The 72089-nt window shown below is 40.3% G+C and overlaps 1 protein-coding gene across 1 annotated transcript; it reads right to left on the reverse strand.

Moving 5' to 3' along the window:
- Nucleotides 1-6305: 6305 nt before the first annotated feature.
- Nucleotides 6306-33233, reverse strand: OPN5 (opsin 5; the record flags this gene model as incomplete). The annotated part of the gene is made up of 7 exons (XM_082663482.1): nucleotides 6306-6320; nucleotides 6460-6517; nucleotides 10430-10671; nucleotides 21775-22109; nucleotides 25424-25594; nucleotides 28936-29055; nucleotides 33104-33233. The coding sequence occupies 7 exons, from the start codon at nucleotides 33231-33233 to the stop codon at nucleotides 6306-6308; spliced, it is 1071 nt and encodes a 356-aa protein (XP_082519608.1).
- Between the last annotated feature and the right edge of the window lie 38856 nt (nucleotides 33234-72089).

Raw genomic sequence — 72089 nt, forward strand, 5'->3', positions numbered from 1 at the left:
CATCCTCACCCTGAGCTAAGGGCTTTGTTTCAAGCTCAACTGCAGACTTAGATTCTCTTTTGGATGGATGCCCTGCCAGTTCCCCAACGGCAGCGAGTTCCTGCAAAACCGGAGCTTGGAGGTATTTGTGCGGTGTTCAGGTCTGGTCCTGTATTTAGAGAAGGGTGCCGGGTTCTCCACTCTCCGGGAGTGTTGCGAGTGACTTGCTACTCTCATGCTATTATTCTTCACTTCCTATGCTTTAAAGCTTTTGATCAGTTTGGGCTCATCCATGGCTGTGCTTCCTACATGGATGGAATGTCAAAATGTATAGCTTCAAATAGAATTCTGGGCAGTTTGGATAAATTCCCCACGTTGGCTGCTGTCGAATTTGGCTCCTTTTTCAAATGGATCAGAGGCTTTTCTTTTCCTCTGACAAAATTAGATTTTGTTCACTTGGGTGTGTGGGCAAGTGGATGTAAGTAAGAAAATACTTACAAAAGTGTAAGTCTTGGTATCAAGGGAAATTTCCTTCTCTCTAAATAAGTTAGCTTTGAGTAGGAAATCCCACTAAAACACGCCTGTAGGCGAGGAGCGTGTTGATTCGCCCACCAGCCTCATGTTCCCTTCCCCTGGTTTTGTGAGAAGGAGAATCTAGCCAGCCTTGAAAAAATACCCAAGCTCTTGTTCCGAAGACCACACTGTAGGCAACAAGGATTTAGACCACACGCTACACATCGTACACAGACATTAACAGGTTAAAAATCCTAAATAAGCCTTCAAAATGGAATCTTCTCTGCTCTAACTCCACTCCCCAGCTAGAAACCTGAGGGCCAGGTAACTATTTGAGAATTTCTATAACTAGTATGAAACCTCAAAGAGAAGTTCTGATTCTGCCTCTATTTCCATAAAGATCCATAGTGGGAAATTATAATTATAATTTATTATTATAAATTATAATTATAATGTTCTCACCTCAGTGAAGGGCTGGTCATCTTGATCCTTCCGTTAGAACTAAAGAGACAAGGCACTCCTGCCCCCTTCTCCTTCCAGAAGGGCTCCCACTGGAATGGAGCAAACCTCTACCCTCCTGGTCTAATGCACTACCTGCTGCCTCCAAATGTGGCTTAAACAGGTGAGCATCTTCCCGAGGTGGCAGTTCCTAACACTAGCTGTGTTGATCATAGCAGCTTTCATTTATGGTATAATTTCAGTGGACCAGAACTGTCCCAAGAACCTTACAAACCTAAATCACTCACAACAAATCCTAATGAGGTAAGACTGTCCCTAGTTCACAGCTAGAACAAATCAGGACATTGAGCGATCGAGTCATTGGCCTATGCAGCTGGTAAGTGACAGAACCTGAGTTTGAGATCAGCTCTGGGTGAATGAGCAACCGTACTCAGTACTTCTAAACGATGCTGTGTCTCTGATGCTCTAATCTTTGTTTGGGAGAAAATGCGTAATTTCCCCAAACCGCCTAGCTGGCCCAATTTTATTGTAACCTGGGGAAAGAAACAGATTTGTGAACTTTGCCTTTGCTCAAACCAAGCATTCAAATATCCAGAGATTACGGCAGCTCGTTGCCCCAGGCAAGGAATGAATTCAGCTCGAAAAGACTTGTCAGAAACCCCGTGGTTCTCTGCTCATCTGGGGCACAGAAGCACCTCTGCAAATCCGCTTCCAGGATCTGTCTTGACATTTTGCGTTTTCTCACAGTACGCCATCAAAGTAAACCCTACTGGCGTCTGTAGATCCCCATCTAAAAATTTTTACTATTAAAACCATTTATAATGTAGATAGAGGTCAAGACTTTGCCGAAACCCCCAAATTCTTAAAGAACTGAAAGCACATCCTCCCCTTTTTTGCATCTCCCAAAACATTCAGGACAGTGTAGGCTACAGGCCCTTTAATAAAAGCTTCCTGAATTCAAAGCGGAATGAGAGAATGCAGGTTTGCCTATGTAGATTTGGTCAATGTTAAAACCAAATCAAAACCAAACCAACAATAATGCACATATACAGTTTGAATGACTTTTGCTCTCAAATATGTTTCATGTAATGTATATAATGTCTGTCTATTCTAGAGCCTGTGATACATGTGAGGGATATATATATATATATATAATTTATTTCATCATCAGATGATAAAACTGGGACGATCCCTACATACAATTATACACAATGCTACTGCACACTTAATAGACCACAGTAGAGTGTAAACATAACTTTTATGTGCACGGGGAAATTACAGAATTCGTGTGACCTGCTTTATTGCAATATTCCATTGATTGTGGTGGTCTGGAACCGAGCCTGCAATATCTCCAAGGTCTGCTTGTATAGCTTCACTCTATAAAATGTCCTCTGACATTTCGAAAGTCTTTAAGACATTTTGTTATGCAGGCATCAGCGACCCCTTCAGTATCCTACTCTCAGTCTCCTCCGCTCTTCCTGTTTCTCCCTCATTTGCACTAACTTAATGGAGAAGCATTCCCATTGGTGGATTTGGGGTTCATATTTCTAAAGCTCATTAGAGGTGGTATTGAGTTTTTCAAGGTGGATTTGGGGTTCATATTTCTAAAGCTCATTAGAGGTGGTATTGAGTTTTTCAAGGGAAAACTAAATGAGAAAAATTTTTTAGTTACCACTTCAGTTCTAAATAAGCATCATGCTTGATTCTTGAGACAACTATATTTCTAAGAGTCAAATAATAGGATTTTACTGCATAATATACTCCTGTTGCCTCACTCTACTTGGAAAAAATCAAAATGTATTTGGAATTTACTATGATTCTTGAAATCCAACCTTCCAAGTTAATAGGGCATTTCTTTTCTTAATTCCCATTTCACAAATTCATTTATTCATTCACTCATTAATGAGACAGGTCATATTTAAATGGAGGTCCATAGAAGCAGGTGAATAAGTGAACTTAAAGAATAAATCAGATATCTAGGATGTTACATTCTCGATTTAATACGCTAGCCCATACTTCCAAATCTTTCCCAAATCTTAACCTGATAGCTACCCTTTTGATGACTGATTTCAACCATTCAGTTTCCTAGTGCCCATCCCACATCAGGCACTGGACCAGTCACCAGAACCTAGAGGAGAATAGACATAGTGCCTGCTCAAAATTTCAAAGTCTGTCTTACACACAACCACATCAGCACACAAAAGGAAATGTCTTTCTTTAAGCTAAAGTAAACTTACATTAGTAGAGGTGTCTGGAGACTACACAGGGCTTTTTCAAATCATTGGAAGACCCTGGGGGTGGGGCAATTACCCACCGGCAGCCCGGTGCATACAAGTTCACCCTCAAAGAATCATTCTTTTCTTCCTCCATTCTATCCCAAGGACCAGCTCTGTCCTTCCCTATCGATACTGGGAACATTTCTGGAGCCTCCCAGATCCCAGAGTACCACCAAAAAAAATGTAAAACTACAACATGGAGGATCACTTTTTAAATCATATTTTCAAATTGGAAGCAGAAGAGAATTTTCGGAACTTCCCTCAAGGCTCCTAGAATTAAACGCTTCCTCCCCTCGCCCCACACCCCCATCACTCTACTAACCTTTTCTCGTTCCTGCTTTTCTAAGCTGTGTTAAAGACCACATTCCAGTTAACCAGTTAGTAAATGACAGGGTATGGTCTACCTTCAGGGACTTCCTATGTCAGTGTTAAATTCTACCTTCTGGACAAACCGACACTCATCTGAATGCTCTTTTCTACTTATTCCCTCCAACGTTTATTTCCATAATCATTCCCTCAAAAACTCCTTCACTTCATTTTCTTCAGGTTGAGACCAACAATTTCCTCCTTAACATGCTTTTCCTACCTGCTAACTCCCAAACTCTATAATCCCCATATCAACCGGTATGAAATGTAGATTATTTTTAACCACTATTTTAAATAGCTTGGCCTGTGTTGTGACACTGTGTTCAACGCATCCCAAATATAGTTCATTATCTGCCCTCTGTCCCACTCCCACATGCATTTTTCCCTTCTGTAGAAACCATCATCCTCCCAGTTTCCTAAGCAGACGCCTGTGGGTCATCCTGACTCCTCCATTCTCCAGGCAATCAATTGCCAAGATCCCCTACTTCTTAAAAGATTTTAAATTTAAATATTCTCATCTTAATTTCTGTTACCATTCCTTAATCCAGGCCCCCATTAACAGTTGTAATTTCTTTATAAAGCTGCCTAACTTGTCTCCAAATCTCTAATCTTGAACCCCATCCCCACCCAGGACAATCCACCCTCCATATGGCCATCAGGCCGGTCTTTCTAAAAATCATAAGCTTGGACTTCCCTGATGGCGCAGTGGTTAAGAACCCGCCTGCCAATGCAGGGGACACGGGTTCCAACCCTGGTGTAGGAAGATCCCACATGCTGCGGAGCAACTAAGCCCATGTGTCACATCTCCTGAGCCTGTGCTCTAGAGCCCGTGAGCCACAACTACTGAGCCTGTGTGCCACAACTACTGAAGACCTTGCGCCTGGAGCCCGTGCTCTGCAACAAGAGAAGCCACTGCAATGAGAAGCCCACACACACAACCAAGAGTAGCCACGGCTCACCGCAACTAGAGGAAGCCCGTGCGCAGCAAGGAAGACCCAACACAGCAAAAAATAAAAGTAAATAAATAAATTTACATTAAAAAATAAAAATCATAAACTTCATTTCTTCCTTCCCCTGCCTGAATTCCTGCAAGGTCTCTGCATTACCTTGCAGGTAAAATTCACAGAACAGCATAAACAACAAAGGCCTTGCTGACTACAACTTCCAGGCCCACTTCTGACAACCAGCACCCACCTTAATCATAATTAGAGCAATTGCTAACATGTAAGGGATGCTCCGTCTGTTTCAGGCACGGTGCTAAGTGAATTATATGGATATTTTCTCTTCTAAGCCTCACAATGACCCTGTGAGCAAACTCCTGTTACTATCCCCATTCTACAGGCTCTCCGAAGGGCCCAGAGCTGGGGTGCAGACACAGACTTTCTTCTCTAAACCTGTGTCGCTCTCCACCTGTGGCAGCACACTTTTTCACACCTCTATATTTTCTGCCTAAAAGTCCCTGGCCTCTCTATTTTCAGGACAATCCTGCTTCTTTTCTCAAGCAGTCCCAAGCCCCAAGTAGATTTGTCACTCCTTTTGCTTGCATCATAGAGTGTGTTTTATACACACATCTATTTAGTATTTTTCTTAAACCACTGACACACAACAACCCATTCCTGGTCCCCCACCCCAACTCTGGAGGAAACTGAAAGACCAAGAAACTGCAGGTGTCCTGCACTGAAGGCTGAACCCTGGAGGAGGGTCCATTCTCTATCCATCCTTGAGTGAAAGGAGTGGGGAGGGGTGGAGAGAGTACCAACAGCCCCTCCCTTCCCTTCCTCACTTCTCTCACCAGCCGTTGTCAGAAAAGCAGGATCAGAATCGGTGCATTATGTTCCTAGCAGGAGGGGGAGGTAGATGGAAGCTGGGAGCAGGGGTAACACGTGGTTGGCCTTAAATAGAGAACTGTAGTAGAGATGGCCTTGCATGCTGAATTAGGAGAGAAGACAGACGTGGAGTTGAAGGCCAATGTAGACCTAGTATTTACATGCCTGCTGCCTTTACGAACTCTTAAAGGGCAGGCATCTGCATCTCTTTACCTGCGGACCTCACAAGGTATTTGTTGCGAAAAAGGAACAAAAGAAAGAACAAAGGTAACAAAGAATAAAAGAAACAGCACTTATACAGAGCTACGTTCACTAAATTCGTTTCTTAAATAATTATAGCTAGTAATGCCCTGTCACGTCCACTACAGTAGTATGTAGAACTTAATGAAAAAATCCATATGAGTCAAATTATCATCAGTGGGAATCTCTTTGGTCCTCAAATTCTGAGATACAAGAGAGTTTTCCATTGAGGGATTTAAGGCAAAATTGCTTTCCTTAGAGGACTACTTTGTGGCATCACTACCATTAGGGTGTGACCCTCTGTCCGCATGAGAAGAGAGAGGCTTCAAGAATCAGAAGCATCTCCCGGTCAGAGAGCCTGTGGTCCAACACCCTGCCCCCATGATCACCCACCTAAATGAGCCCCAGAAACGGCCTCCCTGGCCCTACATTAAGAAATAATAATGATGATGTAATGAAGTTAAATATGCCCTAATAAATAAAACTTTTAAACATTGTTCTTAATACCTCAGACTTCACACTATGTACCATGACAATAGGTTTTAAAATAGAATTAAAAAGAAAAAAATTCCAGGGAGGCTCATTCTAGTAATATTCCTGGAAGTAGTAACCTATCATCTAGTTTCCCTTTGGCCACTGGAATTTCCTAGCAAATCTTGGCCTAAAGAAAAAGAGGGAGAGGGTACAAAATATAAAAATATAATATCGAGATAAAAGTGTGGTCACAAACGTTTACAGCAGTGAAGAAGCAAATAAGTGAATCATTGTGTCCATGAGTAATGCCGTGTCCAACTTCATACCTCTTGACGGATTTCCAGCACAGCAGAAGACTTCCTGACTGTGGTTACAGTGTGCAGCCTGGATATAGGAGAAGAAAGATGCAATTTAATATATATATAATACACTATATATGTACATACAGAGATACATACACAAAGACATATATGTATAGCATGTCAAACTTGAGTACCATGAAGATTATATGCACAAAACTTGAATTAGAAAGAGATGGAAAATAATAATTCAATTTAGAATATTCAAAGTCAAGAAATTCCTTGGGCAGAGCTTTCCAAAAACAAGCCACTGGTTTAGAGCACATTTCCTGTGCCCTAGTGAGTTTCCTGTCCTCTAGGACAAAATTCTCTGCACACCAACCTACCACTCAATTGGGCCCTGTGACTCACCCAACTAACGTGGTCAGAGGAGGCATGATTACAAGCAATGCCAGAGTCTGGGGCTTTGTTCTTTATCTTTACTAAAATACTAGGAATGTGGAATGCCTCAGGCCTTCACTATGCACCACCAGCTCTTTTGAACATTTCTATTCCACCTAAGATTGGCCTTGCATCTGAAGTCCGGGTCACCTGGTGACTGGTGGCCTCACTGGTCTCTAGGTAGGTGGGGTAAAAGGCCTATGACTCCACGTGCTGCAACGTCAATGTCTTCCTTTCCCAGACTCTGGTTCACTGGCTTTCACCCATGGCTGTGTATGTGAATCATCTGGGAGAGATTACCAACCAAACAACCGATGCTCAGGTCTAATCCAGACCACTTAAATCCAAATTTCTGCAGATGGGGTCCAGAGAGCGGTATTTTTTCAAGTTTCCCTGCATGTCTCTAATACACAGCCAGGGTGCGGAAACACTGTTTACAAAATATGCGAGACTACTTCCGGATAATATAGTGTCGTGAATAATGAAACTTCAGAAAGGGCTCTTGGCCACATTTTTTTCCTTCAGTTCATCAGCTTCTACCAAAATCTCAGGGGACTCAATTCAAGGGGGGAAAAATGAGTTAACTTTTAATGAACCGTTAAAGTTACTCAAAATTTATTTCAACAATCTCATATTCAAACACATTAGCTTTTTTATTTGAATTCAAACTATTTCCCAAGAGAGTCTCCCATTATGAGTAGTACATTTCAGAGCTCAGAAAATGAAAGACCAAGGCTAAAATGAATCCAGTTTAATTCAATTGAATTGTTCTGGTAGTACATTGGCCACTCTGAACTGGCTTCCTATGACTACACCTCACTCTATGGACCTCCACATTACCTATTTTCTTAGCTTTTTGATAGCAGCAAAGATAAATATTGTTCTTCTTGTTTGTCTGTCTTCTTTGGAAAGCTAAAAAGTCTGGTGGCCACTGCTCCGCCTTCTGGCTCTCCCCCAAAATAGATCCTTCTAGAATCTGCAACTCATCACACCTTTTCAACATTTCTTCTCTGAAGATGCTTCAACCTCTAGAATCCAAGGCCTCCACCCTGCTTCATCACCACCGCCTGCTTTTTCCACCAAAAGCTGAAACTCTGGAGTAAGGAAGCAGCCCTTGCTTTCGTTAGGCAAAGCAATTGCTCTGTTTCATATAAATGGCTAATCGGAGCAGGTGAACCGAATTGTCCCTTGCCTGACTGATTTTTCCAAAGCTTTGTGGCCTTAAGTCATTTTCTTCCACCTAATTTTTTTTTCTCTTTGTATTGTGGAGTGTTGAATATTTACGTGCTACTCACACTTGTGAGCAAATATACAGAACACAGAGTCAGTCTGAAGCCAAATTATGAGGTGAGTGAAATTTGTCTTCAGTCATTCCTGTCAAATTCCCATCTCCTTCAGATGAAAAAGTGCCTCACTATTTTCTCCCGCAGCTTCTCCATTACAAGTGTTCTCCCTACCTGCATTCATAATAGAGTTGTTGTGTTTTTTTGTTTGTTTGTTTGTTTTGTGGTACGCGGGCCTCTCACTGTTGTGGCCTCTCCCGCTGTGGAGCACAGGCTCCGGACGCGCAGGCTCAGCGGCCATGGCTCACGGGCCCAGCCGCTCGGCGGCACGTGGGATCTTCCCGGACCGGGTCACGAACCCGCGTCCCCTGCATCGGCAGGGGGACTCTCAACCACTGCGCCACCAGGGAAGCCCCATAATAGAGTATTAATAGCTGATAAGGACAAAGTGTTATTACGTCCAAAACAGATGCATTTTAGCATTTGAATTTAACTAGTCAATTCAACAGAGATGGTAATAACCACCAACAATGTGGAAAAAAGAACACTAACAGTTGTCACCTAGCCCTTTTCACCTGGGCATTTTGTGTCATTATTACAGCTTGGAAGATGGGCTTTGCCCTCAGCTCATCCCAATCCTAGGCTCTGAGTGGTTCATTTTCCCAAAGATGTAGAGCTACTGTAAACAGCAAAATCGACCTTAAACTCTAGTCTCCTACCTCCAAGTCGTGTGTTTCTTCCCCTGGACCACAGCAACAGCGACAGCACTACCTTTCGTTTTGTGCCTGTTTTATCTTTTTTTTGCTGCTGTACCAACATGCTGAGGAAACTCAAGGTCAAAAGATTTGTCACTTGCCCGAGCACAGTGAAAGAACAAGGTCAAAACCCACATCTTCTCTCACTTCGGAGTGGCATGGACTAATATACACTACCAAACGTAAAATAGATAGCTAGGGGGAAGCAGCCGCATAGCACAGGGAGATCAGCTCGGTGCTTTGTGACCACCTAGAGGGGTGGGATAGGGAGGGTGGGAGGGAGATGCAAGAGGGAGGGGATATGGGGATATATGCATATGTATAGCTGATTCACTTCGTTATAAAGCAGAAACTAACACAGCATTATAAAGCAATTATACTCCAATAAAGATGTTTAAAAAAAAAAACACCCACATCTTCTCATAGTTAATTCTACCTTTTCCTCTGTTCCCTACTTACTCAAGGAAAATAGCATTGAAAAGTATCTAGACTTCAAGTGAGTAAGAATTAAGGGGCCGTTCAATACCCCTCACCTCAGACCAGGAACTTGGTGCCTGTTCCACATTCTACTAAGACTGTCCCTGAGTGGATACAGAACACGACCAATCACCCTCCACTCTTGACTCACCCTGAGCCTTTCGGGTCTTTAGGAAAAATGGCGCTGGATCCCCAAACTCACTTGTTCATTGTGTAGCAGAAGATGTAAAACAGGACATCAAAATCACAATATGTGGGGGAAGGAAGTATAAAAATGTAGATCTTTTTATTCTGTTTAATTTTTTATTATCCTATGGCAGGGATCTTTTCAGAAAATGGGATAATTAAAAGCAACACAGTAGTCATAGCATAAAATGGTAATAAGTGCTAACGTTAAAACTGTAGATCTTTTAGAATGTGTTTGAACTCTAATGAAGGTCAGTTTAAAGCAAGTAGATATAGTTATGGGTCAACATGCTTGAGTTTTGAAACCCAACAGACCTTCACCTTGCTTGAACCTCCATTTCCTCATCTGACAAAGAGAAGAAATAATATGGGTCTTACTGTGAAAATAAACTGGCAGAGAGTAAAAACGTCATCTCCCCTTCTCCCCTTCCTTTGCCTGTCCAAATTCTATATCTTAGCTAATGGTAGAAATGTCCCAGACAAGAGAATCTTTTCCGTTGTGAAAACTTAATTTTGGATCGATGCCACGTGGCACAGTAACTCTTGGAGTGAAGTGGATTTGGTTCCACATGGCAGTGATACAGGGTGGATGTTCAAATGGTCATGGCTCCGTATCTTGGCTGCTCTACAATAAAAAGCAGAATCACTTTTCCCGCCCTCTACTCCTGTTGTCCAACTCCTATATATCTGATTACTTGATTTCAGGAATTCTGGTGAACAGAAAGTAAAGTCCTCCTCGCACTAATCCTAAGTGATGAGCTCTAACCCTAAGAAGGCAGCATTCCCAGTGGCTTGAACCCCACGGGATTTTGAAACAAAGAGGGTATCCCTCATTTGCAGCTTCAGAAATTTTACCTGAAGTCTTCCAAAGATTTCTTCTTGGTGGCTTTCAAACCACCAGTTTGGCAACAGGCAAATTTGTAATCGATGACCTGGTAAATGATGGGGTTGTACACTGCTGCCGATTTTGCCAGGAGGGTTGGCACCACGGAGAGTTGTATGGGGATGGAGTCTGGCCTTCCAAAAGCTGACCACACGGAGACCACTGCGTAAGGAATCCAGGCGATCAGGAAGCCAGCACAAATCAACATCGCTACCTGGTAAGGGAAAGCGACAGAGAACAAAATCGAGGCACTTGGTGGAAACGATGGGTGTGGGGGAGAGGATCAGGCAGCCTATTTACACCCAAGAAAGTCTGTCTGTCATGTGTTCATTTATCTTGCCAGTAGGAATCATTTCATACGGATCTCTGAGATGTTCAGCCAGAAGAAGTTATGACAATTCTTATCCCATTCACCACATCTTATCCATTCTCCACTCCAGAATTTGAATGTACCCAAAGACCTGAAGTTTAACCCTATAAAAGGTGTCAGATTGTGCCTACGTGGAGCAGGAAAATCATGCTAAAAGGACATCTGTGAGCCGGAAATTTCCAAACTTCTCAACCCACATTCACTTAAAAACTAGATGGAGAATATGTACACCTTGATGAAATTTTAAATCGCCCTCATTTGCCTCAGGAAACTTAGAAACTCTGCCTTTGTTTGAAATTCTAATAGGAAGCTTCTTCCGAGACTTCTATGAAATGGAATTTCCTTTGGCTCAAGTTTGAGGCTCAGATGGTGGAAATTCACTAGCTACAAAGCAAAAGAGAGTCATCGAGCTTGAACCAAAGTGACACAGTTGTATAAAATGAGACTTTTCCAGAAGGTACTTTTCTCTCTCACCAATTATATTTACCTGTAGAAGCCTGTTAATTTTAGACCAAAGAATAGTTAGAGACAGGGTTCAAAGCACCCTGACTCGTTTCTCACCATCTGCCATTCAGTCTCTTTAAGAATGTAGTCTGGGACTTCCCTGGTGGCACAGTGGTTAAGAATCCACCTGTCAAGGCAGGGGACACGGGTTTGAGCCCTGGTCCAGGAAGATCCCACATGCCGCAGAGCAACTAAACCCGTGCACCACAACTGCTGAGCCCGCGTGACACAACTACTGAGCCCACGTGCCACAACTACCGAAGCCCGTGTGCCTAGAGCCTTTGCTCCACAACAAGAGAAGCCACCGCAGTGAGAAGCCCGCGCACCGCAACGAAGAGTAGCCCCCGCTCGCCGCAACTAGAGAGAGCCCGCCTGCAGCAACGAAGACCTAACGCAGCCAAAAATAAATAAATAAATAAATTTATTTTGAAAAAAAGAATGTAGTCTGACCCTACAGATTATCCCACTTGAATTCAACAAATCTTTTTTTAGCAAGTGCTTTGCGTGAGACACTGTGTAAGTGCTCTGGAGACACCCGCACACCTCCGTGCCTGGGTTGCATCCCTCTAGAGCACAAACAACTACGTGACAAAGCTGAATATGGTTTAAGGGCCGGCTCAGAGGAAGACAAAATTACATGCTATGGAGCAAAGTAAGAAGAGTCTCAGGAGGAATGTGGCGTATAACCTACACGCTGGCAAATGGAAATAAAGGCGAGTGAGACCAGCACAAGCAAAGGTAAAGACAGGTATGTGTGAGGTTTGTATAGGAACTAGTAAGCAATTCACTTTGATGTGTGAGAAAGCAACCAAGGGAGACGAGCCTGGAAAGAAAGATAACATCCACGTATTCAGGGTTCTGTATAACATATTACTGAGCTTGCCCTTAATTCCATATGCCTGAAAGCACCAGGAGGTTTTTGAGCAGGCGACATATGAGAGTCACGTTTAGGAAGATTAACCTCTAAAATAAAATGCAGCTGGGAAAAATCGGAGGCAGAAAAGTCATTGTTTATTCATTCAACCAGCAAGCATGATTGAGCATCTCCTACGTGTTTGTGTTGAGGATAAAAGAATGAACAAAGCAGACACAATGCCGGCACGCCTAGACTTTCCATTCTGAGCAGGTTTGTTTAGGCGACTGTATGAACAAGAAACAAAAGGGGTCTTAATTAGAGTACCAAGATTTGCAAAGGAAGTCCAAGCTTCCGGTTTTCTTTTAAATGCGAGCTATTTTAAGCCCCGGTTGAGAGAGAGTGAACTAACTTCAAAGCATCCTTAATACCATTATCTACTAGATTATTCTTTCAGTAAGATAAATAATGAAACCGTATTCAAATTTGCCCTCTGTGTGATGAAGATCTGCTGTCGTTTGTATTTATTTTCCTCTTCCCAGTACACCTTCGGCCTTAGCATTGCCAGCAACCCTTCTGCCCTGTATCCTCTTTTATGGAGTTGGCATCTCAGGAATCACAAGACCAAGTCTGACCAGAGGACTGCATGCCCCTGGCTACAATCCTAGGAGCAGGGTTGGACACATGACTAAAACGAGCATAGTCAGACCCACCCTGGGATTTTATAAAGGCAGTTTTAGGAAAAGTCAGCCTTCCTTTTGAGTTACCTAAAGGCCTGGGAGGATGAGAGGCTGGAGATATCTGAGGCCAGGAGCCACTTCCTTTCACAGCCCCCATCCCCTAATTTAAGAAGTAAAATGTAAATTAACAGCTCCCAGCATCAAGGTCAGCAACGTCAAGATGGTGTGGAGGATGAGGAATGAGACACCAAATATTTTATTAATAGTAAAGCAACAATAGTTGCACATACTTGACTGTGTTTGAAATTCAATTGGAAGAGTTTTTCCCATAACAAAGTCATTTGTGTGCATGTGCATTTCAATATGCTTTTGTGGGAGCAGGAAGTGGTCCGGACCCCTCAGTCTACTTGATCTGTGGCACAGCCTGCCAGTAGGGTGTGCTTGCCCTGAGAACCCCATGTGTGTGGGCTGTGTCAAGAAGCAAGCATGAGAAATCTACCTGAAAGTCTCAGATTCTAAAGTTCTACCCCAAAAAGTTCAAGGATCATCTTTAAATATTAACTGTAGCAGAGAAAAACCTCAACAGTAACCATTTTGCTCCATTTTGCAAATAGAGAATCTAAATCCCAAAGAGGTGAATCAAATGAGCCCAGATCTCCTGCACGTCCTCAAGTCCCGAGTTAGGGTCCTGAGCTAAACTTCTCACCTGCGCTCAGCAGTTATAGAGGAGGACTGAAGCACACATGCAGCTCTCCTGCCTACTTGCCTTTCCATCTTTCTGCAGACGCTTACCCAGGAGAAACAGCATTTGGTTTGGTCTGTGTGACTTTTGTTTGTAAATGGAGTGGATGCCTCAAAGCTCACAGCGAGGGTCATATTTTTTTCTAAATCCTCAAATAAACAATAACAATATAAATAAAGCTTGCTCTAGCCGATGTCTGGGAACTTAACATAGCTCCATCCTCTCTCCTTTGGTGTGAGTCATAAGATGATTTCACAGTATCTCAAAAGCTGTTTTCTGTGTTGCTGCCAAAGTCATTGACAAAAAATAGATTAGCACTTAGTCCATAATATTTTCTACGTGTTACATATTTTCTCTTTTTATGGGAGTGTATAATGGGGAACACTAAGGACTTAAAACATTTGCATTTTGTTATCCTTTTTAAAAGGACAGAAGAGAATTAAAATATACCAAGGTTTTTACATACATAGCAAATGAATCCGAGTGTTTTTTCTGGGATTAGAATAAAGCTAAATACTTCAAATTGAATGACTAGAAATCAAGTTTAAAGCAGAAAGAGGGATAAAAGCTTAGATCTCAAAGTACTGCATAATGTTACTTATGTTTTTGAAGTGAATACAAAGTTAATATGAGGCACAGTCATTTTCTACAAGCTTCTCATGTTAAATAAAGTCCACAAAATATTAAACTTTGAAATATGAAAGCTATTTTTAAGAGAGACTACAAAACTTTGCAAAACTTTGCAAAAGTTTCATGTGACATTCAGTTTTCCCAGAACTTTCTACTCAAGTTGGAGCACGTTTAATCTTCCCATCACTCTGTCCTTCACTTTCCACATTTCTAAGTGTGTCCTCATTTCTCTTTTCCAAAATTTCTCTCCCAGACATCCTTAAACCAATTCTAATACAGGCACCTGTACCCATCAATTTCTTCTAAGTTGTTTATTTTTTTAATTGCTTCATTTTTATCACTGCCTTTTGGTTCACTGGAAAAGGAATAAAACTTCAAATTCTTAAACTAGACAGTTTTTGTGGGAGGAAATTCATAGAATACGTGTTTAGCTTCTACAAAAGAATCACACATCTGCAACCCTGCTGATTTTTCAAATATCTTGCTGCAGAGGACCAAGAAATACTGGTACATTTCAGCTACACGGTTCAAGCTGGCATCAGGCATCACGTAAGCAATACTGCCCACAATGGATCAATTCCAGTGAATTAACCAATTAAAGCAAGAATAGAATAGGGATGAAGAAGTTCTATAAGGCGCTGCCTCTGGGCCCAATACATCTGAACCATTACAGCAGAGAAGTTTTCCAAAAAAGGGAAGTCCTATCTCGTCTGTGTGCAGAGGCAGCGTGGAATAGTGGGGAAGTCTGACATGGAGATATTCAGGTTTGGATTCCAATCTTGCTTCAGTTCCACTGACCACTGTAAGGGAGACAGAATCTCTCTCTAAGATCTGCCCCTTCAGTTCCTTCCACCAGGCTCCTTTGCCCAGATATAAGTAAGACTTCAGCCAACATTTGAAGCTGCCTGCTACCTTGGATAATGAAATAGATAAGGAGAGGACTGGATGCGGAAGTGAAGGCTTAAAATCAGAGCCAAAGAGATGGAATAAATGCCCCACCAATGATGAGGCTGAATCACACTCCAGAACCAGCTCGACTACTGATAACAAAGATATTGCAGTGGCTGGGATGCGATAAGGTCCCAAGGAGAGAGACCACCACACCTGTGCATTGAGAGAGCAGGAGAGGGTCCCGCCTGCCTACAGAGAGCGTACATTTGGCAGGAACACAGGCAGCATCAGATTTGGTTTTTCTCTCTTGGCTCTAGCCAGCAAGTATATGGATTTGTTCCCAACTAGAGGGGAAAACAGTAATAAAAGTTGGCAATGCAATGATAAATGCCAATTGTAAGACTACGACCCTCCACGCGTGGGCAGCCTGTCATTGAGGGATGCTGCCAGTGACAAGGAGGAAGGTGGGGAGCTGGACAGCTGTGACCTACCTTCCTCGGCCCTCTGTTTCCTCCTCTATGTAGAAACAGGGGTAGCGATATTTCGCTTTCACACCACCTTTAAGAAATTAAGTAATGCGACAACTCCAAACACGTCTAGTTTGAGTTTCCTCCTTCCTTCTGTTTTACCAGCAGAATGACAACAAAGGCCAACTGTCTCAGACCCACCTTCATACACTGATGAAAAAACTTCTGAGAGCTTTGGTGCCCTGGTTGTGATCCGACTAGGAAATATTAATTTATATTTTTTTAAAAAAGGAGTAGGGACCTCCCTGGTGGCGCAGTGGTTAAGAACCTGCCTGCCAATGCAGGGGACACGGGTTTGAGCCCTGGTCAGGGAAGATCCCACATGCCAAGGAGCAGCTAAGCCCGTGTGCCACAACCACTGAGCCTGCACCCTAGAGCCCGCATGCCGCAACCACTGAGCCCTAGAGCCACAACTACTGAAGCCCACGTGCCTAGAGCCCGTGCCCCACAACAAGAGAAGCCTGCACACCGCAACGAAGACCCAACACAGCCAAAAAATAAATTTAAAAAAATTTTTTTAAAGGAGTGGAAGAAAAAGAAGAATTCTGCACTTCCCAGTTGCAGTTTTCTCAAATCTTAAAATACCACTACTCCATAAGCAAGCGAAAGCTGTGATTGAAAGGAGAGGCTGCAAATTAGGTCATGTCACTCTATGCATCTGTGTTTTGAGTTGTAAGCAACAGAAATGGACGTTAGCTGAGTGAAACAGAAAAGGAATGCACTGGTTAGGACAGCGCATCACTGGGAATGCTCAACTGAGAATCGGGGCCAAGCAGACAGAAATGATACCCAAAAACTATGACCTGAACCTGTTCTGATACACAAACTCCTGCTGCTGTAGCCGTGTCCTTGGGAGCAATCTCCCTGCCCTTCACCAGGTGTCACTAGTTTCTGAGACAGGCTACCATAGCTGGCGCCTAGGGTCATAGCTTCACTCTAGCCACAAGGGAATCTTGGAAAATCAATAACTTGTCTCGGCGTATCTTTTAAGTCAAGAGGCCATCTTTGCACAGAAACATTGTTTCTCCCCTGCTGCTCCCCAGCAAGACATAAAATGTTGACAATTTCTCAACATGGAAATTTCAGACCCGGAAAGGGTTTCAGCCACTGTCAGCCAAAACAAATAGCAAGCGTCAGCTTTGCGAGATTTCTCAGTGGGGAAGTGGCAAAACTGGCACTGAACTTTGAAATTCTTTCCATCGACAAATACATCTGTGTATGTTTGAGGCATTGTATTACGTTCTGGGGACACAAAGTGAACAGAAAGATATGGTTGTTACCCCTGTGGGCCTTATTGACTAGTGGTAAAGACAGACATGGAACAAATAATCACAGAAGTAGGTAGGTAATGGTAAATTAACTAAAAATTGTGACAAGTTCTACAAGGCACATGTAAAAGCGGCAATGAAACATTTTAACAGGAGGACGTGCATTCAATTTGGAGAACGCTTCTCTGGAAAGTAACACTGAAGCTAAGAACAAGTAAGAAGAACCAGAGGAAAGCAATTAAGACATTGGTTCAAGAATACAGTCCTGCTCTCCCACTAACTGCCCTCACAGTCCCCATGGGGGTTCTCTGACGCCGAACCCCCAATGATAAATAACATTCCATGAGCAATGCCGGAGGGGAGTCTTTTGAAGGAAGCAGAGGTTTACGTTGATGAGTTTTAAAAAGGCTTCACAGTCAATGTGAAAGAACAAAGCAAAACAGAATGCCTCTGCAGGTATAAAACGGACAGAGGGCCTCAAGCTGGGGGTCAAGGGACCAGTTAACACTGATCAAGGTGATTAGGTTAACATAGTATATTCAATTATGTGTCATCCCAGCAATCCTGATTAAGCATCTAGCAGGTGTCGGGCCCTGGGGAGCCAGAGCAAACAGCACTTGCTCTCATCCAGCTATTATCTTGCAAAAAGAGCCACAAAGACGTGTCATTCAGAAAAGTGGATATGCCAAGTACTCTGGTGGCCCATAGCAGAGGGACTTCAACAAAGCAGGAGGGAGTGGGAAGGTCTCCTGGTAGAAATAAGAGAAATAAAGAGCAGCCCAGGTGTCCACAGGATCTGGATACTAACTATAGGCCTGGGGCATTGTGGGTGAGCTGTGTGTGCTGAATGAATAAATACGAAGTACCAGATGTGCCGCACAGTCACATACGGAAAAAGTAATGGAAACTTCTGGTATTTCCTTCCTGTTACTCCACCGTCCCCCTCATCATAGCAGCAGCAAGAGTGTCCACTGCATTGGTATGAAGGTTGTCACAAGCAGAAATGCCGAAGAAGTAAAACATTCATTTCTCAGCGTCTGAGTTTCAAAATAGAAATTCGAAACTTACAAGAGAGGAAGTAGTTGAAGTAGAGGGTTTCGAGTGTGACAAAAATGATTTTTGAGTATCTGCAGCCAGAGATGTGCAAGACTAGAGGCATTACGTGTACAGTGTGGACAAGTTAAAGGGACGTACGTGGATACAGGAGCCCACAGTGCGTCAAGGGCCTACAGCCCAAAGGCAAGGGAGGACGTCAGAGGAGCTGGTAACTGACCTTGAGAAGCTGTCCTGAAAATACTCCACTGAACCGAGCACAGGGGGCCAGGGAAGGGGTTGGGGGAACAATAGACTCTCAATGCAGTTGCACAAGCAGACAGCTTGTGCCTCACTTCCCAGGGTGCCAGCCAAGGTCTTGACATCCACCCAATGGGTTGCCAAAGAAGGATGGGGAAGTACCTGGAATTTCCAGTGAGTCTAAAGAGGCCTTATAGCTGAAACAAGAAAGATGCGAAGTGACCCATGACAATGGATGCCTGAGGCCAGAGGAAACCTTAACTATCTCAGCAATACTAGGGTCAATAAATGACAACAACCAAACAAGATGCCCCCACCCACTGGTCCCATGGAGTTATAAAGACCTCCCTGAACTTACACAGAGCCTAGGAAGAGGAGGAAAACCCAATTCAACTGAATTTACCCTGATTGTGTAACGTTGTTTGTTTTACAAGGTCAAATGCCGGCATAAAAATGAGATTATACTGAGTCATAGGAATATGAAGAGAAAGGGTTTTTTCTTTCCTTTTTTTTTTTTTTTTGGTTTCTGTAGGGTTTTTTTTGCTTTTGCACACCTCTGCAATTTCTGTAGTCTGAAATTTCAGCCTGCTATAAAAGTCTAGCAAAACCATTTTTTAATTAATTAGAAGGAAATTACAATGTGGAGAAAGGTTTATAGCTGGAACATCAATTTTTAAGTTGGCGAGGTCAGACTGGCAAAATGCAGGCCCAGATAATAACCTACCTAGAAATAATTAGAGTACACAAAGAAATGAATTATTTTCATCCCATAATCCTATGAGGTAGCCTTTCATAAGCTTTTAGACCAGGATATTATGAAGATCAGAAGCATCAAATGAACAAGCAAAGGGCCAATCCTGAGAGGTAGTTGAATGGAGGACAAGGCTTCTAAGACTATGAAAAGGCCTGTGAAGGTTTTTCTACTTATGTTGACTCACTACAAACAAAATCAAAATTAACTAGTAATTGAAAATAGTTTAAATTTAGAACAGAATGTGCCACAGTAGAAAGTTCTGTTTATTTTTCAAGGTAGGTTGAATTTTGACTTAAATATTTTGCACAAATGTCAATAATTAGAAGCATTGTATGTTTAGGTTATTTTAATATAGGTTTTATATATACAAATGAAGTCAAGATGTAACATATACTATAGATATCATGTATAATATAATGAGAATACATGTTAGAAGTCATATATAAAGTAAAATCATACACATATATGCCTACTCTTTTCCTCTAACATTGCTTTGATTAATCTGGTCTGGGTGAGCCTGACTATTTGATCTGCACAGTGCAGGGCAAGGAGAATGATGACACATCAAGGTTGGGATTGACATATACACACTACTATATTTAAAATAGATAACCAACAAGGACTTACTGTATAGCACAGGGGACTCTGCTCAAAACCCTATAATCTAAATGGGAAAAGAATTTGAAAAAGAATAGATACATTTATATGTATAACTGAATCACTTTGCTCTATACCTGAAACTAACACAACATTGTTAATCAACTATACCCCAATATAAAATAAAATTTTTAATAAAAACAAACAAAAGAACTACGCATCAAATTAAATGTTATATGCTGAGCTTCCCCGTGTCTGTATAACGAGCTTTAGGAGCTCTGACTAACGAGCTGCCCACCCTCAAGAATACACGAAGAACCAGATGCTAGGGTATTGGTGAAAGCTGGCTGTGAGTGGGCTGAGTTGAGGAGTTCAACTAACAGGAGAGAGGATGATGAGTGATTGCCTCAGAGAAACGGGAGAAGGGCCTCATGGGTAGAAGGACCCAGATTCACCCAGACAAGTGTCTCAAGGCCAGTAACCTTGGGGGATGGGAAGAGGAGAGGACATCATATGACATCTCGGCAGCTTCGTGGCATGCCACCCTACAGGAATGCAACTGAGATCACATCCCCATGTGACAGCCATCACGTGGTTCCCTGGGCATACTTCCACGAACTATTGAACACCAACACTTTTAGCTCGGTTGCATTCATCTAGTTCCTAGAACAGTACCTGGTACCGAATAGGATTTGGATGAAACGGGATCCACATTTAACTTGGATGAATTTATTGGCATTAGTTTGTTTTTTACATCACAGACAGGAGCTAAAGGAAGAGCTAGAAATGAAGAACTTAATTCATGATCCTGAATTTATGGAAATATTTTTCTTACATAACAGCCCATTGTAAGCTAGAAGTTGATCATGATTCCTGATGCTGCATATTTGTCCAGGTAGAACAGCTCCATTTTTAGGTGATCAGTATAGATTTAGAGTGATGAAAACTTCAAACTTTCTTCTACTCAAATGTGGAGTTTAGGGAGTAAAGGAACCAGAACCTCTAGCTCTCACTGTGCAACCAAGAGGTCCTTGCACAACATCTAAAAATCTGAAATTTGGAGAGAAAACTATTACTAGGACAAAAGTCCTGACTTAGTAGGTAGCCACCTGTGGTCTGGAGGGAACTGTGTTACTCCTGGTCCCTAAGGCCAGTGGTCTCCAGGGTAGGCTGTGAGGACACTTGAAGGTGGATATCACTCAACATGATGGATTGGGACACCAGAAGAATGATTAGAACTTCAATCTACATTTATTTTTATCTTTCAAATATAAGATGGAAACTAGGGTGTGCTAATATTAAAAACTCAGTTTGAGAGTATGTGCTGAAAACTATTTCCTCGATATAAGGGTGAAACGTGATGGAAGTGTAAAGACCACTGCCTTAGCCCTTACCAGACCTCCTAAAAGTTAGAAGAGACATGAGGAATCATGATTCCTTTAACATCATCCATGCAGCCGATGACAGGATAACATGTTTATCTCATTGACTCCCCACCACAACCCAGAGAGCTAGATGTTACTATCCCTGTTACACAAGTGAGGAAGTAGAGATTCAAAGAAGCTAAGTATCTGTCTCTGGGTCACAAACCTGGCAAGTGTCGGTGATAGAATCCAAACTCTCATCCGTTTTCAAACTGTCTGCTCTTCTCCTTACACCACAATATCTGAAGAGCTGCTAACTCTGAGGCTAGCATTTGCCAAGGGACTCAATGCTGCAGAAATTGCCCTTGTGTGAAGATGGGTTTCCCATAGGAAAGCAGACATGGTAAGCTCTGACTCTGTTAATAAGGAATGTCCCTAATCGTGCCCATCAAAGTCCATACAGGACAGTAAATACTGTGAGACGTTCTATGAATTATAAAAGTTATTACTCTTATTAGTGAAATAATTGTAAGAAGCAATGATATCCTATTCAATAGAAAGAAAAAGCCCCCAGTAGATCCATTGTATAAATTCGGTAGCTATTAGACGTGTGTGTGTGTGTGTGTGTGTGTGTGTGTGTGTGTGTGTGTGTGTGTGTAAATGAGAGGGAGATAGAGACAGAGGGAAGAGATACTACAAAGGTTTAAATAAATAATAACAAAGTTCATAAGGACATAAACAGTGGACATTCAGAGTTCTCCCAGTCTCCAACATTCTCTGTCCTCTTTGCCCTATGAAGTTTTAACTGATTAGAAAACACGTTTGTAAATTACGACGCAGTTACCTTGGTCAGTTTCATTTCCAGCACGTGGCTACTAGGGATCCGACTGTCAAAATGAGCTACTTCTTTGGAGGAAGACTTAACCTTAGCAATGATCTTCACATAGGAGAACACGATCACGGCCGTTGGGAGCAAGAGGCAGAAGAAGAGGATGTTCAGGATGAAAATCTGGCCCCCTACTGAGGCCTGGGCCAACCACCAGTCCAGGGTGCACGAGGTTCCGAAGGGCTCAGGTGCGTAGTCCCCCAGACCTACCAAGGGCATGGTGGTCCAAAAGGAAGCATAGGCCCAGATGACGGCCAGGCAGATGTAGGCGTGCTTTCTTTTCAGCCAAACCCCTGGAGGTGGAAGAATAGCATTAGCAGGATGTAATCTACCCTCCGCCCAGATACCTCCCTTCCATAGGTCAAATTCCACATCCAAAGAGTTAATCCATTGGATTCTGGGAGAAGTGGTCACAGTAACCAAAGCCGGAGGGAGAGTAGGGTGGAGGGAAGAGAGTTCCAGAGCTTGGGCCCTTTTTCCAAGAGAATAAAACTGGAAGTGATTTCACAGGGAAGGTTTTCTCTAGGCATCTGGGAGCCTTGGGAGGGGGAAGTGACAAAAGCTGGGGAGAGGTGGCAGTAAAAAAGATGAGAGGATGCTGAAGACAGTGGAAGATCTTGGGAAAACATCCGGAATGATCTTTGAGATCCTATCCAGGACAAGAGGCCAACTGGTAGAATATAAAGATGGAGCCCAAAAAAGCATGTGTTAAGGGTTTATCTAAGGTAGAGTCCTTTGCGGGAGAAGTGATAAGACACTGCCCATATCCTTAAAATACACTTCTTCCTAAAAGCTCGTGTGCCTCTCACCTAAGCACTCGTGGAGTGGGTGTTGGTGCCACGGTCATGACTGTGTGGGGTGACGTTATGGGGTGACCCCACTGGGTGAGAGGAGATTTTGAATCTTCCAATGTTATTAATACGACAGTCACATTCACACAGCCACAGATGGAGAAGTGGGGAATCTAGGTAGATCATATCATGTTCTGCAAAAGAAATTCTGTGAAAATATTTCCAGTAAAACAACAACAACAAAAAATGAGCTCTGTGTTTCAGCACTAGTTTCCATTCGCCGAAAGAGAATTCCAAGAGGCAGAAACAGTGCAGTCATTTAAGGAAAGCTGTAAAGCGCTAGTGATCATTTGCAAAAGTTCAATACAACCACCTAAGACAGGTCAGCCTGATCTAGGGCTTCAGCCTGCAGGGGAAATTACCTCCATACCGGTTATTGCCTGAAACCCAAAGGGCCAGAGAAGTAACCCCTAACTGCCTTGCTTTTTGGTAGCAGAGAAGAAATATCAAAACATGCTTAATAAAAGCCAAACGATTTCTTCAGCACAGACTCAAGGCCTGCCTCTGTTTAGTGTCATGTGAGGTCTGGGAAATCAGAAGGGCCTAATGCTTCTCATTTCTAGTATTTGACCCTCTTCATGTAACCTTTCCAGACGTCAGTGTTCTTATCAGTAAAATGGAGAAAATAAAGATATACTGCTTACAGATTTTGGTACGGGTGAAATGAACAATGCCAGGCCTCCTTTGCAAACTATGAAGAACTGCACTAACACGAGTATTTACTCCTGTGTTTGTCTTATTTGGCGCTAAGAAGAAATATAACAGATTGTTTCCTTTGTCTCTATTTTTCCAAACATACAGTGCCATAAAATGCAAATTTCACGGACCCACCAGAGAGGGGTAACAATTACGTAGCCACAACATCTGTCAGCTCTCAGTTCTCCACTCTAATGGAGAAGACACTGGCACAAATAATTATATATATTTATAGGAATGTGCATAGGCATACGTAGAAGCATTTATGGTTAGGGTTACTTAGTGAGGTGTTTTATACTTACATTCGGTTATGGTGAAAGGCTGTCAAGTACAGGAGGGAGTAGATTAGTAGATTGGTTCTGTGATGCTCCAGCAGTCAGAACTAGGACCAATGGGTGGAGGTTACTGGGAGGCAGTTTTGTCTTAATATAAGGAATAACATTGTAACAATGAGAGCAGACCAATCCGAGAATGGGCTGCCTTGTGCAGTAGTAAGCTCCCCGTCACTGGTCACTGGAATTATTCAAGAAGAGGCCAAGTGGCTGTCTGTCAGGGATGCCTTAAAACAGTTTATCACATTACATGGGAAAAAGGTCTACATGTCCCCAAGCGACCTTCTAATTCCAGCATTCCAAGACACTGGGTGGAGTGTTTAATTGTGCGACAAATCAAATGATGAAACTAGACTATCGAGAATCAACCTTAGAAGAAGCTGGAAAAAAATAGATAGTGCCCATAGGAATTATGCCCTGCAATGATTCTGGGGATGGGCGGCACCATCTCTTTAATGGACCCAAAGCCTAAAGTCAGGAGAATATTTAAAAAGCAGAGACATCGAGGTTTAGTCTTCCTCAAATATTCTCAGGAAATGAAACTTTTGCTTTTTTGTCTGTAAAATCTATATTTAAAATCTATTTTGATATGACCAAAAATAAGTTTATAGAAAAATATTGAATCTGAAATCATCCAGCATAGTTATAATTGTATTTTTTGTATTTTATTGGAATTTTTGATTCAAGCTATTTCTATTGCAAGTTTTAAGCTGTTTAGAAAAAGATGCAATTTTTTTTTTTAAAGGTGAGCCTGGATGGTGCAATCATTGGGCCATGACCCTACCCCTGCCCTGACCCCCTGCATGTTTGTTTTTTTTTTTAATTTAGGACTGTAAACTTTTAAAATATAAAGAGAAATTCCATCCCATTGAGAGTGTCACATCAACTTGATCCTTCCCATTTCAGGCTCCAGGCCACAGTCTGTCCCCATGGTCACACAATCAAGCTGATTGAGATTAACAAACAAAGCAGCTGTGGTGGGAACCAATATTATTCCCTGGTTACACCTGGTTCTCAGTATTAAATTTAAGGGGCCCAAATCCTTCTCTTTTGGGTTCAATAGATTTCCAGAGCCCCAAGAAGCCAAAGTACGAAAAGTTAATTTTTCACACGTAGAATCGTTTTATCGTTAAAGAAAAGTCTTTAGCCTCTGAAAATTTGTTTATTGCTGGCTCACCCCTGGCCTGTTCTCTTAGCTGCTCATCTTTCTACCTACCAAGACCACAAAAAGAATGTTGGGAGGTATTTCTGTATGTGTGTCCTTTCCTGCGGCACGGCTCTCTAACCTGGAGGAGAATTCCTCTTCTCTGCAGTCATAGGGATCCTGAGTGCTAAAGGAGAACCAGAAACATCTTTCCGTATAATTATATTTACTACTTGGGGAACCAGCTATACATCTTGGACCCAACATCCTTTCAATGTATAAAATGCATTCTTTCGCTTGTATGGCATACACGGTAAACGCTTACACAATTTAGACAGAAAAACGATACTTTTAAAAGCATCATAGCCAAACACCAGACATTCCTATAAAAGTAGTATTTAAAGAAACCTACATTGACACAGGTTCCAATCTTTAAACATAGGTTAGAACAAGATAAGCTATAAGTAGAAATACTCCTGGTTTCTGAGGTTATTCATAATCCTTATTACCTCTGGGTAAAACTTGTACCGCTTTGACAATCCACCTAGATTTGACTCTCAGGGAATAGAAACCTTCCTACTTACCATACGATAAATAGCAGATTTTCAAGTACCGGTCCAGGCTGACAGCAGTCATGGTGATAAGACTTCCACAGCCGAAGAAAAATCCAGCCCATCCGTACCAGCGGCAGCCAATCCAGCCAAACACCCAGCGGTGACAGAAGCAAGAGATGATGGTGAACGGTTTGCCTACAACTGGAGCGCCAAGCAACTTGTCAAGGGAAGTTCCCTTCAGTTAAAATGTACCTCGCCTACCGCAACTCGCTGTTGAGCTTTATCCCATGCAGACCACAGAGAGCTCTTTTCGGAAATGTTAGGTCCAGTTTGTTTACAGCCAGACCCAGATTTCTGGGATTTAAACTATTTATTCCTTCAGGCTTCATCAGTTCCTTTTGTTTGTTTGTTTGTTTACTTTCTAGGAAGTCATCTTCTACTGTAATTCATGCCCTGCACCCGCCTTATCCCGCTGTGCATTCAATCTTCCCCCCTTTGAAGGAAATGGCTGAGGAAGCTTTCCAAAATCTGTATCAGATCCATCTGTCAAAAGAGGGTTCCCCAACCTGAATGCGTTAGAAGAACCAAGTCACTGACATTGGCAGCCTGCAGGGGCCAGCCTTCCCCACCCCTCCCAGGTGTGCCCCGTACCTGGTACACTGTTAGTTCAGTCAATTAACACATATTTATTGGGTGCTTTTCTAAGTTAGACATACATCGCCTCTAGTGGTCTACACAGCTGGTCTCATACTCCAACTGGCTAGACTGGGCACCCTCATATCAGAGCTTCCCAGTCCTATTGGGTCTACAACCCATTGTCAGTGAGGAAACCCAGTGTAAAAGAATTCGTGTTTTGTTTAACAAATGAACTATTTAGTGCCCAGGATGCAACAAGGTGCCAGAGGACAAAGTGGAGACTAAGATTAACAGATTCATTTTTAATAGATAGAGGGGGCAAAAGAAACAAATAATTTGTAATATAAGATACAATATGATGGACTGATGGGGTCACGATGAGTTCCGGGAAGAAAAATGAAGCAGAGGAAGGAAATAGACGGAAATGGTTGTTTTATATCAGGAGATCAGGGAAGACCTCTCTGCGCATGTGATGTTTAGGTAGATGCTAAATCAGTGGTTGAGGACTCGAGCAAACATCTAGAGGGAAAATATTCTAGGCAGGGGAGACAGCAAACTCAGAGCTTGAATTGAGTGTCTGCTGGGTGGGTGCTAAAGACAGCAAAAAAGACAATTGAATGTGACTCCGATGGAGCAAAATTTGTGTCTGTTGTGCCTGGGATCCATCAGCAAAAGGTATTTTAGGCTTCTTTCTGGAGTGGAGCTTTTGATGAACCTATGGGATGTCATCTAGAACCTTCGGGATGCCAAAGGGTTTTGATGAACCTCTTGGAAAGGTCTCTCCCTCCTCCACTAGGTAGAATGGTTCTAAACCCAGCTGCACATTAAAATCACTGGAGGAGTTTTGTTTTGTTTTGCTTTGCTTTGCTTAATTTTAGATATCAGTGTCCAGAGCTCCAACCCCCAGATAATCTGATTTAATTTATCTGGATTTCATTTACCTGACTTCATTTATCTGGCTGGGCCGTCACAATATATTGTTTTTAGCTCCCCAGGTGATTCTAATACATATACATGATTGAGAGCCATTGATATTTAAACAATAAATATTAGTTGTATAGATGACATACATCTGGTCTCTAGGATGTGTTTATTCAAGGTGCTTATAATGGAATATAGTGAAGCAAGAAAAAAAATTAAAAAGACATAAAAATTTTTAAGGTTTATTGGAAGGAAAAAATGTATTTAAGAGATAACCAGAGGTTGCAAAAAATGATCTGAGTTGATCAGAGAAAACTAACCCATGGCAGAAAATGCTTTCTGGTGAATTACTCTAAAGATATCTACAGAGTAATGAGGTGGTTTATGCAATTCTGCAGCAGACTTGCTTGGTTGAAAGCATTTTCAATGTATCTGACCAATTAAGGACATTTTTATTCAAACCTAGTCTAATTCAGCCTTAAGCATAAGTTGGTTATAAGCGAAGGACGTGACTGAAATGGCAGGTTTCATTCAAGCATTTTACGTTCAGTACCAGTGAGAGAACCACTAGGGGGCAGCATGGTGAGCTGACCGGAGAGCCATCATTCATGTTGCGACACCGCCATCTCGTGGCCAAAATGAGAATGGCAGTCACTTTGCAGCCCCGCAAATTCTCTGAGGCGTATCGCGACTATTTTCACAGAAAAGGGCCGGATATGTCACTTTCCTCTTAATGTGCATGTGTATTTCCGCAAAGAGGTCATGATATTTCAGTCTGTCCATACTGAGTAAAGTCTTCCCAAATAACCAAGATCATCCAAACTCAGTGAGAGGGCAGCACATCCATTGCTGGGTAATAAACAGTGACTCAGTAAGTAGACACATCACCAAGACTTGTTTTCAGAGACTGGCAGTGGCAGAAAAATCCACTTATGAAGAGAGAAACAAATACCGGGAAATATTTTAGAAGGGATGCTTTGGATGAGACCCTGCTAAAAGATTTCCAGTGGAAAGACGAGTTGATGTGTGCTATTCAAACTCAATTTCCCTAATTCTAGTAACTTAAAACCATACGCTGTGTAGCAGAAAGTGGGGATCCAGAGGCATATTTGAGTGTATCTAGGCAACTCTGGAATTTTCTATGTAAATGTAAAGGGAAGTGACTGACCCAAAATTGTTCATATTTGTAAAAATGAATTACGGTTAAAGAGAAATTTTCTTCCAATTCCTCCTTGCTGGGTTACCAGAGAGACCAAAGAAGCAAGAAATAAACCAGTGGTTCAAAATTTTGGCTGCACAATAAATTTACCTGGAAATTCTAATTTTAAATAACCTGATGGCCAGGTAACATTCTCAACTAATTAAAAGCAAAATTTCTGGGTATGAAACCCAGCTGTGAGTTGTTTTTGTTTTGTTTTTAGTTTTGTTTTTAATTTCCCCAAGTGACTTTTTTGTGCAGCCAAGGTCAAGAACCACTGAACTAGAAGCTTCCTATACTTGCAGTCAGTCCCTAAGCCACACTTAAATATGTCATTACAAGGGCAACCCTTCCCCCTTCCTTGGCTCACCTTTCTGACCCATCATTTACCCTTAAGACCTCACCCCCTTGATGTTTATTTTAACAGATTTCCCTAAGCGAGTGAGGGACATAACAGAGCTCAAAACAGTGATCTAAATCCTGTCTGTAAGTTTCTGTTTTCTGAATCATTTAGCCCACTATACTGTGAGGTATCCAAAGTCTCATGTATCATTTCAAATTGTATCCTCAGCATCTAACATGCCTGGCACATGGAATGGACTCCATCTATGTTAAACGGATGATCTCTTTAGCCAAACAACACTCTGCTGACTTACCACAAACACTGTAAAGATGATTTGTGAAAGGAGGAGCAAAAGAAGCTGGGGGTAGGGTGATCTGTGAGCCAGTGAGGACTTTATAACGGGGCATTCAAACCCCCAAAGAAGAAATGGCATGGCTGCGTTACCTGAAATCCCCAGATCACAGATCGCTAAATTGATAGTCATTATTTCCGCAGGTTTCAGCTTCTTTTTTCGTCTAGAAGACATATAAAGGACATACCCATTTCCAAATGTGGACAGAATCCCTACAAGGAAAAATACAAATTTCCGTCGTTAAAACTAGGATTTAGAGCTCACTCAGATATGAAACACTTCTCAATTTCAAAAAATGGACACCATAGATTTAGAGGGTAGCGAGAGGATTCTAAATAAAAATCTAAGTCAAGAAGATGAAATAAAAAGCATGAGTTGTGAGTGACAGGCGAGGGATGGTTCACCTCCAAAGGGATAGGAGTCAGGGATGGTCAAACGGCACTTACCCAGAAAAAGAACCACTAATTTCCCAGTGAAGCTCAGTAGGGTGTGGGAATCCCCATGGTCAGTTCTTGGACTAATCCCCAGGATGCAGCATCGCCTCAGCCATTTTTAGAGTATTAGCTTTATAGAACTCCTCCCCTCTGATGAGAAGGGTTAACCCCTTGGCTATCGATAAATTCTGAAGACGAAGTGACCCAAACCAAATGAGGTGCTTTCACTCTTCTTGTGGACTCCTGAGGGGGGACCAGCATTCAGGAGAAGCAGAGGCCAGATTAGGCTGGCATGACCTCCTGCAAGGACAGGGTCATCTCCTGGAGACACATCCAGGACTTTTTTGCATCCTGAGGACATGGACGCTGGATATCTGCCACTGCTACTCGACTCAGTATGAAGGGGAAGTGGGTGACGATTGCTAACATGGACTCTCCCACTCCCACCAAAGGGAGAGAAAGTGGCCGTCAACCCACCAACCTACCAACAATGATATAAATGTGTTCCCACTTTTATATATCCTTTTATTAATGACTGGCTTTGACATTACAATGATACTGTTCAAAAGTTCTTACAAACCCAGTTTAAATCCAAAAAGACCCAATCCCTACTGACTTTAGTTAAGAAAAGAATACACCTACTTCCATAGCTTAACATGTAGAGTAGATTTCTTCAGGAATTCTTGCTTCATAGTGTAGCTGTGTATAAATGAGAATCTGGTACAGCTGCCTTTAGTAGTAAGGAATAAGGAGAGTATTAACAGGAGAAACCCAGATTTTTCTATCTTAACTTCTACTTCTCCACCACAATTCATTTGGGGGGGCAAGGGGGAAAAATGTGTGTTTCAGCTGATGGTCTGAAACCACCAGGCATTAACTGCGTTTGTGGTCTTAGGAAATTCTGAATCCCAGGAGTCAGTGCTGCCTCGTGGTCTATTAAAACCTCTTTAGCTTTCTTAAGACAGAGGAGGAAAAAAATAGAAGAGGTGGTGGAGATTCTAAACCAACTAAAATGAAACCCATGTCGCATTAAAGGAAACCAGCTAACAAGGCACACTGGGAAACTAAAATGTGAAAACATGGCTAGAAAAATTATAAACACATGCCTTCTACTTTGTATCCAAAAAGGTTAAAAAACAGTAACTATGCATATGCAGTTGATACACAAAGCTCATTTAAACATCCTTTGTCTTTTTACTTCTCTTTTGAGAATATTGATTTTCTCATTTTTCCTTTCTTAAATTATCTTTACTAATGATTCATAAGGTTTCACCCAGTGCCCAAAGCTTATCAAAAAATAGTCAACTCTCTGCGAGAGCTGCATGTTGATTATTCCCACAGGCAATCTCCCGTAGGGGAGTATGAGGAGAATGCAAACTTATTTTTTTATTTTTTTTTTTATTTTTTTGCTGTACTTGGGCCTCTCACTATTGTGGCTTCTCCCGTTGCGGAGCACAAGCTCCGGACGCGCAGGCTCAGCGGCCATGGCTCACGGGCCCAGCCGCTCCGCAGCATGTGGGATCTTCCCGGACCGGGGCACGAACCCGTGTCCCCTGCATCGGCAGGCGGACTCTCAACCACTGCGCCACCAGGGAAGCCCCACAAACTTATTTTTAATGAGAGTTAAAGGAAAAGAAGATTAAGAAGGTAAAAGCTAAAGTGAGGGGGACATTTTTTGATGACCAAAATCCTGACTCTTTCTATGAATATAAAAAATTTAAATCTCGTATATAGACCGTTAATGAACTACGTATTTGTAGTAAAAGAGTAGAGGACGGAAATGGGTCTCTAGTTTATTTCTCCTCTATTCCAAACTCACATTATCTTTTCATCTTCCAGTTTTCCCTAAGACTTCTAGTATTTAACAAAGCTCACCAAGAATGTCATTCCACTCTGGTTCCTTTAAAGGAATCTGGGCACATCCCCAGGAGGGAGGGAACCAGACAGGGCACCGAACCCAAGACTGGGTCGAGGATGAGTCCAGCCCCCACCAGCTGACCCTGGCCTCATCCTGAACGAACGACTGCTCTGGAACATACATTTGGCCCCACCCCCGACTCCCTGAGTGATCTGAGGCTCCCTTTGTTCCGGGACTCTTTTCGGACCCCTTTATCTGGTGCCTCTTCAGTACTCCCATTTGAATATGATTGTAGATTTTCACCCCTTAATCGTCCTCCCTATTTTGTGTCATCTGGAGAAACATGTCAGGTTACAGATGCTACTTTGTAATTCATTCCTTGCAATTGATTGCGACAAATTCATTTATAAGATGTCTATTTTTCTGTCTTTTCTGATCATTGAAAGTACTTATGTTTAATAAAAATTCAATGTGGATTTTACTAGCAGGTAGTCCCTGTGCGGGGAGAGAGTAGTTTGCCCATTTTGTTCACTTCTGTATTCCCAGCAACTTAAACAGTGGCAAAGAATAGGCACTCGATATATATTTGTGTTTGAAAGGACATGGAGGTCCATTGATAAGAAAAAGAATTTAAATCAGTACCATAATAACTAATAGCAAAGCCAAGGACCCAGGGAATCCCTTTGCAGTGGAATTTCTGATTCAATTTCATGGATTCCTTTTGCCTCAAGCACTGACCATAGAGGGGTCTCCAGACTTTTCTAATGAGTTTGGCTAATTTCAGGAGGTTAAATGAAAGTCTTAGCCCGTAATAAGTAGATGAGAAAGAGAGAGAGAGAAGGAGGGGGAGAGAAAGAGAGAAGGAGACAGAGAAAGCTTGACCCAACAACTGAAAAGATTAAAGGCAGACACACCTAAAGACATAACCCACCTGCACACTGGTTACCCAAATTTAAAACAGCGATTTTCAATGTAAGAAAAGTACTGTGGTTGAATCTAATTACCTAGACTTGTGCTGTCCAATAGAAATGTCATGGAAACCAGAAATGTGGGCCACACATGTAGTTAAATTTTTTCTGGTCGTCATATTAAGCAAAGTAAAAATATTACTAAATGAATTTTGAGAATATATTTATTTAACCTAATAGGCCCCAAATGTTATAGGTTAGACATGTAGTCGATTGTTTAAAATTATTAATGAGCTATTTTACATGATTTTTCCTGGTCCTATGTTTTCAGTATCTGGTGTCTATTTATACTACAGCACATCTCAATTTGGAAAAGTCACAATTCAAGGACTCAGGAGCCACACGTGGCCACCACATTGGATACCAGAGCCTGGAAGCAGACGTACCATGCTGTGGATCAGGCAGGAAAACGTTTGACCCTGAACTGACTTCTGTTTATTATTCATACATTTTTTTCAACTCTCATCAAAATCACCTGGTGATGCTATCATGGTGGGACCTGACTTTAGGTGAAGTATACACAGTGTATCCATCCTGACTACAGCATTGGGACGGAGTTCTCTCCATTGTGAAAAGCAGAGGCTAAACTAGATGAGTTCTAAGGTCCGTTCTGAGTCTATACTCTTATCCTTATATCAAAAGTATTTTTCAAAAAGTAAAAGCATTCTATTTAAATAAGAGCTCATGATCATTAATTTTGTCCTTTGGTAGAAAAGCCTACTATCAAAGCAACCAAAATGAAATATAGTCTCAAGATAAATTATTTTGCTGTAAAACTTCTTTGGATTATCGAGGGAATAGTTATCCCTAATAATAAAGATAATAGAGTCGTTTCTGTGAAACATGTATAAACTCTGTGATGCCACCCCTTCTTCCTGCTTCCTCCCGCTCTCCATCTCAAAATATCCGCTCAAGTGTTGGAATCTTTGTGCAAAATTAACATAGCAGCCCATGAATTTTCTAGATGCAGCCTTTGCACTGAAAAGGCAAGGAAACTTACCAATGATTGTTAAGTAAAAGCCAGCCACTAAATCCGCTTCCCAGGAAAGTTTGGAAGCAAAGGGATCCCCCTCCCGAAGGTAGTACGGCAGGCGCTCATCCGGGGCCGGAGCCGTGTGGTTCAGAGCCATGCCCTCCTCCGGCGCCAGGGTCTGAAAGGCAGATACGTGGAGGTCACCGCAGAACTGAAGAAGCCAGCCCGACCCATCTCATAACCACGCCCCCTGGTTTAAAATGAAAAGCACGTTCCCAGAGTCATGCTTGAGTCTCTAATTAATAACTGGTGAACACTTGAACGTTTTTCTTCCATGATCCAAATATGTCAGTATTCAATTCTTCAGTGTGTAGATTAGCCAAGCCTATCCTATGTTATCTCATTTTGGTTTTTTTTTGGCCACGTTGGATCTTAGCTGCCCGACCGATCGAACCTGTGCCCCCTGCAGCGGAAGCATCTAGTCTTTTTTTTTTTTTTTTTTTTTTTTTGCGGTACGCGGGCTTCTCACCGTTGTGGCCTCTCCCGTTGCGGAGCACAGGCTCCGGACGCGCAGGCTCAGTGGCCATGGCTCACGGGCCCAGCTGCTCCGCGGCATGTGGGATCTTCCCGGACCGGGGCACGAACCCGTGTCCCCTGCCTTGGCAGGCGGACTCTCAACCACCACTGCCTTGGATGTGTGTCAGACACAGGTCGGGGACCCAGGTGACACCTTGGGAATTTTCTCCCCCATTCCTGAGTCTCTTCTTGCTCACTGAGTGTTGTGTAAATTCAATCAGCATAAACCGTGCTCTTCATGACGATGTTTTACTGTGTCGGCAGCTGCCGGGGCTTAATGTTCATCAAGCAGTAATAATACTCATGCTAATATGTTGTAAAACAGATCTGTATCCTAGTGAAGCAATTTGGATGATTTTGGCATATATAAGGATATAGTATTTTTCTTTTATACATAAAAATGGATAAAAAACTTTGTTTTAACAAAGTGGCAATCGAAAAAAAAATAATTTGGGAGCCCAAATACCTGCGATCCAGGTCTCCAGAGAGGTAACCTTTATCTGTTAGTTAGTGCTAATGAGATCCTTGCCTTCTCTACAGGGGAAATGTTCACAGCCACAAAGAAAACTAGTGCTCAGCTGAGGTTGGCTGTCAAACAGAAATGCGCATTAACACCCTTCAGGTTTTTCTGCTGTGGTTCAATATGATGCTAGAGAAGAAAATAAAGGTCCTCTTTGTTTGACCCACTTAACAAGACAGGAAACATGGGGAGGAAGAGAGGGCTGGAAGAAAAGAGAGAGGAAGTGAAGGAGGGAAAAAGGAAGGAAAGAATATTTTCGGTTGCAGAACCAAGCCAGCAAGAGAGCAATCAATTCAACTCAGTAGCTTCTAAGCCATGTAAAAAGGGGCTGAACTGTCTGCTGAGAATAATAACCTTCAAGTCAATTGATTCCTAAGCAATTCTGCTTGAAGCAAATTGATAAGTCTAAGGCATTGGGAGGATTGTAAGCAAGAGAGGTCTGCTTTAATATTTTCTTAAATCGTTCGTGATCATTTTTTTAAGGGTCAACTGTCCCGTAACTCCTATTTCAACCATCTCTCCTTTTCTGAACTTCTGAGTAATGAGTTTCAAATTAATTTATCCCACATTCTCTCCAAACCACTTTTCCTAGTCAAAAAAGATGAGGTACAAATTTCATATAATAATTACTATTTTAATTCCCAGCCCTCAGTACTTTTCACTCCTAGAACAAGGGCCCAAGCACTCACCCCAATTCACCTACCAGACAATACTGCCCACCTCTGGCATGGGGCACCTTTTCCTCTTTCTCTCCCAGGGGTCTTCCTGTACCATATACCTTAGGATCCTTTCCTAAGGAAGCAATCAAATAGCCCAAACCTCTGCAGATCATCAAGGTAGCTCCTAGCCTAGAGATTGTCTCAAGAACATATGGGAAAATACAAACCCCAGAGATGATGCTGGAACCTCAGGACCCCTACCAGCATCATGACAGAACACCAGACCTGCAGACCCTTCTCAAGTTGGAAATCTTTTTGTCTACAACCTCACGGTCGACATTTCATTTTCTCCCCCTGCCCTCAAATTCTAGTGTAAAAAGAAACTTGGGCAAAATAAAATAACTTTGAAAAAAGGGTACGAAATCCCCTACTTCCTTCCCCAGTTCACTTCCTGCGGGGCCTGAGCTCCTCCATCCCTTCAGATCAGATCGTGTTAGCTGTGATTCCTAGTGATGAAGCTGCCCTCAGTAATAATAATGGCCAACATGAAGCACATGCAGAATCTTCAACCACTGAGTCTATTCATTCCTTTGAGAAGGAATAAACCACACCACAAGAGGTTTTAAAAATAACTGGGAGGAACAAACCGGCTAGACACACAGTTACTTTGGCAGAAAACTTCAGACAGACCCCAAACTGCAATGTTACAGTCTCTCATTGTTCTACTGCTGGGTGCCTTCTTGTTTTATTCCTGATCTGAAATTCTGTTTCTGCCGCGTCTTTTAAGCATCAGTTGATAAGCGTTAGTTGATAGATTTCACCCTAAACTCAACAGGAGGAAAAACAATCCAAATTGCTTCATCAATTACACAGTGGCATTCGGAATAAAGATTCAGACAGAATCTTCAGAAAAATTCAGCTCTAACTTGTTCCTAGCTCTTACAATCACACAGAAGAGGGGGAAATCCCCTAAAAGTGAATTAAGAACTGCTGTCTCTGTGCCCCACGAATCATGCCTTGGCAATCGTCATCATACCCTTTAACTGACCATGCAACTCAAAGTTCTACTCTCCCGACAATCATCTTAGAATTTGTTGTTCCTTTGTTATTTTGTCCCCTTATGAAAACTCACCAATTTAAGGACCTGCCAGAAAGAAATGTCTTTCCCTGGGCTTCTCAGGCTGGGTTTGCTCAGATCTTTTGATGCCTTCCTATTGGCTCTTCCAAAAGCAGCACTAGTTACTCTGTTACTTCAGCTGATTTTAAACAGTACCAAGTGAAAGGTGTTCATTTTCTAGACTTTCCTGCTCTCTCCACCCCTCTGCTGAAAGGACCAATCATATCCTTGGAAAAAATAACCTCATCTTATTGAATTAGTGAGAAGAGATGCAATTTTTGGAAGCTTAACTTATTGCTGATTAAAAGCCCAGCAGCACCTACTGGGCTCTGATATTGATCAGAAACTAGAATACGGTACTTTAAGATACCATATGCTTGCTTTTTTGTTTTTTCCAGATTTTTCCGTCTCAGATTACTCTTTATGATCGAGAATTAAATCCTAAAGCTTTTTAGTAATTGTTTATCTTCTTAGGCTTTTTAAAAAAATCGAAACACTGTCTTCAGTTACCTAACATAACTGCCTGAGAAAGAGCACAAAAATAGAAAAAGAGAAGCTCACACGTGATTTTTAAAGCATAAATGTTAACGCTTCGTCCTGACCCGGTTTACAGCTCTAAAGATTTATCAGAATTGGAAGTGAGGTTCTTGCTCTTTGGCATTAAGCGTCCACAGGATCTAACATCTAGCATTGATCGGATACTCTTCCCATAACCGGCACCATGTTTAACATTTCACATGCGTTGTTCCATTAAAACCCTATGACAATAATGCTACAAAATAGGTTGTTGTTATTATCACCATTTTGTCAATAAGAATACTGAGATTTAGAGAAATTCAGCAGCTCACATGATGTTACACTACTTAGCTCCTAGTAGAATGTCATTAAAAGCTTGCGGACTAAATCAATGAACAAGCCCTTAACCCACACATAACGCTATTTCAAATGTGTTTTCATGGACAAAAGGGGGAAATTGCATTTATTTTAGAGAAGAAAAAAAGGTATGTGTCAATAAACACAGTCATTTCAGACAAGCCTCCTAAAAGATAAAACTATTTCAAATCACCCCCAAAAGAAATATTCCCAGATTTTCCAATATAATCTCGATTTTAAATATTCTATCCTATCAACATTGTAACTGTGCTTTTCCAATCAAATAATACCATTTTGTAAATTTCAGATTTATTGAGGTATAATTGATGTACAAAATTTTAAGATATTTAAAGTGTACATCATAGTTATTTGATAAACATATACATTGTTAAAGGATTCCCCTCCACTGAGTTAATTAACACATTCATCACCTTACATATTTATCTTGTTTTTTTTTTGGTGAGAACATTTAAGTTCTACTCTCTTAGCAAATTTCAATTATACAATACAGTGTTAAGTTTCAATTACAGTCACCATGTTATACATTAGATCCTCAGAGCTTATTCATCTTATAGCTGAAAGTTTGTACCCTTTTACCAACCTCTCCCTATTTCCCCCAACTTCCAGCCCTGGCAAACTCTTTTCTACTCTCTGCTTCTATGAGTTTGACTTCTTTTCTTTAATATTCCACATATAAGTGATACCATGCAGTATTTGTCTTTGTCTGGCTTATTTCACTTAGCAGGATGCCCTCAAGGTCCATCCATGTTGTCACAAAAGGACTTCCTTCTTTCTCATGGCCAAATAACATTCTACTGTACACATACACACATCTTTTTTATCCATTCATCTTTTGATGGATACTTAGTTTGTTTCCGTCTCTTGGCTACTGATATGATCTCATTTTTGAAAATCTTCTCACCATAAAAGCATGCCCCAATTCATCTCCCATCACTCACTTACCCTCCCTCTGGAGATCAGATACCTTGTCTTTCAAAGCCTGGGTTTGGAGCACAAATTTGTCTTTCCAGGAGTTGTGTGTGATTTATTTTTTAAAACTTACAAATCATCATGTCTTTCCAAAGAAAGATGTTGAAATGAGAAAAGTAATGAAAAGATGCTTAAATGGAGGGAGGGGAGAAAGAGTACAAAGGACATGGACTTTTTAGATTTGCATGTGGATTCTCTACTGATGCCAGACCATGCCTTGTGCACAGATTCATGCTTGCCACTAAATGAAATCTCTGAGTGCAGATTCATAGACCCAGGTTCCAGGTTATGAAAAGATAACTAAGGGCCACAGAAATTCAGAGTTAAGTGTCCAAAGAGAGGCTCAAATGCTGGAATTCCAAGAAGGAAGACACCAATGGTTTGGAAGAGGACAACATCATCTATGCAATATAATATTGTCCATAGGACTCTATGGGTAATATTATTTATTTCTTAAAATAGAGAATATCAGCTTTTCCACCATGGGCCAGCAAATCTACTGGGTTCTGGGAATAACAGTAAAACGACAAAATGTGTTCCTTCCTTCATAGAGTTTCCAGGTTAATAAGTCCAGCAATTTCACTTCTGGGTATTTTGCCAAAGAAAACAAAAATACTAATCTGAAAAGATATATGCACCCCTATGTTCATTGCAGCATTATTTACAATAGGCAAGATATGGAAGTAACCTCAGTGTCCAACGATAGATGAATGGATCAAGAAGATGTGATATATATATATAGATAGATAGATAGATAGAGATATAAAATGTTATTCAGCCATAAAAATAGAATGAAATCTTGCCACTTGAAACAATGTGGATGAACTTAGAGGATATTATGCTAAGTGAAATAAGTCAGACAGAGAAAGACTGTATGATTTCATTTATATGTGGAATCTAAAAATACAACAAACTAACAAAACGTAAGCAGAGTCACAGATACGGAGGACAAACGGGTAGTTGTCAGAGGAGAGGGAGTGGAAGATGAATGAAACAGATAAAGGAGAATAAGAGGTACAAACTTCCAGTTACAAAATAAATGAGTCATGGGATGAAATGTACAGTGTGGGGAACATAGTCAATAACTATGTAACATCTTAGTGATAGATGACAACCACATAGTCAATAACTATGTAACATCTTAGTGATAGATGACAACCACATAGTCAATAACTAGGTAACATCTTAGTGATAGATGACAACCACATAGTCAATACCTATGTAACATCTTAGTGATAGATGACAACCACATAGTCAATACCTATGTAACATCTTAGTGATAGATGACAACCACATAGTCAATACCTATGTAATATCTTAGTGATAGATGACAACCACATAGTCAATAACTATGTAACATCTTAGTGATAGATGACAACCACATAGTCAATAACTATGTAACATCTTAGTGATAGATGACAACCACATAGTCAATACCTATGTAACATCTTAGTGATAGATGACAACCACATAGTCAATAACTATGTAACATCTTAGTGATAGATGACAACCACATAGTCAATACCTATGTAACATCTTAGTGATAGATGACAACCACATAGTCAATACCTATGTAACATCTTAGTGATAGATGACAACCACATAGTCAATACCTATGTAACATCTTAGTGATAGATGACAACCAGACTTATGGTGATAAATACATAGAAATATCCAATCACTATGAAATATATAGAAATATCCAATCACTATGCTAGAAATATCAATATATAGAAATATCAAATATTAAAATATATAGAAATATCAAATCACTATATGTGTAACAGGAGTTCACATAATGTTGTAGGTCAATTACACTTCAAAAACAAGCAAACAAACAAACTTATAGAAAAAGAGATCAGATTTGAAGTTACCAGAGGCAGGATGTAGGGGAAGAGGGAATTGGATGAAGGTAGTTAACAGGTACAAACATCCAGTTATAAGATAAATAAGAACTAGGGATGCAACGTACAACATGATTAATATAATTAACACTGCTGTATGTTAAACATGAAAGTTGTTAAGAAAGTAAATCCTAAGAGTTCTCATCACAAAGAAAAATATTTTTTTCCTTTTATTTTGTATCTATATGATGATGGATGTTCACTAAACTTAGTGTGGTCATAATTTCATGTTGTATGTAAGTCAAATCATTATGCTGTACACCTTACACTTATACAGTGCTATATGCCAATTATAACTCAATAAAACTGGAAGAAGAAAAGAAGTTCTAAGATCTGCAGTAGACAAGCTAGAAGCCCAGAGGATTAGTTGGTATAGTTCCAGTGTGAGTCTGAATGCCTAAGAACTGGGAACTCTATTGATGTAAGTTCCAGTCCAAGCCCAAAGGCAGGAGAAGGCCAGTCTCAAATCAAAGACCTACGAGTCCATCTTAAAAACTAAGAATGAAAAGAGGGCAAATGTAAACAGAAGAAAGGAAATAATAAAGATAAAAATGAGAATCAATGAAATCAACAACAGAAAAACAATAGAGAATGACTTAATAGAACAGGTGATGGCCATTAAAATAGTTCCTGAAAGAACAGTCCATGTTTTTGCCTCAGTGAATGATTGAGCAATGGGAGTATATTTATAATTCTGTGGGTTTAGCTCAGTGATTTGAAATTTTAACTGGACATTAGAATTACTTATTGAGCTTGTTAAAATGCATGTGTCTGGGTCTCACAGGAGATTCTGGTTCAGGTCTTGTTATGCATATTTAAAACCCCTCTGGTGACTCTGATGGACATACCTCCACGCTTAAGAGCTCTTGACTTAATGACATATGATATGAGACTCTGTTTGTCCTTGATTTATTTTCATATTGATATGAAGAGGTAATGACACAGAGTTCTCCTAAAGTAAAGCATTCCTCAGAAGTGAATGTGTGTGTGCGGTGACGAAACATCAGGAGAATGGGAAATGGGAAAAGCCTTAGATCATTCCCTTCCACATCACAACAGGCCCCCAACCATAGTGCAGGATGCCATCCATGACAGCTCAACATGGCAGCCTGATGTTCTCCAGGTCATTGTTCCAAACAAGAGCGAATATAAAACACAACTAAACACGAAAGCATCTACCTGCATTATAAAACATCAGCAAGGGTATATAGGTTCTAACATAATGAGAAAAGGACAAATTTGTCATCAAGAGAAAGATTATCAGCAAGAGAAGGATTAAACAGTACTCCATGGGGAAATTTATTTCTACCTAAAGGAAATTTTGTTCACCTGATGACTAAGATGATAGTTAAAAAATAATGGTGATGACGGTAATAATAATAATTCCTACCATTTATTGAGTGGCTTCTATATGCCAGCCTATACTTATTTGTGTGTGTGAGTGAGTGTGTGTGTGTGTGTGTGTGTGTGTGTAGAAGGAGGGAAAGACTGAATTTGCCTAACAGTGGTGATTACCTTGTAAGTCTGTGTAAGTAAACAGTCCCAAAAGCTAAGTTTACAAGAATTTTTGATCCTAGACCAACAAATCAATCATGCCAATCACAACAATATTTTAGGTTATTAAAAGTTATTATCCCCTGTTTGAACCCCTTAAAATTTTGTGAACTATGCTGGCTTGTGAGTTGAAGACCCAAAGGTGGGGAGTGGTGTTTACATCTTCTGTCCAGCAATCCCAAAGAGGAGCTTCCAAAAGCACTCAAAGAAAGTGAAGTAAAAGTTGCTGGCACGTAAATAAGCTGCCGGTCTTCACTCTGCAAATCTTCTTGCCCAAATGAGGCAGTGAGGAAGACAGGGCCAGACCAGCTGACGTTTTCCTGGGCACACTCCTAAGTGCTAATGCAAGTCCCTGGTAAGTGAGTAAATGCTGAATGTTGTGATTAAATGAAGCATGAAGCATGTTGAAAAGGAGCTGTGTGGGTGTATGTTTGGAAGGGAATTTATAAAAGTTCTCATCAAATTGGCTCTCTGAAGATTTACAGGGAGCAAAGTGGAGAAATACTTTCTTCCCTTCACAGGATTTCAAAGAAGGAAAAAAGGATAAGAGACAGAGGAAATGATCTCTTAAGACATAGTTATTTTATCACCAACTGAAATTTCCATGTAGACAAAATTTGAGAACCCCTCAGGTGACACTTTCATGCAATGAAAAAGTACTATGATAGAAGTTTTAAAATTTATGAACCCTCAAAGTTTATTTGAACAGCAAACAAAATTCTCCCAATCTCTCTCATGTCAATCAGAGGCAGAAATAGGACAGCTTGTCAGCTAGTAGCGGTGGGTGTCAAGAGTCTCTACATAATGATATCTGAACAATACATTTCATCTACAAATTTTATATAAACTGTTATTGCTGTTCATTACACATTTTCAATCCCATGCAGTTTATACAAACATTTTTTGCTTATTCCTGTTTCCTAGTTATATTCTTTATATCGACTGCAATCATGTAATAATGTAAATCATGAATAATAAAAATAGAAAATGGGAATAATCAAGAAAAGTCTCTAAGCACATACATATAGGTGTGGGTGTGTGCATCACAGAATTTATTTGATCAGATTCACATATCTATTTACTCTTACTTTAGACACAATTCTAACAAGCCTAGTGACTTGGCTTCCCTGACGACAGGGTGTTGAAAAGAAGAGATTAAAAGTACAGAGGCAGTGGGAGTTCCCTGGCGGTCCAGTGGTTAGGACTTAGCACTTTCACTGCTGTGGCCCAGGTTGGGGAACTAAGATCCCCGCAAGCCACGTGGCATGACCAAAAAAAACCCCCAAGAAACCCCAAAACAGATATCAACCACAGCAGGCTTCCTGTGTACGTAGTTAAAAAAAAAAATACAGAGGTAGCGTAATTTCCTCAAAGTTCATACATGTTGTAACATAAGACAGAATTTCCTTCTTTTTTAAGGTTGAATGATATCCCCCTGTATGTATATAGCACGTTCTCTTTATTCATTCATCCACTAATGGGCATTTAGGTTGTTTCCACCTCTTGGTTGTTGTGAATAATGCTGCAATAAACAGGGAGTGCAAATACCTCTTTGAGATCCTACTGTACATTCTTTTAGATAAATACTAAAAAGTGGGATTGCTGGATAATATAGTTTTAAGAACAAATACGGCGTGATCACTCATATGATGATCTAAAGTCGTCAAACTCAAAAAAGCAGAAAGTACAATGGTGGTTGCCAGGGGCTGGGGGAGGGGAAAGTGAGAAGTTGCTGTTCAATGGATATAGACTATCAATCATGCGAGATGAAAAGCCCTAGAGATTTTCTGTACAACAATGCACATAGTTAACAATACTGTGCTGTACACTTAAAATATTGTTAAGAGGGTAATCTCATGTTATGTGTTTTTTACCACAATAAAAAAAATACGGAGGAAAACTAGAGATGCCAGAGATAAAAGCGAGAAGTGATTGCAAGAGCCACTTGGGAAGACAGCTTGGCGGTTTCTTACAAGACTAAAGATAGTCTTACCATATGATCCAGCATTCACGCTTTTTGGTATTTACCCAAATGAGTTAAAACTTATGTCCACACAAAAGCCTGCACACGCATGTTTATAGCAGCTTTATTCACAAATGCTGAAACTTAGAAGCAGCCAAGATATTCCTCGGTAGGTGAATGGATAAATCCAGATAGTGGAATATTACTCAGCGCTAAAAAGAAATGAGCTATCGAGCCATGAAAAGACATGGAGGACATTTAAATGCATATTACAGAGTGAAATAAGCCCTTCTTAAAGAAAAATACATACTGAATGGTTCCAAATATAGGGCATTCTGGAAAAGGCAAAGCTATGGAGACAGGAGAAAGATTAGCGGTGGTCAGGGGAAGGAGGGGTGAGTAGGCAAAGCACAGAGGATTAAAGCTATTCTGTACAAGACTAAAATGGTGGAGAGGTGTCATCATACATTTGTCAAAACCCATAGAATGTACAACAGCAAGAATGAACCCTGATGTAAACTATGGGCTTTAGCTGATACTGATGTGTTAAGGTAGGTTCATCGATTTTAACAAATGGACCTCTCTGGTGGGGGATGTGAATAGTGCTGGAGGTTGGGCACATGTAGGGACAGAAGGTATATAAGAACTAACTCTGTGATTTCTGCTCACTTTTGCTGTGAACCTAAAACTTCTCTAAAAAATAAAGTTTATGAATTAAAGAAAGAAGTGATTGCAGGCCACCAGCCAGCAAGGGAAAGGGAAAGTCAAATATATATATATACATATATATATATATATATAAATATAAATATATGAAAATAAAGAATTCATTAAAAAATTAAAATCTAGAGGGTCAAGGTAACCAGCTCTGCATACGGTGACAGCACTGGGGGGCATCAATGTTTTCTATCACAATGTAATAATGAATAATCAATATTCATAATTATGATCTTAGTCAATACACAAATATTTATTAAGCTTTTTCCAGGTGATAAACATTGAAGGGAGAGGAGACGTGGTTTATGATGATGTTGGTCATAGACGCTTACGTAACTCTGGGCTTTTCCTCTGGTAGGAGTAGAAAAATTAAGATGTGCAGTGCAGTCATGCACAAAAAGGTAGAAAATTCCAGTGCCATAAGTTAGGTGTATATGGAGCTTGGGAGCTCAGCCTGAGACAGAGACAGTCTGTCTCAAGTGTGGGAAGTTGAAGGGTAATTAAGATTGAAATTAAGTGTACTATAGTAATTATGAGCATAGCTTCTGGAGTTCTACTTCCTGGGTTCAAACCCCAGCTCCACTACTTACTAGTTGTACGCCTTTGGGCAAGTTACTAAAGATTAAATGAGTGGAAACAGGCAAAGTGTTGAGAACAGTGCAAGAAAGGTTTGCTGTCAGAACTTAAATAGGAGAGGAATGAGGGGTAATGAGTCCAAAAGATGTGCACAGAACGAGCAATGTGACCCACGTGGTCAGGCAATAATAAACAACTGCAGTATATACGTGCATCCACCCACCCATGTCAGTAGGCTAAAAATAAGTCTAAGAGTACAGGGGAAAACTCCCAGACTCAATGGTTAGACACCAAATAGCAGTTGAGAGAATGTTCTTACAGACAAACACGTGGGTTCAAGCACCAGGTGTGGCCGAGCCATCTTAAGCCACTGAAACTCTCCAAATCTCATTTTTCCAGAAGCAAAATGGAGATACAAATATAATGCCTATGTTAAAGAATTGTTGTGAAAAATAAATGAGATATGGCCTGTAACACACACTTCTTGACAAAGTTATTAAGAATTTTCTGGCTAACTAAAGGAAGAAAACTTCTTTGATTGCAACCACTTTATTAAAAAGACTTTTGAACTATATTTATCTGCTTTCAAGTCTTCATAGACTTGTAACCGTCATGGCTTGTTGTCTAGCTAGAAGATGACTTTTGTCAAAGAGATGGTCTTTCTCTGCCTCTTCATATGCTGCCCTGCTTTCTGGAACACTTATCCTCTGTCCTCCAAGGTCAGCTAAATGTCACCTGTGTGTATCATGCCATTCTCACCATCACACTCCAATACAGAGAACCACTTATTCCTCAGTCACTTCAGTTCCCATATTTCCTTATACTGACCACTATTATACTGACTATTATAGCACACATCTCATCGTACCTTAGTTAATCCCCTGTGCCCTTGCCGATCCCCTCTGTGTAATTCTTAAATACAGAGACTGTGTTTTGTTCATCATCCTTGTACACCTCACACCTTCACCTAGCCTGCCTCATTCTAAACATTCCAAAATGTTTATTACTCCCTCAACATGTTGTTTTGGAAGACACTATCCATCTGGAGACGGCATCAGATTGCACAGGTCAAGGATAAGACTGTTTATCCTCCACCCACCGCTTCAAACACCAGCCAGCTGCAAGCCCAGGTTGTTATCTGTTTCTGATCAATAAGCTACAAACTGCAGGCTCTGGACCCCCTCCAGTTCAGAATGCCAACTGCAAGCCCAGGTTGTTACCTGTACTTCTGACCAACTGCCTATAAATTGAGGTTCCAATGACCCCCTTTTCAGGATGGATTAATTTGTTAGAGCAACACTCAGACCTCAGAGGAACATTTTACTTACTAAATCACAGAAGTGGAAGAGATGCATAGGGCAAGCTTGCCACTCTCCCCACGTCTCCACGTGGTCACCAAACTGAAACTCTCCAAACCCTGTCCTTTTGGGGGATTTTTATGGAGCCTTCATTACACAGGCATGATTGATTGAATCATTGGCCACTGGCAAGTGATTCAACCTCTAACCCATCTCCCCTACCCAGAGGTTGGGGAGTGGGACTGAAAGGACCAACCATCTAGTCACAGGTTGGCTCCACTGGCAACCAGCCCCCATCCTTAGGTGTTTTCCCAAAGTCACTCATTAACGTAACAAAAGGCACTTTTATTGCTCTTACCACTTAGGAAATTCCAAGGGTTTTAGGAGTACTGTACCAGAAATGGGGAAAAAGACCAAATACATATTTCTTAGTATAAATCACAATATCACAGGTCACAACTATCATTTTAATGAGAGTCAAGTTAAATTAAGTGCCTGAGCCTTTTTTAACGTCAGCTCTCCTGGTATCTTATTGGCATTTTTTATTCTTTTGAAACTAAAATATAAATTATTAAAAAGACTATAATATATCCTTACTAAATTTTCTTTGTTTCTAGATGTTATCCTAAACTATAAAGATCTTTTTTAAATCATTGTTTTGCAAGCTTAGTACCCTACCAAAAAAAGGGGTAACATAAATTCAACAGGAGGTGAATTATTTGTTAAACAATGGCACACCAACATCATGGAAATGCAATACTTCTCTTTAGCTTTAGATGAGTCATACAGTATAACAGACTCTGCCCAATTAATATTTTGGGTATGTATTGTCTCAAAAGAGTTACCAATTACCTAAAAAATATTGGAAATTCACAGCCTAAAAGTTTGAACTGATGGTATAGATATTCTCAAATCTTTTATATCTGTCAAAGAAAAATTTCTACCAGATATGAAAAAATTAGTTTTTTGCCACAGCAGATGGTGCTCTGGTTGATTTAGATCAAAATCCATGTTTATTAGACTTTATACAAGATACTCATGCTTTCCTCATTACTTCATTCCAGTGTGTGATACATATTGAAAATATTTTTGCTCACCTTTCAGAAAGAGTCTCTGTGAAAAGTGTCATGCATACAGTTATTAAAATTGTTATATGTATAAAATATATATATATATTGCATATATATATGTGCAAATGCTAGAATTCATCACCAATTCATGGACTTCCTGAAAGAAATAATAAGCAGTGAGTTTAATTATCTTGTGTTCTTTGCCAATGTTCATTGGCTGAATTGTGGAAGATTCTTACAAGTATTTATTGTATTGTTAACTCCAATTCAAGACTTTCTTGAAACAAAAGAAATGCCTTTCTAATATCCAATAATCAAAGAAAAACCTGAGGAGTTTGATTTATGTTTCCTCACTGGTATCACACTGCATATGAATGAGCCAAATTTTCAAGTTCCAAGGAAAGAAAAAGCTTGTTGTAACCTAGCTAGACAGGTAAGATAACATGTTAACATCAAAACTTACAAGTTTTGTAATACTTATTTTTACACATTTTTCTAACATGAATCAACATAAAAAAGATTTTAATTGTAATTGACAATATTATATGAATTGGCTGCAAACACTACAGGAAAATTTGAACAATGCTTTCTTAACATTGATAAATTTAAAATTGCTTCTCAACTTCAACAATATGCCTTTGAAATTGATGTTAATAGTACTGAGTTGGCACAAAAATTAGTCAATTTATTAAACTTGAAAGACATATTTTTGAAAATTGTATGCTTTTGCTTCAAAAGTTAAAGTATTCTAAAACAGATAAAACAATTTTGTCAATGTGAATATAAATATTAAAGGAAAATGATTTTTTGGCGCTTGATCTAAGTATTGAAAACTTTCAAATTTAGTTGGAACAATCTGGATATGTGAGTCTGTGTTTACTTTTTCAGTAGTAAATTTTATGAAATTTAAGTAGGGATCAAATAGAGCACTTGCATTGAGATGTGCTGTAAGTATAAAACAGACATCATATGTTAAAGGCTAAATTTAAAAAACTCATTAATAATTGTATGCTAATTACACACTGAAGTAATATATGACTAAAATAAATATCATCTGTTCTTTTACTTTGTAATGAGGCTGCTAGAAAACTTAAAATGAGAATTACATATGTGGATAGCATTATATTTCTATTGGGCTATGCTGATATTGAAGATAATTTGAACAGCAAGAATGATCAATGTTCTAATTAACATGTATAGAATGCTGCATTTAACAACTGTGGAGCACACATATTTCATGGAATATTTACCAAAATTGATCACATGCTGGGCCCTAAAGATAGTATCAATAATTTTCAAAGAATTTAAATTATCAAAAGAATGTTCTAAAGCTTATGAGTACATTTGCCATACATTTATAATAGTGAAAACAGACAGGAGAAATACAAATATCCAATGTTAATATAATACTCAAAGAAACAAAAATATCCCAGATGTACATATTATGCAGTCATTAAAATGGAAAGTATGAAGAACAAAAGCTACATGTGAGAAATAAATGTTGCATAAAAACATAGAACTCAAAACAATATACATACCCACACACATGTAAAAGGTATGTATTTTAAAAATAAACATATGCAAAAGGAACTTAGAGGGTATTTTAGACACTATTTTCAGTAAAATTGTTAAAGACTATATTTTAACATTTTTTAAACATGCTTTTTATTATCTTGGAAGAGTGAGATCTTACCTAATGGTATTTCTGAAATACAAAAAAAAAAAAAAATGTAAAGAATTGAAAGACCTATACCATGATGAATAGCACTATAATTTGAACTTTACAATTAGATTTTTTTAAGGCTCAACTTAATTGCTAATTTACACAGGTGGGATTTCTGAAATGATCATTCAGTATTTACTCGCAAAAAAATAGAATTTTTACCACTGGAATCTAATAATGGGATTTGCTTTATAAGAAATCCATTAATAAAGTAACTGTTATGATTCATAAATTGATAAAATATATTTTCTTTAATTTCTGAGCCAATTGGTGGAGAGTTGAAAGGGATTTTCTCTTTTTCTTCCTTTTTTATTTCTTTTTTAGAAAATAAAATAGGAGCTACTTTTAGAAAAATAAAAATGAACCATGCTGGTTCATTTGGGTTCATTACATGCAGAAATAGGATAGGAAACAAGCCATTTTATAAAGTGACACTTTCCTTTATATTTGCACGTTCAGTACTTGTTTCACAAAGACCAAGAATGTGTGAATATTGTCCACCAGTTGGCTGATTTAGAAGAGCTGTACTCTACAAAGTCCCTAGTAGCCTAGACTTTTAATTGGACGCTAAAAATAATAACCCTTGCAGTAATCAGGAAGTTCAATATTATAAGTTAAAAGGATAATAAGCAAGGAGCCATCAAAAAGCTATATTTATTTAAAGAGCAAAGATTAAATTGGCTTACTACAGAGAGTAAAGTGAGTTACAGTAAACTTCCCCAGACCACCCGGCTCCCATTAACGCATTGGAAGAGACTTTGAAGCAACAACCAAAGAACGCTTTTCTTCTCTCCCTGTAACTTCAGAGTGATGAAGATCACAGATTGCTCTATTTTCTAAATTCTCCTCTGTCTGGCCTTGCTTTTTTATCAATATTTTACCTAGCCTTATTTTTTAATTTATATTTTTATTTTGTTGTCTTCTTCCTTTAAGCTACCTCAAATTCTTTGTGAAATAGCATGATCATTGGTGAAGAAAAAATTCAAAATAAATAGGTCAAATTATTAAATTTGCCTACGTGATTGTCAAGATCCTGTAACATAACTTATTAATGCTGCTTCTCACTCAACTCTTCATTCTCTCTCTTCTTAACTTGTAATTTACAGTACAAGTTAATGAATATGGTGATCTTCACCATAATGGTTGACGCCTCCTCTTGAATTCATTCATTCATTTTTATTCACAAATGTAAGAGGCTTAGTTGAAAGCCATAAAGAGTACCGTCTTGGCCACTGGCCTCCTGTACTGGGAGGGTACCAGCGCTATGACCTCTGGGCTCTATGCATCCCTTATTCATTCTTCACTGCTCTTGGGGTCTGAGCATTAGGTAAGGAGGGGAGAGTCAGGCTGGAGCTCACTGAATAAGCAGTCATCACGTGTAGACTGGTGAGATTGGACACCTTATGTAGCAGAGTTAACAAAGAGTAGAACGAAGGTATGCTTACAGCACGTCACAAGATCAACTGAACCAGATTTCCAGTGAAATAACAGAAAAAAAAAATCAAAGTGGAGACAAGACTCGTTGTTGACTTTGAATCAGAAGATAATGACTGGAAATTAGTATTCTAATAAAGAATAAGGGAATGTCATATGAGTGCCTGAATAATTTTTAGATATCCCTGACTTGCACAACACCATCAAGAAAGTGATAAATAATAATAGTGTTTCTATTTATAAGGTGGCAAGATCAGTGCTGCCTGGCATGATAAAAAGGTCTAAAGGGCAATTCTGAACATCTCTCTGCTAGTGACACGTACACAGTTTCACTAATTACTGTCTATTCTGCAGCCAAGATGTTTGTAGACTTCTCTTCTCGTGATTCCAGGCAGAGTATAGAAGCAAGGACATCTTTTTGCAGTGTGCTGTGCCTTTCTTTATGACCTCAAAATTGACTAAGATTCAAAAGCCAACTTTTAACCTCTCTTCAAAGGCATTTGTGAGTCTACAGTTAGAACAGTAATCTTGCGTTCCTGAATCAGCAGATACCAGGTCCTCTTTATCATAGTGTCAATACTCTCATCCTTGCCTTCTTGGATTTCCATAAAACTTGCTATGAAGGCAAACAAGTCAAAGTGAACTGCTCCCTGAAGAAAGCCAAGCACATAAAAGTATTGATAACAGTGTCAAGTAAATTGACGAGATGCTCCAACATATGCTCATTCATTGAAAGGCACCAACACTTCTCTTAAATCATTGGTTATCATCTTCATAGTTAGTAGCCCGGCTAAAAACTCTCATACTTGGGAGGAGATCAGAAGTTGCCTTTTGGTGCTCCAGACATATATACTGAACACTAGCTGGATGTTTTTCTAAAGTGTAATATAAATCCTTACACAAAGTAAAATACCAAAATCAATATAAATAGTATGAATTAATATTAGCAAGAACAGCTTAATGCAAAGATGCATAGTTATACCAAATCACAGACCCAGAAGATATAAAACAACAATTTCATCTGGTCCAAAATGCTAAAGATAATTATTCATGTTTTTTTTCTCTGAAACATGCTTACTAAAGTCATGGCCAACTATTAATTTTTGTCTTTAATACTTTGAAGGAAAAAAATATTTTGAAGGAATAGGAGTGAATTGATTGTCCTTATAAGGCCTCTATAAGGTTTTCCAAAGGATGCTCCATGGTTTATATACTTAGATGGACTTACACCTTCCCAGAAGTAGCTAATGCCATGGAAAGGATTTATAAAACACTCTCTTGTTCCTGACACATGAGGTCCACTAAAACCTGCTTTCCTCTAACTAACACATATTTCTTCTTGAAGTTTAAATGTATAAAAATCCTGAAAGGTATATGATTTCTAAAGATAAATGGGCCAAAACATATATCAACTCTGGCAGCCACCGATGGTGCCACCGACACCCTTCTACAGAGAAGCAGCATGCCTGAACACCCTCCCACAACTGTTTCTGTACTGTGCCAATATTGCTGACATGAAAATAGGCCACTTTTATAACAGTAATGATATTATACAATTGGCAACTAACTTTTTAAAGCCAGAAACTTGCTATACATTTTGGTATTGATATTGTTAGGGGTTTTTTCACCTTTATTGAGATACAACTGTATATAACATTGTGTAAGTTTAAGATGTACAACATGATGATTTGATACACACATCTTTAGTTTTTTTAACTGAAGATAATATAACCAAAAAGAAATAAACAACCAAAAAAGGTAATGTAGATCTTTCACCTTCTAGCCATTTGACTTTGGAGATGTTTCATGACCTCACTGAATCTCAGTTTCCTCATTAGGGACTTAAATACATTCCTTTATGTTTTATTTCTTCAACCACGCAAAAATCCTGATGAAAAGTTTTCTGAACTATCAGGACACGAAGACCAGTATAGTAATGAGCAGTTCTGCAAACTGCATGTTGGAATAGTAAGTCAAATTTTGTTTTACCTTTTGTGTTAGACTGAATAATGGCTTCCCAAAGATGCCCATGTCCTAATGCCAAGAACCTGTGAATACATTATCTTACATGGCAAAAGACATTTTGCAGATGTCATTAAGTTAAGGATCTTGAGCTGGAAAGAGTATCCTGGATTATCCAGGAAGAACCAAGGTAATCACAAGGCTTCTTATAGAGGGAGGCAGGAGGATCATAGACAGAGAAGATATGCTGATAGAAGCAGAGATCAAAGAGAAGAAAATGTGAAGATTCTTCACTCCTGGCTTTGAAGATGGAGGAAAGGACCACCAGCTAAGGATCGCAGGCAGCCTCTAGATGCTGGAAAAGGCAAGGACACAATCCTCCTGTAGAGCATCCAGAAGGAAAGCATCCCTGCTAACACCTTGATTTTAGGACTTCTGCCATCCACACTCTAAGATAATACATTTGTGTTCTTCTAAACCACTAAGTTTGTGGCATTGTTACAGCAGCAATATATCTTTCAACACTAATTCCACTCAAATAATCTCACATTGGGTGATTCAGCATTCTACACAGCTGGTAGTTAAATTCTTTGGAAAGCAATTGGCAATATATGTCAACAGACTGAAAATGTTCACATAATTTGATCCAGTGGTACCTCTTCTAAGACTCTATTCCAAAGAAATAACCACAAATTTAGACAATGTTCATCCTGGTATTATTCATAATTACAAAAACAAAATTTGAAATAGCATAAATGTCCAATGATAAGGGTGTGGTTACATAAATTATGTAGCATGTGAATTATCTATGAAACATTACACAGCAATTTAAAATATATTTGAAGAAATGTTAATGACATAGGAAAATCATTATGGAATAATAAGAAAAATAGTAATAATACACAACTTACATGTGCAATACATCCTCACTGCATTGTTTTCAAAATGTCTCTATTGGAGTAAAACGACAATCAATAGAAAATAAAATAAAACTTAGAGAATGATTATTCTCTAGATGAGTAATTTAACTTTTCAAATTCATATCTTTGTATGTTTCCCAGATTTTCCATAATGAGCGTGTATTACGTTTACAATTAGTAAAAAAAAAAAATTACACTATGTTGTTAACCCACACCACAATTCGATATGGAAACAGATTACTAATGAGAAAGGGACCCTCTAACATATAGGAGGAAACAGTCACCCTAAAAGGAATCAAAGGGGTTCACTGCAACAATAAAACCAGGTTCCCAACATCTCTCTGGAAGGAGAGTACACATGCTTGATACCCCAGCTTCTGCAGCTGCTGCCTGATGGATGGGTCTCGGGACTGCCTGGCCCTGATAGCCAATGGGGCTGGTATTCAAAAGTCCCACAGGACTGAAACATAGTAAGCAAACATAGTAAGTAAACATAGAAGCAGTTCTTAATTGGTGCTCCTACAAGCACTTGCAGAGGCTATGCCCCTGGGGCTCAGCGTAATGGGAACAGGCAAAAACACAGATCTCTCAGTTTTTCCCTGAAAGGGGCTTAATTGCACACTTTACATGCTGCTGCTGACTGAGAGTCCCCACTTTTAATTAGCATACATTGAAGGGCTGGCTGTGATTCTCACTGGAGCCCAGGGGAACCATTGGGCACTTCCATCACCTTCTCCCTCCTGCTTGCTCCAACAATAAACCCAAGTTGCCAGTATCTCCCTAGAAGGAGCTTGTCTACACATCTAGCACCCCAACTTTTATGCTACTGCCCCAGGACAGATCATCAAATCACCCAGCTCTAACAGCCAATAAGGCTTCCATTCATGAGTCCCACAAGACTATAACAAACAAAGAAGCAGTTTTTAAACAGGAGCAGAAGCACCCCCTGTGGCTGTACACCTGGGTCCAGCAAGCAACCAGCAAGCATAAATGCCCATCTCCCAGTTACTCCCTGAAAGGAACTCCCGGAAGCACAAGGAATACCAAATAAAATTAATATAAAGACCAAGACACATTATAATTAATTTGTCAAAAGTTAAAGACAAAGAGAGATCTTAAAAGCAGCAAGAGAAAAACAATTTGTTACAAGAGAACCTCTATAAGACTATCATCAGATTTTTCAGCAGAAATTTTGCAGACCAGAAAGGAGTGGGATGATATATTAAAAGTGCTAAAAAGGAAAAACCTGCCAACCAAGAATAATCTACCTGACCAAAGATGTCCTTCAGAATTGAAGAAGAGAAAAAGAATTTTCCAGAAAAACAAAAGCTGAATGAGTTTATTACCATTAGACATGCCATACAAGAAATGTTAAAGGGACTTCTTCAAACTGAAACAAGACGATACTTATTAATAACATGAAAACCTATGAAAGTATAAAACTCACTAGTAGAGACAAATATATAGTCAAATTTAGAACATCTAATATTGCAATGGTGGTACATTATACTTATAACTCTAGTATAAAAGTTAAAAGAAAGAAGTACTAAAATTAACTATAACCACACTAATTTGTTAATGACAATGCAATATTAAAAGATTTAAATTGTGACATCAAAAACAAAATGTGGGAAGGAGAGTATAAAAGCGTAAAGCGTTTGTGTGCATTCAGTGTTAAGTTGTTATCAGCTTAAAATAAACTATCATAATTATAAGGTGTTTTATGTAAGTCTCATGGTGACCACAAAGCAAAACCTGTAGTAAGTACATAAAAGAGAAAGAGAAAGGAATCTAAGCACGTAACTACAGAAAATCATCGAATCACAAAGGAAGAGAGCAACAGAGGAGCAAAGGAACAAAGGAATTATTCAATATAAAACAGCCAGAAAACAATTGACAAAATGCCAATAGTGAATTCATATCTATCAATAATTACTTTAAAGGTAAATGGACAAAATTTCCCAATCAAAAGATAGAATGACTACGAGGATAATATACAAGACCCAATTATATGCTACAAAATACTTGCTTCAGTTTTAAGGACACATGTAGGCTCAAAGTGAAGGGATGCAAATGGAAACCAAAACAAAGCAGAGGTAGCTATATTTATATCAGACAAAATAGACTTTAAGCCAAAAACTGTAACAGGAGACAAAGGAGGTCATTGTATAATGATAAGGGGTCAATTCAGCAACAGGATATAACAACTGTAAAACTTTATGCACCCAACATTGGAGCACCTCAATATATAAAGCAAATATTAACAGATCTGAAGGGAGAAATAGACAGCAATACAATAATAGTAGAGGACTTTAGCACCCACTTTCAACAATGGTTAGACCATCTAGACAGAAAAATTGTTAAAAAAAAAATTGGACTTAAACTGTATGTTAGATCAGATTGCTTTCATAGATATACACAGAACATCCCATCAACTGCAGCAGAATGTACATTCTTCTCAAGCACATGTGGAGCATTCTCCAGGATAGGTCAAATATTAGTCTACAAAACAAGTATTAGTAAGTTTAAGAAGACTGGAATCATATGAAGCATCTTTTCTGATCACAATGGTACAAAGATAAAGAAGGCAATCACAAGAAGAAAACTGGAAAATTCCCAAATATGTGGAGATTAAATAACATGCTCCTGAACAACCAATGGGCCAAAGAATAAATCAAAAGAGAAATCAGGGAGCTTCCCTGGTGGCGCAGTGGTTGAGAGTCCGCCTGCCGATGCAGGGGACACAGGTTCGTGCCCCGGTCCGGGAAGATCCCACATGCCACGGAGCGGCTAGGCCTGTGAGCCATGGCCGCTGAGCCTGCGCTCTGCAATGGGAGAGGCCACAACAGTGAGAGGCCCGCATAACGCAAGAAAAAAAAAAAGAGAGAAATCAAAAAACATTTTGAGACAAATGAAAATGGAAACGAAACATACCAAAACTTATGCGATACAGCAGAAGTAGTTCTAAGTGAAAAGTTTAAAGTGACAAATGCCTACATTAAGAAAAAAGATCTCAAAAAAAACAGGAAGATCTCAAATAAACAACCTAACTTTACTAATAAGATAAAATGAAATAAAAGGAATCAAGGAATAATCGTCTGCACATTAGGAATTACAACATATTTTCAAAATATAGTGATACCTAATCAATCAGGGGAAATGATATGTTTCACATATGTAATGTTTCTGAGTAACTGAAGCCATTCATTTTATATCCTCGCTATTTCAGAGATCTTCATTTTTTATGGTGGAAATTTGTGGATCATGTATTATATAGTTCTACCCATCATTAGATTAGAAGTCAATATGCATGATTTGTAGGATACTTTGACATTAGGCACATCAAATTATCCTACTATATTCTAGGTGATTCAGGGCTATTGTCGTAACCATCAATATTTGTTGGATGCTGGAATAAGTGATACCTTGTGAATCGTCTAACTCCTCAGTGCTACCTCTTCCTCACTTTGTAGGGCAATATGCCATGCTTTTGTGAGTTCTGGAGTCTTCTTTTTAGAGTCTAGGCTGTGATTATTAAATAAATATAAAAGGAGCAAAAGATACACACACACATAGATACATGTATATATACACACACATACACCCTCTATTTTTGTTTATTATCAACGTTTTAATTATATTAAAAAGGCAGCAATTCTCCTTTTAAAGAATCAGTACTCTATTTTTTGTATAATTAGAACTTTGATCATAAATTGTAAAACTGCCCACCCTGTATCCTCTTGTCAGGGAAAAAATGTACGTTCCGATTTAGTGTCCTGTGAGACCTTTCTTCTTTCCCCAACCACCCGAATTCAATTCTCTAGTACTTGTGTTTCTTCTGTACACATGGACTCAGTTCTGAGAAGAGAAGCTATGAGAGAAATAAAATGAATATTTTATTTGCACTTTCTGAGTCATTTTGATTCATACAGGTAAGAGTCAGGGTTTAAATTAGGCAATTTCTGGCTGGACAAGTTATGCTGTTCCTAAAATGAAACATGGAGAATGGAGGTGAGACAATAGTGTAAAATGACTGATCATCAACCACAATTAGACTTTCTCAATCGCCTGCCAAGTGCTTGACAGGCCTGGGCACAGGGCTGCACAGCCCCTGATAAAGACTTCCTTGACTTCTGGTAATCTTCCTCAGTTACTGAAAACTATTGATCCTGTTTCCACACATCTCAATGTTAATTGGCTTCTCCTCAAGCATCCCCGTGGACACCACAGACCAACCCGACCTGTTAAATAAGCAGGGTTGATTCCTATTAATATTTTCTCTCATCTAAGTTAAAGAGTCAAGACACCACCGACTGAGGCAACTTTTAATTTGTTCTTAAAATAGGACAAACGTTTCCAGATGACCCACTCACATGAGTCCCTATTTTTGAGAGTGATTCAGCAGTATAATTGGAATCTAGAGAGATGGTGGTACAGGGCAAGACCTAGATGAAAAAAGAAAAAAATCACAGAAGAAACCAAATAGGCCATATGGGTTTTGAAATCAATCAATATAAATCCCTAATCTATCACTTTTTAGCTATTTGTGATTATCTATAAAAATGGAAATATAAAATACAGACACTAAATTCTCAATATCTTAATCTTAAGAATGCCGGAAAGAACTTCCATCATTGGCCATTGGCATTTCTGACTGCCATGTATATAGAATCTGCATAAAAACAGTAATAACACATTTTAAAATCCAAAATGCCTATAGGAAAACGATACAAGGCAACAGAAATCAATTTCTGTTTTCGGCTTTTGATTTGCTGATACTTTATGAAAGTCAAACTCAAGAAGAATAACAGAAGATAAATTTCAACAACCTCCAACAAAGCCTGTATCCCTCAGGACAGCGCTGGCTTCATGTATAATGATATTTTCCACGGTTTTCTCATTGAGTCAGCTTCAAGGGCGGACCGTGTTTCATTCCTTTGTTGCATGTCCTGTAGCTCCTGAACAGAGCTGGGCCGTAATAAACACCCAGTATCAACTGAGAAGAAAGAACTCGGGATTCTATTCTCAGTGCCACTGAATGCTTCCCTACGACAGTAATGTAAACCTTAGTACTTTGGCAAATACAATCAGTTAGGTTTGCCCTCTGCTTTTTGAACTTCATGCTTTACTGTTGTAGAAACAAGGGGATGTCTTCAGCCCTCATCATTACAGGTGAAGAGAGGTGCAATTGACATCACACCTGCTTCTCCAGAAATCTTCCAGGACATCAGTAAGGGGTCCAGATGGAACCCACACCCTTGGGGTAATGCCTAGCCCCCAGTGGAGTAAGGAAGAACGGACACACTTGGTTTAAGAACATACCTCCCTTAGCCTTCTACCTACCTAGTCCCATCTTCGGAGGCAAAGAGAAGAGTGCTTAAGAATGCGGGCATCTGAGGAAGCTAGAAAAGGTAAGGAAATGTATTCTTCCCTAGGCTTCCAAAAAGGGACCCCGTCCTGCTGACATTTGACTTTAGCTCCGTGGCATTCATTTGAGACCTCTGACCTCCAGAACTACAATACATAAAATTCTCTTGTTTTAAGCCACTAAATTTGTGGCAACTTGTTATAGTGGCCACAGATAACTGACATCCGTGCCTCTCAGGTCCAGCCCATCTTTCATCCCTACCCTGCCCTGCTGCTACCAGTGAGCATATTTCCTTCTTTCTGCTTCTTGTGTATATATGTTTTTAACAACTACATATATGTCTAATTTTTCTTTCTTGTTTATGCGATAGATTCCTTACTATATACAAACTGTACCCCTGGCTTTTTTTTTTTTTACTTAACAGCTTACATTCTTGTTCCTTGTTACCCCTGCACAGGACTCCATGGTGAGGATGTTCCATAACTAATTCAACCAGTTCTTAAATGGTCAACATTTGGGTGGATTCCAAACTTTGCTAATAAGAATAGAGCTTCAATGAGTAACTTTATGAATACGGCGTCTAATATTTAGGGAGGTGCTTTATCACACTAGATTCCTAGAAATATTTCCCTACAGGGAAAATAGTAAAAGCAGGTGTCCTTTTGTTAAATAGTGCCAGATCCCCTCCACAGAGGTCACCCTACTTTTCACTGCAACCAGCAATATACACTAGTACCTATTCCTTCACAGCCTCTCCAAAAACATGTGTTGTCAAACATTTGTATTTTTGCCAATCTAAGAGCTGGGAAATGGTTTCTTAGTGTGGTTTTTAATTTTCATTTCCCTTATTATGAGTGACAGTAAGCCTATTTTTCATATGTTTAAGGACTGTAAACGTTTTCATCTGTGAGCATTTTTATATCTTTAGCCCATATCTTTATATAGTTTTAATTTTTTTTCTTAATTTTTAAAAATTCTTTTATGTAAGGGAGCCTTGAACAGAGCTATCTTCTACTGCTTCAGTGAAGAGCCATTTTAAAAGTTAACCACACCCTTCTTATCTCCTTCTGACTGTTATGCTCGCTTGTTTCAGTAGGGACTTTTGTTCAACTGATTCCTCTTTTCCTTTACTTTCAGACCTCCAAGAGACTCTTCTCCCTCTACAGATCTCTCTCTCCTCAGAACCAGGGCTTTCCCAAGACGGTTGCTTCTGCTCCAGCACACCTCATAGGCCCTTCCCTTGACTGATACCCAAAGGACCAGTTCTCTGTTTCACTGGGCTTTGGGCTGATCCCCTTCCTTTTGGGGTTAAGTCCTAGTTGACGTGATCTGTGCCCTTCGGCTACTGGGACCCCACTGCCCTCCTCTGTCTTCTGTGCAAATCCCTCCTCACTGTTCACCCTAAGGCAGGCTCTGAAGGACACTTTGATAGTCTTGAATGAATATTTCCTTCCTGATAGGTAAACTGAGGTTTGCAGTACTGTCTCTAAATATAATTGTTAGCTAGGGGTGATTGCATTTGGTCTCCTTGTTGATCTCTATGATTTGGGAGAGAAGGTATGAAGACATTCATATTTATGTCAGCGCTTATAAGATCCTGGTATGTATTAAGCTTTAAGTAAGTGTTAGCAGTTATCGTTAATTTTATTAACTAGAGGGTACAGGGACATTGAAGAATAAGTATTGGAAAAATTAGATTGCTATGGGCAAAAACTCATAAAACTGGATGCCTGCCTGATATCACGGTGTCCGAGAATGGGTTATAGATCAGGGTTTCTCAACATTAGTACTCTTGACGTTTGGGGTCAGATTATTCTTTGTTCTGGGGGCTGTCCTGTACTACTCACTAGATGCCAGAAGAAACCCATTCTTGCAAGTCGTGACAATCAAAATGTCTCTCAGTCATTGCAAATGTCCCTCAGAGGCAAAGTTACCCACCAGTTGAGAATCATTTCTACAAATTGAATAAATACCTGAATGTAACGGAGTATCTTTGTGACCAGGGGTACAAAAGAATTTCTTTACACAAAACTTCAAAAACAAAAACATAAAGCAAAACATTGATGAATTTCATTACCTTACTCAGGTTACTTTGTTGACAATTGGACTGAAACGGGACAAGAACCAAATCAGAAGAACGGATTAGGTAGTTCTTTAACTGAGGTGCCCAAGGTCACACAGCAGGGAACCAGAATTCAGATCTGTGTTGTATTATTTTATACACATGTTCTTTACCTCTACTTGCTATGTTTCTGGAGAGTTAAAGTAAGAAAGGTTGTAGGCTGGTGAAAGGCCTAAGAGAATTAAGTTAGCTCAGGCCCCTGTCAAGTTCCCTTGAGATAGGTCATGAGATTAAGTTGAGCCTCTAGACTCAGAGGTATTTTAAAGTTACAAATAATATGGACGGAAAAATCTAAGCACAATGTGGTCACATTTTTATGCCAAGAGGAAGTGACCCATGGCTGATGAGAGAATTGGACTTCCTCAATGACCAGCAGAAAATCAGGTTAGAGGAGGAGAAGGTTGAAGCTGTGCTTTTGTAGTTCAGTCACATAACAACAGCAAGAGGGAGGCAGCTCCTGGGACCCTCTGAACAGGGCCCACTATCTGAGATGCGGCCCCTGTTCAAATGCCATAGCGCCCAGCCTGCCCCTCCAGTGTCCAGGGACTCCTGTGGAGCCTCAGCCAGAGAACTACGTGAACTGTGGGGGGTGGACTTGCCATCCTTTTTTCTATCCTGTGCATGCTTCATTACCTTCCCAATTTTTTTTATTGTAGTAAAACCCACATAGCATAAAATGTATCATCTTAACCTTTTTAAGTATACAGTTCAGTAAGGTTAAGCATATTTACACTGTTGTGAAACAACAATGTTTTCATCTTGCAACTGAACCTCTATGCCCATTAAATAACAACTCCCCTTTCTGCTTCCCCAGCCCCTGAGAGCCACCTCTCTACTTTCTATTTCTATGAATTTTACTACTTTAAATACCTCATATAAGTGGAATCATACGGTGTTCGATTTTTGCAACTGGTTTACTTCATTTAGCATAATGTCCTCAAGATTCATCCATGTTTTCACATGTGACGGGATTTCCTTCCATTTCAAGGCTGTATAGTATTCCTTTGTGTGTATCTATCGCATTTTGCTTACGCATTTATCCATCAATGGATATCTGGGTTGCTTCCATCTCTTGGCTACTGTGAATACTGCTGTTATAAACATGGGTGTACTAATATCTCTTTGAGATCCTGTTTTCAATTCTTTAGGATATATACCCAGAAGAGGGATTGCTGTTCACATGGAACTTTTATTTTCAATTTTTGATGAACCTCCATACTGTTTTCCATAGCCATTGCACCATTTTACAATTCCAGCAACAGTGCACAGGGTTCCAGCTTCTCCACATGCCCAGCAACATTTGTTACATTCTGTTTTCTTTTGATAGCAGCCATCCTAATGGGTGCAGTTTTGACTAGATCATGTATGTCCAGACAGGTTCAGATTTTCTCTGTAGAAGAGGTCTAGCAGTGCTATCTGGTTAAAGCAATGCTACTATACTTAATATGAGGTTGGGAAAGGTTACTTGTCCATAGCTAACATCGGGAGAGTAGAGGTCCGATAAATTTGACGGGGTAAGGCTTGAATGGAGTGAAGGTTCCCCCAGCCACCTGTTGCACCACCCCTGGCTAATGATTCCTAGGCAGGTCTTACTGGTTACCTGTTTTCTATCATAGGTCCGTGTAATAAAATGCTGTATTCCTGAATGTTTATTCGTGGAGTTCTTTTTCCACTGTATTATTTGGTAATCCCTATGAGCAATTTCAACCTTTGTTTAATCATTTGATCACAATTAGCCTCATGCCATGTTTGGAGGAGAGTACTTCTCTTTTTAGGGACTAGCTAGAGGTTTATGTCATTTCAAGTCATTCGCTGTAAGATTTCAGTCACCAGGTGGCACTGAAGTGTTTAATTTATACAAATCAATCATTTTCACTGTCGGTTTGCCAAGTTTTAAACTAATTTGCTTGTGAATTATTTATGATTATGTAGCTACTGCTACTCTATTAGCTTCCTATCAGTGCTGTAACAAACTACCATAAATTCATTGGCTTAAAAAAATACAATATATTATCTTACAGTTCTGCCTGTCAGAGAGGTCCAAAGTGGGTCTCACTACATTCAAATCAGAGCATCAGAAGGGCTACATTCCTCCTGGAAGCTCTAAGGGAGAATTCGTTTCCTTGTCTTTTCCAGCTTTTAGAGCCTGCCTGTATCTTTTTAAATTTATTTATTTATTTTTGGCTACATTGGGTCTTCGTTGCTGCACGCGGGCTTTCTCTAGTTGCGTCAAGCGGGGGTTACTCTTCATTATGGTGCGGGGGCTTCTCATTGCGGTGGCTTCTCTTGTTGCGGAGCATGGGCTCTAGGCACGCAGCTTCAGTAGTTGTGGCTCACGGGCTTAGTTGCTTCGCGGCATGTGGGATCTTCCCCGGACAAGGGCTCAAACCCGTGTACCCGGCATTGGCAGGCGGATTCTTAATCACTATGCCACCAGGGAAGTCCTGCCTGTATCTTTTGAATAGTAATAGCAGTATAGGAATGTCTCTCCCCATAGAACCCTTTGTACAATCTTATTACTTTCAGCATACAGACGGCCCTAACCACTAATCCTCCATGAAGCTTAGGTTGGATCGTGGAATTAAGTGAGTAAAGTAGTTCAAGAACAGAATTTATCTCTCCGTAATTCATTACTGTGAAAATTCTTGTTATCCAGATAGAGTTCTTTGCTCTCTTGCACCAGTTTCCAGGTCCAGTTTTAACTTTCATTCCTGAAGCAGATCCCTTGCTCTGAAACCCTGTCCCTTTTCCTATCTTGGGACAAGGCCAAACCCCTAGAAGGACATTGGAAGGCCTCCTCTAACTCTTCCTCTTCAGTCTAGTGAAAGCCCTAGGTCCTTGACTCCACGTTTCCAGTCCACACCACCACCCCGCTTGCTGCAGACTCAAAAGCCAATGGGTGGCTAAGACAAGGAGCCACAGAGCAGGCCCTTGGGGGTGAAAGGGGACTGAGTCTTACTCTTGCCAACTTTGACCAAGAAGCCAGGCTTTTGCAGGTCGTGAGTAGATCAAAGAATCCATAGATCTACCTCCTTCAAGCCCAGTCACCAAATGTTCTCTTCAATTTTTCCTCAGCAAACCTTCTCACACTGAGAGTTTAGGTGTCACTCCTGGCAAGAAGAGAAAGTCTTCCAAAGAAGCATGACTGTCCCTCCACATTCCAGCCTGCCTTCCAGCCTCCTTCTCCAGGAGCTCAACTCTCCGGCCAGGACACAGGATATCCACGAGGAATGGGGCAGCATAGGCAAAATGGATGAAGCCCTGGTTAACAGTCAGAATAATAGCTGGCATGTACCAATAACTTAATTTGAACCAGGCACCAGTCTATCCGTGTTGAATGTGTTGGCTCATTGAATCCTGAGACCACCCTGGGAGGTATGTACTATTATTAGCCCCATTTTACAGAGGAGGAAATGGAGGCACAGAGGCATTGGCAATTTCTTCAAGGTCACACAGCATGAAGGCTATTCCCCCAGCTTAATTTTTCTGTGCACTTTGCCTTCTCCATGCTGCTCCCTCAAGCCTAAACTTGCAATGCCCTCTCTCCCCCTCCTCTAAGCTTGGTCTCTAGAATGACTCAGCGGCTCTGAATTTGCAGCTTTACTAGGAAAACCGTGTTGCTTCTCTCCGGGTATCTATTCTATCTGTCCCATTGTGGAATGAGGAGTTCTTTTCTCATTGTGGAATGAGGAGTTCTTTTAATGAATTTTAGGCATGAACAAATAAGTGGAAGAGATTTCAGAGGAATGGAGAAGCCGTCCTGGTGACCCCGAAATCACACTGGGTAACACAAGCTCTGCTGGGTCATATAAAGGTCCGCCCTCCATATGAACAGCAGAGGGCGCTGTGCAGCCGTGGCCTCGTATTAAGAATGCTGTTCCCCTCCCTCCCCTGCTTCCCAGGATGGGAACCCCCAGTTAGGATCTATACATGGAGAAAACTGCCCGGTTTTCACACCTCTGCTGTCCTTCCATGGTTCCGGGACCTCCCTGTACACCTGTCCCGACCTTGTTCCTAAGAATAATCTGACCTGAGGTCACTGGAACATGTGGAGTTTCCAACCACAAGGGCCCCAAATCTGGGCAAGTCCAATTCTGGTCTCCTGCCCCCTTTCTGGCTCTTGGAATTCGGCCTGCCTCCCCAGACCCCGTCAGTCTAAGATTTTGTGTTCTGGTTTAAGGTCTGAAATACTGCCTGTGCTCTGTGGTTGACCCCTAGCCTGGGCCGTGACCCGGCCTTGTGCTTCCCAGACACTTGTGTCCTTGAGCTGTAATTCTGCTCTCGACCGTGTGGTTGGAGCCCTGCTTTCTGCTGAAAGACCTTCCCGGTGCTGCCAGCTCTCCATTCTGGACTTGGGAGGATCACTGATCATGAATTTCCAGTCCTGTCCTCTGAGTTTGTTGCACCCCCAACATGGTGCCGGCTGCTGCTTCTGAGACCTTCTGATTCCTCCTGGGTGCAGACGTAAAAAGCGGAGGACCCCAATTACTGAGAAAATTCAACAGGGCCAGGGCCACCCGCAGAGGATAGGCTGAAAGAATGCAATCCTCATCCGTCCCCCACTTCACAGGTTCAAAAGTAGAAGTTAAAAATTGAAGAAATAGGTGGTGAGGATTTCTTTGGGGAGAGTTGTTAGTGTGTTCCCATCTCCTTCCTCCATTTCCTCCTGATACTGGTCAAACTTCAAGCACCCCCCTGATTCTAGTAAGTGGTGCAATGCCTGATCTTGGCTTCTACTGGTTGTCACCAGCTTTTCATACAGCCAACCAGGTATGCCCAGCTAGCTAGAGGGAAGACTTCAGCCATGCCCCTCTTCTCTAGAATGGTTAGACAGGATGCAGGGCCTCCTCCACCTGGCTTAGTCTAATAAGCTTCCCAAAACAGGTCAAATTAGAACCTTCATGGAAAGATCAGCTTTACTAAATCATCTGAACTACCTCTCCTTAGTGACTAATCAAGAAATGCTATAGTGGGCTTCCCTGGTGGCGCAGTGGTTGAGAGTCCGCCTGCCGATGAAGGGGACACGGGTTCGTGCCCCGGTCCGGGAAGATCCCACATGCCGCGGAGCGGCTAGGCCCGTGAGCCATGGCCGCTGAGCCTGCGCGTCCGGAGCCTGTGCTCCGCAACGGGAGAGGCCACAACAGTGAGAGGCCCGCGTACCACAAAAAAAAAAAAAAAAAAAAAGAATTTATTAAAGATTGTTATTCTGTGTGAAAGCTTGCGGTCTGGGGACAGGCTTGCAATATCCATGCCCTTCCTTTATTCTGCCCAGTCTTCAAATGGAAGAAAACTATTCTATAGCCACACACCTTGCATCCTTTCAGTCTTGGGTTTTCCTTCAGGACCTTGAAGTTTATCTCCATCCTGTAAACCATAAGTTCCCAAACGTCTTCTTTACTGTGGGCCTCTCGTCTCTCATCTCAGCTTAGAGGCTCCATGTGGACATGAAAAGAAAATGTGTTGAAGACTAGGAAGAAGGATGCAGCTGATGTGGCAGGAACTGCTGAAGGAAACAGGTATGTGAGCACCGACCGAGAACATGCTGCCCCCATGAAGGTTAGACACTTGACAGTGCTCACTGAGCTCTGAAGGTCAGTGCATTGGATGCAACTTTTGGGAAGTTGAAGTATCCTTGGAGAACACAGTGATGACAATTATAGCACTAAGCTGTTCTCTGCCTGGATTAACTGAAACTGTGGAATGAAACTAATGTGGTCCACCCGATACTGTGTATCCTCAGAGAGGAAGAAGTGAGCAGGTACTAGGAATGAGTGCTAGGTTGCAATAATAGAATCACAAACTCTCTATAGCTATGAAAGACGGTAAAGATCTAAAAGAAAAAAAAACCACTCTTCATGTTATAGGTAAGGAAATTAAGGACTCAGAGAAATGAAGCAACTTGTGCAACTAACAAGCAAAGTTAAGCTTTGAACCTAAATTGCTCAGCTGCCAGGCTAGTGGTTCCTCCTCTCATCAGCTGCCTGTCTACATACCCCGTGGCTTTTTCTGTAATACTGTTGCACCCTGTCACAACAATACTGTACTGTCTTTTCTTTATTCCTTTCTTTAGAAATCTGCCATTAGTAAGGGTAAAATCGTAGTCATCTGAAAATTTCTTTTAAATGACATGTTATTTATCATAACTCTAGTCATCTCAAAGAACTGACTGATTTCTAATGGGACCACCTAAGAATGGATCAAACTTACTTTTATGTGGGTCTTGGATCTAGGATGAGAACATTCTGTGGCCAGAAATAACATTAAACAGTAAATCGTGATTGCCTGGGACTTCATTTTCACACACGAGGCTCTTCACCTGCAATATACAACAAAGTTGGCTCCAGCTGAAGGTGACGACAGCACATAGCTACTACAATACTTAGCCAACTAAACAACCACTTAGTCCTCAGCAAACATGAATTTCCTTATGCTCTAATGGAGATGAACTCACTCTGATCCACTTAGGCTCATGGGGCAAACTGTGACCGGGAAGCAGACAAAACTCACTGATCTTGGCTCAAAGCCTTCCTGGTTGGAGTCAAGATTAAGAGGGACTTTCACAGCTCCACTGAGTCTTCTGCTGAGATGACAACCCACGGGCACCTACAGGAAGGCTTCCAAATTGTCTTTGAGTTTAAAATTGTCTTTGAGTTCCTAAGTATGGAGGTTCCTTAAAAAATTAAAAATAGAACTACCATATGACCCAGCAATCCCACTACTGGGCATATACCCTGAGAAAACCATAATTCAAAAAAAGTCATGTACCACAATGTTCATTGCAGCTCTATTTACAATAGCCAGGACATGGAAGCAACCTGAGTGTCCATTGAAAGATGAATGGATAAAGAAGATGTGGCACATATATACAATGGAATATTACTCAGCCATAAAAAGAAACAAAATTGAGTTATTTGTAGTGAGGTGGATGGACCTAGAGTCTGTCATACAGAGTGAAGTAAGTCAGAAAGAGAGAAACAAATACCATATGCTAACATATATATATGGAATCTAAAAAAAAAAAAGAAAGGTCATGAAGAACCTAGGGGCAAGATGGAAATAAAGATGCAGACCTACTAGAGAATGGACTTGAGGACAAGGGGAAGGGGAAGGGTAAGCTGGGACAAAGTGAGAGAGTGGCATGGACATATATACACTACCAGATGTAAAATAGCTAGCTAGTGGGAAGCAGCCACATAGCACAGGGAGATCAGCTCGGTGCTTTGTGATCAGCTAGAGGGGTGGGATAGGGAGGGTGGGAGGGAGGGAGACGCAAGAGGGAAGAGATATGGGGATATATGTATATGTATAACTGATTCACTTTGTTATAAAGCAGAAACTAACACACCATTGTAAAGCAATTATACTCCAATAAAAATGTTAAGAAAAAAATAAATTAATAAACAAAGCACCCATGAAGGAAAAAGTTAAAAAAAAGTTGTCTTTGAGTTCCTAACCAATGAACAGGAAAGTATTTTGACTTATACCATCATCTTGTAAACCAAATCTGAGCAGGGGAAAGGGAACATGGCAGAATGACAGGCAAAGTGTGGTAATGGATTTGCATAGGTGTTGAGATATACGTGCGGAATTCACGATCTGACAGTGTGGGTAGAAAGAAGTTCTCACATATGCAGCCACGTGGTGGATGGGCACACTAGGAAATTTGCAATATTACTATTGTTTAGGATATATATTTTATTTATTTATTTGGCTGCGCCGGGTCTAAGTTGCAGCACGCGGGATCTAGTTTCCTGACCAGGGATCGAACCTGGGCACCCTGCATTGGGAGCTTGGAGTCTTAACCACTGGAGCACCAAGGAAGTTCCCTAGGATATATTTTTAACTGATCCTTATAAAGGGAAATAACAGAAGAACCAGTGTGAGCTGTCTTAAAAGTATCCTTATGTTTCACATATACATGTAGCTTTCAATAAGTTTTGACCCTGACACAGTGAGAAACAGATCTTACGTTGTGACTCAGAGTGTACAGACAAAAATATGTATGTATATAGTGATCCGCATATAAAACTCAAAAAGCACATAATTTTTATATTTGAAAAACTTATATGTTAAAATACTATTCTTCCTACCTGCAAGACACTCTGATAAATCCATGATATTTATCTTGTATTCCACTTTATTCTATCTGACATTCTCTCAAAAATTGGTTGCCACCCACTAAACTAAATTCACAACCCTCTAACGGATGGTGACCTGCAATTTGAAAAACAGAAATATAGAGTATGATTCATTATCATTGTCAAGTCGAAAATTATTCACTTCTCCCGCTAAATTGGTCATATTGATCCTTTCTCTTTGCTATTCTTCACAATTCTATTGCAGTCCCCTTCCCCAGATACATGTATCAGGGAGAAAAGATGCCTACAATCAGGATCAAATAATAGGACTGATGGGTAAGTGCAATTCTCCTCCACCTGGAGAACATCACATTTATAAGTAATAATGTCTGCTATCTAAGGCTTCAGGAGAAGGGCCACTCTTATTCTCCATTGTTTTCATTATAGGAACTTTGCTTAAAGCTGATCTGGCTGGAAGAAAGTCAAGTGTTTGGCATAGTGATGTGATGTGATGTGATGTGATTTATGGAGTCCCAAAATGTTCTGCAACCAATGCTAGGGCCTCTAAGTCCACAGTCCCTAAAAATGTTCAGAGAGTATTTAATCCAATAGCCATGGCATTTTCTATAGATCATTATGCTCTTTGTGGAACATTATGAAATAATGATATATTTCATGTATTCATATAAACTAAGAAAAATTTTACTAGCAGAAATATATATATGCAAGATGAAATAATAAGCGTGAGCATAAGAAACAAACGTTGAACTAAACACAACTGGCTAGTTTGGGGTTAATTTGCTAGTTGATCATTCCCGTTATTATAGTCTGGTGTATGTCACCCACATACCACTTGGCATGATAATTATATGGTAAATTTCCTTCAGTTACTACAAATGCTGGGGAGAGACTATTTAATGACATAACCCAAGAGGAGTCATAGCATTCTTATTTTTGCCCAGTTTGACTGGTGGGGATTAGTCACATGGATAGATGTTTTCAAGTTAGCCTCAGTTGGGTTGTTTTTCTTCTCAGCAGAAAGAGTTGAATGGGATCCCTCCCATACCAGAGTTCAGATGTTGGCTGAGGCCAAAAGCCAGAGTGCTCTGCAGAGCAGAGAATGAGGAAAGCTTAAGAGCGTGGAGAGTGAGGAATTTAAAAAATAAAAAGAAGCATTGCCAGCATAATCCTTAATCAGAAGTTGATATTACGTAGAACAGAACGGAGGAAGCACGCTTTTCTAGATTAACCATTGATAAAGACAATAATTAGAGTGAACTTTGAGTTTTGCATAATTCCAAACTGAAAAATTTCTGCAAGTACAAATAAAATGCCTCTTCAAGACGTAGCACAATGTCTACATACAGTAAGATTCTCCTTGAGTTTTTAGTACTCACATCTTATCCTCAACGATTCATCAATTTAGATCCATTGGCTGGGCTTAACGATGCATTCTAAATGGGGAAAAAATAACAGTGAAGTCAATGAGGAATGACATCGACCAAAATGCACATAGATTTATATTCATGTCTGTGCCTGACTAGAGATAAATGTGTAAAAATGAAAACGTGAAGGAAAGTAGCCAAATTGACACCGTTACACAGAATTAAATTACCATATTACACTGAACCCAACATTGTAAGCAACATTATTATTTTTATGTCCACTGAGAAAGAAAAAGAAGAGAACTTGCCAATGAAACCATGACATGCCACTAACTGTACAATACATTCCAATTTCAAAAATGTTCAGAGGTGAATAAAAAATGCCTATCACAGAGCTGATGAACTGTGGCACTAAAAGTCACACTCAGTACTAGCTGACCATAAATTCTGACTCTCAATGTGTCCAGAAAACTTTTTGTTTATTTTAAAAGTAGCTCTTATTGAGAAACTGTTGGTTGAATCAACGACTTCTTTCTAATTAATATAACAATGATGGTAATTTCAGCTGGTGCTTGAAAAGACAGAAAGCTAGACCAAAATTCATCTTCAAGATCTATAAATACACAGAGACTGGAATTCAAGGGAGTGTGGTTCACTGAAAACGTCCAAAGCAAGGAGAATGCTAATTCTCATGATTAGCTGGGTGGCTTTGGGCAAATCTCACATGTACTCCGGGTCTCCTTACTTATGAAAATTACTAGGTTGGACTAGAATCTCATTTCTAACGCATGTCTTATTTCCCACTCCTGGCATTTTATGAATCTATGGTTCTGGGTTCATACTGTTTCATCACAATGGTCCAAATGTCAAGTTGAAATACAACCGATATGGAAAATTCTTTCAAGGGGTATATTTATATAATTTAATGCCTGAAAATATAACAGTCAGCTCTCTTGAGACAGTACAAGCCAGCTCCAGCACGGCACTGCCTCGTGCCTGCCCCAGGGTCTCGCCTTCACCCAGACCCTGCTCTCAGCTTCTCACCGTCTCATCGGCACTGGCGTTTAGATGGCAGTACCGATGAACGAGGAAAAGAAACCTAGGTTTCGAATGAGGAAAAGAGAAGAACAAAGACACAAAATCTAAACATAAACTAGATTGTCTAGAAGAGCATCAGTAACACACAGGCAGTACTGAAAGGAAAAGCTTTCAGATGTGAACGTAACCAAAGCCAGCTCACCTGGACACTCACCTGGACGCGGGGTTTACTAGTTCCTCGCGAAGAGTGGCCAGAGTCCGTGCCAGGTCCTATCCTACATGGAGAATCCAGAGTTACTCTCTGTCCAGGATGCTTAAATTACCTTTATACCGTGTACTGACTTCTGATTCTACAGAGTGTTCAGCTTATCAATGAAATCATGTGTCTTTATAAAATCCCTAGTTCTACAAACCCCCTGGAGATGGTGGCAGAAGAACGCTTTGTTGGGAAGAACTGTCGCTGGCTATTTAAATCAAGATCCTAATACCCAGCTGGGGGGAAATGAAAAGAGTAAGCAGTAATCCTGACAGAATAACGCTGCAAAAATGCATATTCATCCTGGGATACGCACATTATCCATCACCGGTTTGGCAACAATTCGTCCCAGGCACCAAAAGGTAAAGAAAAAAAGGGTAGAAGAAAAACAACACTGAAGACATTTGTATAAATGTTCTATGAATTCAGGAAATCTGCCTGCTTTACTCTTAGCGGGCGAACAATTTGGTGTCTATTGGATTTGGCCAGCGCATCGTGTCCTGATGTGGTTTTCTGTGGATCACTGGTCTCATAAAAGACTAAGGGATTCCATGGTCAGATCAGTTTGGGAAACGTTGTGTACCAGTACCACCAACCCCGCCTCCCCCCCCACCACACACATACATTTGCATAGCAAAGTTATGAGAGTTCTTGAAGTGAGAAGACTGTCACACAGGTTTTACCAAATTTACTTGATCATCAAAAGTGCTTTGGGAGAGTTGAAGACTGCTACCCAAAGACAGTATGCTATTTTGGAACATATCAGTCTCTCCAGATTCAAGCTTCACAAGCCTCTGTTGGACCCTACCCCATGCCAGTCCTGTGCTAACACCTTCCTGGGAGCTCCTTTCATTCACTCACATCGTGATCCAAAGTAGCCCAGCGGAGAGCAATAGTCCCGGCCTTACTG

The sequence above is a fragment of the Grampus griseus genome, assembly GCF_964374135.1.
Source record: "Grampus griseus genome assembly, chromosome: 10".
Classification (NCBI taxonomy): domain Eukaryota; kingdom Metazoa; phylum Chordata; class Mammalia; order Artiodactyla; family Delphinidae; genus Grampus; species Grampus griseus.